The following is a 60,948-nucleotide window of genomic DNA, read 5'->3' on the forward strand; positions in this document are numbered from 1 at the left end:
TTGTCGAGAGTCGGTGAATAGGAACAGCAGTTCCGTCCGACGTTTCAAAGCTGACGAATAATCGCAAATAATTATGTCGTTTGTCCAGAGTCGTGGACGAAACCGCAGTTTAGATTCAGCGACCTTCGACAGACTTCCATTGCCAAGAGGGCGTTTAACAATAGATTCTCTACGTTTCAGAAAGCGTATGTGCAGTTGTTGCAAAAAATCCCTCTTGTCTGATTGTGTCTGTTCCCTGTATAGCATAATGCGAAATAGAAAAAGTACAATGACCAGATGCTGTAATTCATCATTAATTAGCAATAAGCTAATAGGCAGGGACGGAAACTTTAAGAGAACATTGAACATTTTAACCGATATATCATGCTTTATGAACTCCGGAATCCGAGTTTGTTCAAGGTAGGACTATCTTATTTCCTGCTATAAACGATCATGAATGAGTAAACGCTTTAAAAGTGATTAATTTCATATTTCAATAGGAAGTGCAATGATACACACGGAAATTAAGTACAATAATTTATAAATGATATCAATAATGAGTTTAGAAGTATATGCTAACATATCGAGTGACGTAGGCCAAATTCCTTTAGGGAATAATGCATGCACGTGATCAATATCGTTGTCTTATTATTTGGCCGCCTCCTCCGACGGTTTTTACCCCGTCATTATATTGATTTACTTCTCGCTGCTTTCGATTCATGATATCAAACGATTTCGCTTAATATGATGACTGACCCATGAATATAGGCCTATATAATGTAGATTGACTTTAATTCATTGCAAGTTAATTATACCTCCATACAGTCAAAATTTGCCTCGACACATTTCCTTATTAGCTTGAATTAACTTGCATGCAATTTTCAGTGATAATGGTTAAAACTTTCTTACAAAATCTGAATGTCAGTGCCTATCTTTATTCATAATTATGAAGGCCAAATTGTGAAGAAATTACATTACAAGTTTTTTATGTAAACAGTAGTGTCCTATTACGTGGTATCAGTTCAACAGATCCGGATGTTAGTACAGTCAATATTGTTATGATACAGGTCAACAGGTTTGTGATTTAGCTGGATGCGACAAGTTCCAATTTTTATCGATGTCATCATAATTAAGACAACACAACGACAAATAGGAACGGACTTTTTTCGCCCTCTTTTCTCTTTAAAAGTTCGCTGCTTTACAACGTTCGTTGTTTACGGTTTGTTTTATGCTACAGCAGATACACCCGTGTTTGTGGCAAGCACGGTGGTATAACGAAAATTGAGATTTTTTTAATTATGTAGTGTATAACGTGTTTTGAATTGGAAACATGCGTTAAATGTAAATATTCTTTTTTATAATGAATAAATGAATGGAGTAATTTGAATTTATTTGGTGTTATTGTGTTTATGTTAAACCACCATAATCTTAAAAGGCAATGATTATTTATAGCTTGTATGTTTATTTAGTTGTACATGTATATGAAATGTGTAAGGTTTGTATGTAGCTTTGGAAACCTACTTTAAGTAGATCAATTTAGTTGATTTAGGGGGCCTAATTTAAAAAAAATAACATGACCTATACCGTTGATATGGCGTGATAAAAAAGTGTTTTAGATCTACTAACACTATTGACGCCCACGTAGGGATAGTAACTTTTATTTTGCTTGTGATAGAAATTTGCACCAGACGGTCCTGTCCGTTTTCTTCGGGGAACTTTTAATTTAACAGTATTTTTTACCGATAGACCAGTTTCTTCATGATATAGGCTGGTTCACAAGCAAAGTGTAAGTTTGCAGGTTAACTTTCGGCTGGTTCATCGGTTTCTGTCCATGCAATGACCCGGCTAGCTGAAAGCAAACTGCATGCATTTTGCACAGTGTGCAAAGAACACTTCGAATCCAATACTTTGTGGGGAAAATGACGAAAAAAGCCCGTTATATTACTTGAATCTGTGAAATCATTAAGTCCAAAATGTTTTTTTTAATGCATGTTTTATTAATCTTATGTGATATGGTAATTACCATATCCATGGAAATCTTTTGACCCTGGCGGGCAAATAACGGCATTTTTTGGTAAATTACCCCCTTTACCAAAATGTGCAATTGACTAAAATGTGCCGTAACTATGTTACAGCACATTTTGGTAAAAGAAATTTACCAAATGTGCCGATGGTGCACCTATGCCTTACAAGATTTTTTGTTACCAAAATGTGCAGTTATAACGTGATGTGCCTGCACATTTTGGATAATATGCACATTTTGCTAACAACTTCAAAACCACATTTGACGATTATAATGGAGTAAATATTGATAATTATGGTATTGGGTTAGTAAGGGGTAGTATGTGTGTGTGTTTGGGTCCAATGCCATTTCGTCTAATGACCATGTCGTTTAATGCCGTTTGGTCCAATATCCTTTCGTTCAATAGTCATTTCGTCTGATAGCCAGTTAGTCTAAGAGCGATTTCGTCCAATAGCCACTTCGTCTTAGAGCCACTTCGTGCAAAGCCATTTCGTCTAAGATCAATTTCGCCCAATAGCCACTCCATTTGATTGACACCTTTTTTCCATTAGCCTCTTCTTTCAATAGCCAGTTCGTCTAACATTTTGGTCCAATATCCAATGGGTCAAATTGACAGTTCGTCCAATACCTACTTGGTCCAATACCCATTTGGTTCAATTCCCACTTGGTCTAATAACCGTTACTGGGAGCAGGCGCGGATCCAGGGGGGTGAATGTATCCCCCTGGTAAAAAAAAGGGTGGAAGAAACCAAGGAGCTTGTGTTGGAAGCTCCTTGAAGAAACTGAATGAAACACACCACAATATCAGTGGCGTAGCTAGGATTTTTTTTCCTGGGGCGAGGGCACGTGGGGGTCCTTGCTTTTTGATGGGGGGAGGCCAACAATTTTTTCTGTGTATGTATGTGTCACAGGGGCGGATCCAGCTTTAGCCAATAGGGGATGGGGCCCGAAATTATTTTCATCCATATTTTCCCCGTTTGGCCACTCAAATTTGAATTTTGTTTGTTTGAAGGGGTAGTCCTCACAGTCACTTCTTCGCTTTATTCTTATAAAAGAACAGATAAAAAGTGCCAGCGTAAATTTTATTCGCTCGTTTTCACTCGTCTTCCTCTTCTTATTTTCCCCTGGATCCGGCTATGTATACTGACATGACAAAAAAAAATCATTGTAAGGACTTATTTACGTTGGATCCAAGGAGAGGATACGTAACTCACTAATCAAATTTTGTAGCGCGAGCTGAGTTTTATATTCATCTCAGCACTTTAGGATTCCTAAAAAATTTGATATTTTTCAGACACATTTTAATCGTTTTGGGCAGGACATGTATCTCACTATAATATAACAAGGCAATTCGAGCATGTTGGCACCCCCGGTCAAACATGAATTTGGCGCCCCCGGTCGAATATAAAATTGGCGCCCAAAGATCGAACATTAATTCCGCGTCCCACTCCCCCCTAGGTCGAACATCAATTAGGCGCCCCCCAGGTTGAACATCAATTCGGCGCCCCCCTCTGTCGAACATCAATTCGGTGCCCCTGGGACGAACATCAATTTGGCGCCTCCATAGGTTGAACATGAATTCGGCGCTTCTACATGTTCTATGTCGAATATCAATGCGGCACCCCTAGGTAAATCATCAATTCTGCACCCCCTAGGTTGAACATCATTTTGGCGCCTGTATGTCGAACATCACTTCGGCGCCCCTATGGGTCGAACATCAATTCGGCGCCCCTAGGACGAACGTCGATTCGGCACCCCCCCCCTAGGTTAAACATCAATTTGGAGTTCTAATACCGAAAATTAATTAGACGCCCCTATAGGAAAAACATCAATTCGGCGCCCCCTATGTCGAACATCAATCCGTCGCCCCAATGTCGAACATCAATTCGCCCCCTTCCCTCTACTTTTTATCCGTCTCTATTTTTTTCTCTTCTTCTTTCCCTCCTTTTTCTCCCCGTTTCTTTTCCTCTCTTTCCTTCCTCTTTTTGGCGCCCCCTGTTCGCCTACCCGGGGGGCCCGGGCCTCGAGGGCCCCCTCAGAATACGGCGCAGGATGATTATTATCATGACGATGATGTCGATGCTGTCAATGATGATGGTCCTGTTGAGGGTCACGGTGGTAATGACGGCTATTGTGGTGGGGGCATTGGTCCGATGACGAAGACAATGTCGTCAAGGAAAGCGACAATATTTTGTTAATGACTGTTAGGTTGTTTAGGGTGATGATGACGATGGTGGTGATGACGATAACGTTGTTGTTAATTATGAAGAGGAGGAGGGGAATGACTGATGATTATGGTGACGATGATGATGTAGAAGAAGGAGAAGAAGAAGAAGAAAAATAAGAAGAAGAGGAAGAAGATGATGATGATAATGGTGATAATGATGATGGACATGATGATGATGATGTAGAAGAAGATGATGATGTAGGTAATGATGATCATAATAATGCTTATGATAATGGTGGTGGTGATGATAATAATGATGACGGTGATGGTGATTGATAATGATGCGGGTGATGATGACAATGGTGCTGATGACGATGGCAAAGTCTTTGATAATGATGATTATTATGATTGAGGGGGGCAACCATTCACATTTGAATATTGATATTGAAGGCGACGATGTCGATGTTGTTGATGATAATATGACATTGATATCATATACTATCGTTTATCATGGTGGTATCAGCAATACAGTGCGTCCCATAAAAAAGGAAACTGGGATTCCCATGTCTTTTTTCTTCAAAGGCAAATGAATTATGATATTTAATTCACATAATCATATTACTTAGTATTCAATTATTCCTCTTTATTTAATTTGATACCTAGTATGTGACGAACACTTCACGCATTAATGAGCAAAACGAATTTGAAATTTTAATGTCAAAACCATGTTGCTCAGAAAAATTGGACAAGATTGGGTCGTGATACGACGACTGTGCTTATTCGACGATTGGCTCATTAGCATTTCTTTTGTACTCTGTTACTCTGTACTCTGTTAAGATTCTCTCACTGATCCCTGAAATGAGAACGAATTCAGATTCACCCGTGAGAGATCTGCGCATATCGTTTCTGATTATGTCTCAGTATTCATAATTAGTAATCTGCCATGCGATTTGCTAAGCTGTTGGTTTCAAATTAGAGATGAGATTCCACTCTTGCCATGAGTATCAAATTTAAAGTAACAAGTAGAATGCCTCTGGCAGTCTCACCTGCATCACGCGATTCAATATAGCAGCAGTGCTGACTTTGAAAAACACCATTTAAATAATTATTCACAAAAAACACCATTCATATAATGATACAATACTACGTTCATTGACATTGGACCTTGACCATGTGACCTAAAACTTGTCAGTGATACTTGATTACCCCTATATCCACATTTTATACACTATATCTATAAACTTTGAAAGTTATGACAGCAATCTAATAATTACCTCTAAAATGGCCAAAGTCCAATGACCTTAAATGACCTTTGACTTTGGTTATGTGACCTGAAACTCGCATGAGATGTTCAGTGATACTTGATTACTCTTATGTCCAAGTTTTATGAACTAGACCAATATACTTACAGAGTTATGATGGTAATTCAACAAATACCCCTAACATGGCCAATATCCATTGACCTTTGACCTTGGTCATGTGACCTGAAACTCGCACAGGATGTTCAGTGATACTTGATTACTCTTATGTCCAAGTTTCATGAGTCAGATCCATAAACTTTCAAAGTTATGATGGTAATTCAACAAATACCCCCAATTTGGCCAAAGTTCATTGACCCTAAATGACCTTTGACCTTGGTCATGTGACGTGAAACTCATGCAGTATGTTCAGTAATACTTGATTAACCTTATGGCCAAGTTTCATGAACTAGGTCCATATATTTTTTAAGTTATGATGACATTTCAAAAACTTAACCTTAAGTAAAGATTTTGATTCCCCCAACATGATCTAAGTTCATTGACCCTTAATGACCTTTGACCTTGGTCATGTGACATGAAACTCAGGCAGGATGTTCAGTAATACTTGATTAACCTTATGGCCAAGTTTCATGAACTAGGTCCATATATTTTCTAAGTTATGCTGTCATTTCAAAAACTTAACCTTCGGTTAAGATTTGGTGTTGACGCCGCCACCGCCGCCGTCGGAAAAGCGGCGCCTATAGTCTCACTCTGCTATGCAGGTGAGACAAAAACGAAATCTATCTCTGAAAACGGGTATCCTCTTTTTGTGGGACGCACTGTATAGCGGATGTAAACGATCCACAATATCATTAAAGTCACACAGTAGTGTAACCCGCTTTTATAAGCCGATACGAGTAAGACAAAACGATCCTACCCGCATTTTATGGAGTATCATCGAGTTGCCTCATTTTAATTGATAGAAAGACATTTATAGAATATTTCCTTGAAAACAACATCAATTTTGATCTTTTTCGAATATAAGATCCCGGTATAAGATTTTAAACCCGATTTCGGGGCAACTCTCCCGAATATCGCACATTCCAGTGGAGCGCGTCTTAAGGCGACCGCACACCTTACGATTGGTCTCCGACCCGATTTCAGAATAAAATGTATAGAATTTGATGCTAATATTGAGACTTGGAATATCCTACTGTGTAATGTTCTAAATCATCGTACGAATACCTATGTTCAAATCTGTGACTATGCTTTCAAAATGGTTACATTAGTATTCTTTCAATTAATTTTAACCTCAAATAAAATGATATGTTCCATTCACATTTTTTTTTGCGATTTGTTCCAAAATCGGATCGCGAACAGTCGTAAGGTGTGCGGTGGCCTTTACTTGTCCTATGCTGGTCACAGGTCTCTCCTGAAAATTATCTACCCAAACGACAATCCCTTAGTTGTCCTCGGGGGGGGGGGGGGGGGGCGGGGGTGGGGTGGTCAATTTTTTTTTCTTTAGATCTATAACTAGTCCAAAGTTGAGATGAGGCACATCCCACTCATGTAATTCTACCGCTCAATCTGAAACTCGATTTATGTATAATAATTGCATTGTTTCAGCCTTGTTTCATCCCTCTATTTCTTCCGTTATCAGCTACCGTTCCTTACCCTTTCTGAAGAAAAAAAAAATCCATGTAATATTTACTTCGTTGTTTTTTGTTAGACAAAGCGAAGAATAGTTGTCCTCCATCTCTATTCCAGAAGTGCTCCTTCACATTCCCCCTCTCTCATGTACGCTTTAACATTTTATAAGTCCCATGTTTCGGATATACTCTCTCCCCCCATCTGTTTAGAAAATGTATAACATTGCCCAAACTAACTTCAAATTGAGAAAGAAACAAATGAATTTAAAAATCATATATCTTAACTTATATTTATCATTTATTGACAAGTGAAAAAAAAATTATTGGTTTGTAACAAAATACACACAACCGACATAAACAGGAATCTATCCCTGATCACCATAGTACATACATTACTTAAGTAGAACAAAATACAATTAACAAATTATTGAAATAAAGAAATTCACTACTGTAAATCTGCACTGAATAAATTCCACTTGATTTGATCAAAATAATCATTAAACAATTCTGAAAATGCTAGTTCAACCATTTCACAAGCTTGTAAACATCGCTCGAAGTGAGAAAAAAAACCGTACAAAACAGAACTCTCCCACACATGACCACGACTTGTTATGCACAAGTATATGAGGCGCCGAATGTACCATTATTATATAGAACAATTATTTGTTATATAATCATTATTTATTAAATAATAACTATTATTTATATATAATTTACATTTTATTTGTAAATAACTACTATTATATAAAATATCATTTCTAATTATTTATATATAATTCCAAGTAATACTTCATTATTTGTAAATAATAATAGTTCGACATTCCATTATTTATAAATAATGATTATTTGTTTTTCATTATTTATAAATAATGATTATTTGTTTTTCATTATTTATAAATAATGATTATTTGTTTTTCATTATTTATAAATAATGATTATTTGTTTTTCATTATTTATAAATAATGATTATTTGTTTTTCATTATTTACAAATAATGATTATTTGTTTTTCATTATTTATAAATAATGATTATTTGTTTTTCATTATTTATAAATAATTTGTTGAGTTTTCCATTATTTATAAATAATGATTATTTGTTAAATAATGAAAACGTCTACTTCATTATTTATAAATAATTTTTTTCGAGTGCACCATTATTCTCATTATTTATAAATAATCATTATTTAATGTTCGAGTTTTCCATTATTTATAAATAAAGATTATTTGTTAAATAATGAAATATCTACTTCATTATTTATAAATAATAATTTTGTTTCAATATCCCATTATTTATAAATAATCATTATTTATAAACAATTTTTACAGTTTGCCATTATATACAAATAATCATTATTTATATACAAATAACCATTATTTATTAAATAATGCCATTATTTATTAAATAATGCCATTATTTATTAAATAATGAAAAACTCGCTATAACATGCAAATGTGGGACCGCCCATGATATGAATATTCATGATGCGATTTCCTTTTTCGTGATTTTTCTTCACAAATTTTTGTCCATTTCCTCTTCATAATGACATTTCTTGAAGCAATTTTCTAGGGATATGGTCTGATTGTAATATTCTTCATTTTCTATATAACTTCGTCTTCGTAGAAATATCAAAAAGTGTAATTTTATACGATTTTTCCTACAGTTCACAATCCCCATAGGCGCGCGTGTACGGTAGGGACAACCGGTGAATCGACGGAGTGCTCTTCATCGAAATACTACGTTGGTTGGTCCCCGGAAGTGGCGGGCGGAATTTAGCCCGAATCCTCGATGGAAGTCGATCAAGTGCATATGAGCTGAGAGAGTGAAATATCAGTGTACTTGTACAGGCCCTTCTACTTTTTATAAATATTTCTTGTTGCTTTTTTTGTTAAGTTAATTTTTCCTGGTGTAGAGATAAGTTTCAGTTCTAATAATGCACTTCAAATACATTTTGGAGTGTCTGTTTGAGGCGTTTGGGGCGATTTCACCCTGGCCCCAAAATGCTCGCAACGACAATACGGGGGCATGATGACCCCTAAATTTTTAAAAACTTATTTTTCTATTGAAAATTATCACAAAATTCACCAAAAGTGTGCACGAAAGCCTTCGTATTTCACTTTTAAAACTCCGAAAAGTGCCCAAATGACAAGCTTGGTCGCTTCGCTGTGTCGCTTTCAACTTGAGAACGTTTACGCGTCTGCTCCCCCCCCCCCCTCCTCCGAAAGAAATTCTGTATACGGCCATGCTCTAAAGAGCCTGGCACATTGATTTATGTATACTTTCATTTTCATTATTTTTATCTCATTATCAACATGGCCTTACGCAGAATTTTTTTCCAGGGGGGCCGGGGCCGGAGCATGACGCGCGTAAACTTTCTCAAAAAAATCTTGAAAGCGAGACAGCCACGGGACCAAGCCCAAATGACAAGCTTTGTCGCTTCGCTGTCTCGCTTTCAACTTGAGAACGTTTACACGCGTCTGCCCCCACCCCCCGAAAGAAATTCTGTGAACAGCCATGCTCAAAAGAGCATATGGCACATTGATTTATATGTACTTTTCATTTTCATTATTTTTATCACATTATCATCATGGCCTTACACAGAATTTTTACCGGGGGGGGGGGGGGGGCAGCTAGGACGCGCGTAAAGTTTCTCAAAAAAATCTTGAAAGCGAGACAGCGACGCGACCAAGCTCAAATGACAAGCTTGGTCGCTTCGCTTTCTCAAGATTTTTATGAGAAAGTTTACGCGCGTCCTGCTCCCCCCACCCCCCCCCGGAAAAAATTCTGCGTAAGGCCATGATGATAATGAGATAAAAATAATGAAAATGAAGTATACATAAATCAATGTGCCAGGCTCTTTAGAGCATGGCCGTATACAGAATTTCTTTCGGAGGAGGGGGGGGGGGGGAAGCAGACGCGTAAACGTTCTCAAGTTGAAAGCGACACAGCGAAGCGACCAAGCTTGTCATTTGGGCACTTTTTGGAGTTTTAAAAGTGAAATACGAAGGCTTTCGTGCACACTTTTGGTGAATTTTGTGATAATTTTCAATAGAAAAATAAGTTTTTAAAAAATTAGGGGTCATCATGCCCCCGTATTGTCGTTGCGAGCATTTTGGGGCCAGGGTGAAATCGCCCCAAACGCCTCAAACAGACACTCCAAAATGTATTTGAAGTGCATTATTAGAACTGAAACTTATTTCTACACCAGGAAAAATTAACTTAACAAAAAAAGCAACAAGAAATATTTATAAAAAGTACAGGGCCTGTACAAGTACACTGATATTTCACTCTCTCAGCTCATATGCACTTGATCGACTTCCATCGAGGATTCGGGCTAAATTCCGCCCGCCACTTCCGGGGACCAACCAACGTAGTATTTCGATGAAGAGCACTCCGTCGATTCACCGGTTGTCCCTACCGTACACGCGCGCCTATGGGGATTGTGAACTGTAGGAAAAATCGTATAAAATTACACTTTTTGATATTTCTACGAAGACGAAGTTATATAGAAAATGAAGAATATTACAATCAGACCATATCCCTAGAAAATTGCTTCAAGAAATGTCATTATGAAGAGGAAATGGACAAAAATTTGTGAAGAAAAATCACGAAAAAGGAAATCGCATCATGAATATTCATATCATGGGCGGTCCCACATTTGCATGTTATAGCGAGTTTTTCATTATTTAATAAATAATGGCATTATTTAATAAATAATGGCATTATTTAATAAATAATGGTTATTTGTATATAAATAATGATTATTTGTATATAATGGCAAACTGTAAAAATTGTTTATAAATAATGATTATTTATAAATAATGGGATATTGAAACAAAATTATTATTTATAAATAATGAAGTAGATATTTCATTATTTAACAAATAATCTTTATTTATAAATAATGGAAAACTCGAACATTAAATAATGATTATTTATAAATAATGAGAATAATGGTGCACTCGAAAAAATTATTTATAAATAATGAAGTAGACGTTTTCATTATTTAACAAATAATCATTATTTATAAATAATGGAAAACTCAACAAATTATTTATAAATAATGAAAAACAAATAATCATTATTTATAAATAATGAAAAACAAATAATCATTATTTGTAAATAATGAAAAACAAATAATCATTATTTATAAATAATGAAAAACAAATAATCATTATTTATAAATAATGAAAAACAAATAATCATTATTTATAAATAATGAAAAACAAATAATCATTATTTATAAATAATGAAAAACAAATAATCATTATTTATAAATAATGAAAAACAAATAATCATTATTTATAAATAATGGAATGTCGAACTATTATTATTTACAAATAATGAAGTATTACTTGGAATTATATATAAATAATTAGAAATGATATTTTATATAATAGTAGTTATTTACAAATAAAATGTAAATTATATATAAATAATAGTTATTATTTAATAAATAATGATTATATAACAAATAATTGTTCTATATAATATTGGTACATTCGGCGCCTCATACAAGTACATATAAATTCAATAACATATTTTTACAACCTTTTGAGAATATTGCATAGAACGTTAGCTCCGAAAGAAATGAATTTTCAGCGAGCACGCCGCAAGAAGACGCATGTTTATTTTGCTTGCTAATATTTTTCCTCGAACACATAATACAAAAATATCAACTGCAGCATAAATGAACGTTAATCTTCCGTCCTCGTATCGATTTAAACCTTATATTTAGAAGGTAACACGACGCTTAATGATATAAATTAAAGCGAGTTATCAGACATGAGTTTACACAAAAAATGTCACGGCCAAGTCAAGTACTTTGGTAACCTACATTCTTTGAGAGATCGATAGATGACCATGTATTCAGGGACGCAATTTAACGTGACATTTTTTCGCAAGCCTTAACCTTGGTAGTAATTTAATCATATGGCTGATGTCTAGTATGATTCAGGCAAGACGCTATCTGTTGTTGTCATGACACACTTACCTCTCCAGTGAAGTAGATATTTGGGTGCATGAGCATACCTCCCCCTCCCCTCCCCCAGTCCTCCCAAAACGAATAGGGCATCATTGTCCGTGAAACTCGGATTCGTGCATTCGTGCACTTTATGCCACCACTTACCTACACATTTGTTAATATGGGCGGTTTCAATATAATTTGGGTGTGCGTGGGTGTGTGTGTGTGTGTGCGTGCGTTGGGGGTAAGATTTCTCTTTCAGATATCACATAAGTGTATTGTACAGTATGATGAAGACATTCCTCTTCCAAACCCTTTCTTTCTTCCTAGTTTCCTTGCTTTTTCTTATCCTGCCCCCTCCCATCACTTAAAAAGAAAAATCAGAAACGGTGATTGCCCCAAACCCCTTCCCTGAAGTGAATTTAATATTTTCATCTATAATTATCAACCCATGCATCAACCATCATAATAAAAAAAAAACCATAGGGGCTCTAGATGAAATAAACATTCAATCAATAAATATATAGATGGCCTTCATAAATGACCTTGGCGGCAAAGGAGAACAAATCTTACGCAGGTTTGACCACGGCTTAAACAGTATGGACGAAATGCACCAAATGCAATGATGAAAAAAAAACATGACAGATGAGTTGGAATTAATCAACAAAGAAAACAAAATAGCTCTGAAGTGTAAACAATCCCATTTACTTCATTAGTGACCGAACCCCCCAACCCTTCCCCATATTTGCATTTTACTCCAAACAAATTAATTCCAACGAATTTTAAGTGAATTAGATTACCATTTCTAAAAGAAGGAGCGTGCATGATTCGTCTGTGGTCAGTGTAACCTACATATACTATGAACTTGACCAAGATCTAGGTTACTATAACTAAGGAAGACGCTGCAGTAAAATAAATAAATGACCGACTGCATGAAAGACTAGGAAACTAGGCATTAAGAGCATGAAGTACTGTTTTACAAGAGAACTCCCAGGTTTTCCACGATAGGATAAAAATAAATCATTACAAACTCCAAAAACAGATTAATTATTCAATAAATTACAATTTGGAAGCATCGGTTAATTAAAAAAAAAGGTCAGCCCAACCATCCACAAAAAGAAAATATAATTTCAAAGTATTCATATTTAATGTATTACATTTCTACACACTACTGATTAGTACTGATATTTTTCATTGACAATGCATCACAGATATATCAAGAATATAATCAATCCAAGATCCCAGACAGTTGATAAAGAGTCTGTAGATTGAAATTGATGATAATTCTATACAAAACGGTAGGTTGCTTTTGAATTCTGTTATTTCTGTAATACTTCCCTACATTATGATAGCAATCAGTTTGAACTAGCGCAGTGCAATTGGTCTCTAAAGGCAATACAACGCAACTCTTATTCTAAACCTTCTTTAATCCATCGAAATGCAAAGGACGATGCTTTTGAGAATTTAAAATCTCTTATCATCGAATTAATCGACTAGATTTTACAAATACAGTGAAGCATGACCAGAAAGAGGATTGGATCTTTGATTTATCAGACTGATATTGATAAAGTGATACAGGAAATTCAAACATTGCTAGCTGCAATGCACGTAATCAGACAAATTTAGTAAAGAGGAATAGAACGGAAGTTCGTGTAAATGCCCTGGAATTGTAGGCTATAAAGAAAGTTGTCATTTTTTTTCTCATGCTTGGTAATCTTATTAAGCTTTATTCTTCTTATTCTTCATTGTCTTTCATAAAACAATCAAACTTGTGACCTTATCAATTTCAGGAAGAACACAACATGGCTCCTCAAATTCCACTTATTACATCCAACTATACATGTCTTTATTATCACAGTAAATGATATCAAAGCCTCAATCGAGATACACTTGAGCTTGGAAAAATTTGTTTGAACAAAAAAACCACAAGCTACGATGCTTCATAAAGAGATAAACTTCATGTTTACAATAACGTTCATGTTTCAGGCCACTATGAAGTCTTCACTGACCCATAAAGATATAAAAATGACAAGAACTGTAAACTTGTAAATGCTCTTAGTTATAGCAATTTAAAAATTCATCCAGATCAGTTATGCTATACTGACCAGTCAAACTCCGTATTTGACTCAAATTCTATTCACACTGAAATCCCACTTTACCCAGGAAGCAATTTTGGGACGGGTATACTGACATTACAACAGGAACTTAGAACTATAAGAAACACAAACATATAGTTACATTCTACTTCAGACAGAAACTAAATGGCATTTGGTAAAATATAACTAGCACAAAGAGTGTCTGTATTAACAAAAACATGTGAAATGCAAATGTTTATATGAGTAAATAAAGTGATACCAGCTTCCTTTTCTGTTATTGCAGGGAAAATGAGAATCTAAAGTTCTTAACCATATTTTCATTCATTCTCACATTTCAATGCTGTTATCTATTTATGAAAATTATCAAATTTTTGGCATGTGAAAGTGAAACGGTTTATGACAAACCTGTATAATGACTTAAATCACGCTGATGATTATGAATAAATCCAACCAAACAGAATGTAAACAAAACCAAAATACAGTGGGGGAAGGCGGAGTAAGTTGTGAGAATTGATATGATTAATAATCTTGTAGAAATAAGTACCTTGCCTTAAAATGTAATTCTTCTGAGATATTTTTCACCTACATGTATGTATAAATTTGTATTTTTCCCTCTAAAAAAAGTACTTTTTGTTTCAAATTTGAAAACAATGTGGTGGGGCAAGGGGTCATGCTACATTGGGTCATCAATACATATGACACCACCGCAATGTCTGACTCATTCATTATTGGCCTGGGGCTGGTGGCTCAACTTGCCCCTATGCTAAACTTACCCCGCCTTCCCCTACTTCTAAATGGATTATTATTATCATATAAACAGCACAGGTGCTGTAGCTCCAAGAATGCAAGCACAAATTTGAAAATAAATGTCACACAAAGTATGATTTGCAATAAAATTCTCTGTTCCTACGTTTCATGAGGAATATTATTCAAATTAAGATGGGATGGTGAGCACACAAACCATGCGGAAACATACCCAGGAGGTGGAGAATGTGTAAATATTGTATGCAGTCAAGCAAAAATCCATAGACCTGGGCCCTGTCTTACAAAGAATTGCGATTGTGATTGATCCGATCAATCACAACTATGGACGGCCAGCAATGTCAACATCTATTATGCATGTTTGTTCAAAATAGCTTCTAACATAAGATGATGTACATTCAAGCATTCACTGTTTCCTTGAATATTCACTGTGCTTCTCTTTGTTAACGAAGGACATAAAATAGTGCAAATTTCCTGTAGAAAAACTATGACACTGATGGATTTCCATAGAATTACGACTGATTGGATCAATCGTAATTCTTTGTAAGACGGGGCCCTGAAAACAATAACTATCCATTGCTAACATCGCCAATTTAACAAGTGATATACTTCACTAAATAAGAAATATTGTTATTATCAAGGTTTAAAACATATATCACCTAAAAACATACCCTGATGTTGTGTATAAATATGTTTACTCTATTGAGTGAGCACTGGAGCACATGAAACAAATGACAGAAGAATACATTGCATGTATAATAATATTTTCTAAAATATATAACATCAATCTATAAATTTAACTGCCTCTAATTCAGGGGGTCACCAAAAGGTGATGATACATGTAAGTGGAAGTTTAAGACATTTTCTTATTGACTGGAAAAAGTACTCAAATATTTAAATGTTCTTCAAAACCCTACTTTAATATTTTAAAGTCTATAAACATAATGCTATCAAGTGAATTGCACTCAATTCCATTATACAGTGTATTGATAATATCAATAAAATATGATAGGATAATAAATCTATTGATAAAATTTGATAGAATAATAATAGCGATTAGATCTTAATATTATTTGACTTAATTGATATATACATGTCATATTATTTTAAATCCACAAATTACCGATATCTTCCTAATTTCTATGAAAATATATGATTTTTCTAAAATAGACTAGTTGTTATTGAGAAGTACAACACACGCACAAAATCTGATTTCATTCAATTGAACAATAAGTACAGCATATTTTTTTTTCATAATCTGAACAATTATTGATTGTCTCCATTGTGATATAATCCCATTTTCTGTTTTACTCAGGTCAGTTTCTTTATTAGTAAGAGTGAGCTACTTCTGTAGTTATTGATTGATTTGAAAGAGACAGAATCGACTGTATTTCACATATATCATGCAAGCATATGAACTCCCAAACTGAGTTTGACATGGCTCTACAACAAAGCTCCTAAACATTCAAGTATGAATGATTGAGCATCAAATGAGCTGATAAATTGAACCTGTAGAGTTGGAGATTTGTTTCAATGATAAACCAGAACTTTAAACAAAAGTTTAAATTAACCCAAATAGGGTTGATTTTAGAGATACATGTATGACATAATTCTCTACATGAATGATAGACTATTTTCAGACAATAAGAGGTTGCCAAGTATTGCCATGTCTCTAAAATACAGCTCTTTCGCAGCTCATCTCAAAACTTATAAATTTTGAACCTTTTTTTTTAAACATATGTATCAATTCAAAAGTCCAAGTCACTGAACAGCCAGTAGCATACTCATGGAGCTAGGCCATACATGTATGTCAACCTCAATTTCAAAAAGGAGCAAAATACTATGATCTCTTATACTGTAGACTAGTACTTGTATATTCGGAGCATATCAACTCAAAAGCCAAAACTAGTATAGTCTTCAGCATGGATACTCAGAGCCCAACAATATGACAACTGCCATTTCAAACAGGAGCTAAATACAAAAACAGGCATTAAATGCAGAAGTTGATTTCAGGCAATGCATTGAATTCCATTAATTGCATTTCTCTGAAATTGTTTTGTATAAAAAAAGACATAAACTCAGCTTATTTCTTTTTTTTAATACTTAACATCTATCCTAATCAGAAGGCCCTATTAGAAATGGGGCTCTTCACAACATTTCATCTTCATTAGTGCTATTTGAGGCAGTAATAAATTCAGCAAGTGGAAAATACGCAACTCATTTGACTATCAAATTCATTCCAATATATCTTTTCTTCATAGGGCCTAAATTCATTTTTGATATCTTTAAACACTATTTAATATTATTGCATATAAGAAACTATCCTGTAATTTTACATGGATTTCACAGAACAAACATGCACTTCATGCTGTGGATAAATTATGTGATTGTAAGATATTACAGTTTGTGATGATTGCATATAAAAATACAAGCTTGCTCACAGCCCCTTCCAACTCATCTGGATAAAATATACAAGGCAATAGTCATAGATTGAGCGTAATAATGTAATATTTGTGTTTATGACAGAGTATAATGCTGGAAAAAATAGCACAAAAACTTTACACTTTTCTGACAATTATATATCAGATTGTAATGTCTGTAACTCTGTACAAAATACTATGTTACAGTACCAGAATGTTTTACAACGATGTTCAAAATATTCTGTTAGAGTCTTGAAGCATTTTTCAGTAGAATATAGATGTTTTCAAATATTGCATACACGATTGGGTAAATATTAAGAACAAAATTAACTAGAATTGAAATAATGAAAAGCCTGGAGCAGTGTGATATGCCATCTGCACACCTTATTTGAGCCAAACAGAAATGACCTCAATTCATGTTATCTGGCTAGTAAAATTACCATAAAAGGAAATATAAGCTTCAAAAGGTACCTTTTTTCTCAGACTTTTTGAAAGTCATATGAATGTACACCAATGCATTAAATGCAGCATAATAATTATTCTCCAGGCGACATGGTAGTATCATTTATGACTATGATAAGAAATAAACCAAATTAAACGGCCCAAAATCAAAATTCCCAAATACACAGAAAATAATTACGAGACTTCGACCTCATGAAATGGAAAAAGAACAGACAAATATATGTTATTAATTATTTAATAAAACTCTATAAAATATAAAAGGAATCTATATGAATTATAATATATTCTACCTACAATCAGATTGCATTCCTCATTTTATAACAACCTGTTTGAAGGCACTATTTTGTCAATCTTCTATTCCCATCACTTAACTTGTAAACATTCAATTCTAATCCTTTTCAAGGAATTTAAATATTTCTCATGCACAATAGTAGAGATATGTTAAGCACACCAAAATCATATAATATATATTTTTTTAACATTAGGTATTATGAGATCTTCAGTATCCCTCTTTTTTACAAATGGCTGCTTACACAGACAAACATAAGAGATTTCTTCACAAAAACTAAGTATCTATTAATTATATTTTGATTCTTTTTTTGTAAGCCCTACTTTTGTATATTAGTACTGGGAAAAGGGAGGGGGCAAAACCCTCTATGCCAACCGCTAGTCTCTAAAATTTGCTAGATCACAGTTAATGGCCTTATTTGTCATTATTCCTAATTGTTTATGATGTAATCCTATTGTATTTTTGTTTGCATTTCCACATTTCATATTGTTTTTATGAAGCGATGTAAAGATGAATGAACTAAATATGAAGAATATCTGAAGTACAGAAAAAATACATGTTCCTTCATGATGATAACTCTCTCTATCGTCATGACAATGGAATGCTAAACAATTACCCTGGAAACAATGAATAGTTCAATGGATCAGCCTACAAAGCAAGAAAAAAAGCACCCCATTGTTGCATTCTGCATGATGACTAAGACGTAGCCTTGAAACTTCAACCTAGTACCCTGGAAACTTCAACCAAGCACCCATGGAAAGTTCAGCGCACTTAAATCTCTGTGGTCCGAATTCACATAGTTCGTTATTAATCCACGATCTAAACCATGCTTTTGCAGATTGATTATGCCTATTAATAGCTACACTCAATTAGTCATAGCAATGAAGGGTGTCATTGGAATGTATTTAAAATCAAGGTCAAATATCACCATATTATCATAGATCTGGATCAAGTTCTTGTACGAAAGTCTATGTCAGTTCTAGCATGAAATGCATGCTGAAAAGTGAGCACACTAAAGATCGCCAACAAAGAAATGCACACTTTCTGGGCTATTTCAGACCAGGATATACGGGGGAGGGAGGTCAATTTGACCCCCCCCCAAATCTTGGCTGCTAATTGCCATGAAAATTTGCACACACGTAGAGCCAGATGTAAACTGTAAGACTATAGTAAAATTTTCAAAATATTAGTTGCTTATATTTTCGTATTAATTAATTATGCAAATAAGCATATGAAATTTGCCCTAAATTTTTTTTTTGTGCATGTTTTGCCTATAACATTTTTAACAAATATTGTGGGTCGCAAATTTGGTCTCAAAAGATGCGCAAGACTTGAAAGTAAAAAGTCAGCGAGCAGTGCGGTCAAAAAAATTCGCGTGACGGCGTAGTGACAAAATTTGTCGAAGGGGGGGTCAAATTAATCCCCCAGTTAGATAAGGGTTAAACCACGGTTTCAAAACATAGACTCAACATCATTGTGTGACTTCCAGCCTTAACATTCAAGCGAGATCTTATTACAATAATAACTATTGCCATTTTTAGCCACATTTGTTTTAAAAAATGATCATACAGAACTAAAAAAAGAGTTATAAATATACCACACAATAGCTATTTACTGTGTAAGCCATTATTATGGCATACACTTATGGACACTTTCAGCCATACTCGTCATTGCCTTATTCACATTTTTTCGGGTATGTTTTCAAGTGCAGCAATATGGCCATATACAAAAAAAAAAAAGGGGGCCATTTTGAATTATGAAATTAAAAAAAAAAATAATAATAATGTGAAAATTTCAGCTCATGATTCGGTAAAGGATTGTAATACCTAGGTAGTTTAAATAAGAGTTGTGATTGTTTCATTAAGTATTGATACAATTCTAATACATACAGCAAATATAACTAGCAAACTAATTAAGGATGATGTAAGAAGGCCGTAAGTACCTGACTTCAAAAGCAGATTGAGGATTCTTGATGGAAAAGGCAAACATCTTGACTATTCCTTCTTGACTCTGTCAAGGCAAGCTGCCACGACGGCTGTCCAGCCAGTTTGATGGCTGTAATGTAAAGAGATTGAACAGAGAGATGAATATTATGGCTACAATAACAAAATATTGAGGATCTGATTTTCATCAAACTGTTTGGACTGAAGTTAGTTGGTGTTTATTGTAAAACATATAGATATCAATGCACATGCAATTTCTGACCAAAAACATGAATATTTTGGCATAAATTCTCATATTTTTCCAAAAATATTAACCGGGTTGTCTAGAAAATGATTGCAATCAATTTGTACTATGTAAGTCAAAGTGAAAAGCGTATTCATTTAAGATTTTCCCATTGTCTGTGCAAATAAATGATTTTCATTATAAAAAATCCATGATGGCCACCAAAATTGCCAAGTTTGAACCCCATGGGACACGATTTGGCAAAGGGAATATCAACATTCCTTAACTAGACACTTCAGGCATGTCAAAAAAAAAAACATCCCGATGGTGCACGGGAAACCCCATTTCCGACTTGACTATATTCTGCATAAAATATTTTTGAAAAGAAATGATTTATGCAGAAATCTTCAAAAATTTGAAATGAAGCCTTTGAAATTTAAATGATATGAATCCTCTTTCACATAGAAATAGTATCCAACAGAAGTGAGTACGCTCCTCATTGAAAGGTTGATCAATACGCATCAATTTGTATGAAATATATGCTTCATGGTCATAATAAATGGCGCATCTTGTCTGACTTGTCTTCTCTGATCTTTCATTATTGTGAAATCTCCTGGCAAAGAGCTGCAAAAAAGTGGGGGTATTTCTGAGGAGTGTACTCACTTCTGTTGGATACTGTACATAACATGCACATCAGTCAATTTTGGTCAAAAAATAAATTTTGAGATTTTTTCATAAAATGAAAGTATAAGTCCTACTCTATTCATAACTAAATTTCTAGGCAGCAATTTATTTTATTTTCTGAGATATAAGAGGATTTTCACGGCAATGCCATACAAATTTTTTATAAAATGTGCAAATCCCATTGGAAACGTGTACTGTAACAGAGCGATACAACGTTTTGACTGACCACGATTACAACACGCGCAGTCAGCCAAACCGTCGTATCAGCACTGGAACTGCATTGACTTTGCACGTGAAAAGCGATACGTTTTGACTGACCGCGCGCATTGAAATCGCGGTCAGAGTTGTTGTATTTCTTATGGTGTTTTAGTACAGGGAAAACCAAATCGCTCAAACAAATATTACAAGCATGTAGCTCTTTTGTGATATTTTCTCAGATTCTTAGTTTTGTGTAAAAATAAAGATACCAATGTCAAGCAATTGTCTTGGTCTTTCCAACCATGTATTTTCTAGCAAGTAATATGTTGTAAGGCTAGGGAACTAAGTGTGAAAATCATAGTATACTTCGAAGTTGATTTTCTCTGAAATGGGTTTGCACCGTCGTATGTGTGATACGACGGTTCGGATGACCGCCGACGACATATACCAATGCTCAATGTCAAAATGACCTACCTTGCACCAACTCCACGTCCCGTATCGCCATGGAAGTACTCGTAGAACAGGACCAGATCCTTCCAGTTAGGGTCATCCCTATAGAGGGCGTTGTCCCCATGGCACGGCCTCCTACCGCTCTCATCCGGTAAGAAGAGATTGACGATGCGGGATGAGATGTCCTTGGCAACCTCCTTGAGACGAACCATGTTCCCTGATCCGGTGGGACACTCCACCTTGAAAGATTCCCCGTAGAAGAAGTCGTAGCGCTCCAAGGCTTCGATGATCAGGTAGTTCACTGGAAAAAAATTACGGGAGAGATGTGGAGACATGGTTAATTTATGAAGTCATTGTGTCATGCCTCACACTGTCTGTTCAATATTGAGCTTTAATCAAATAGGATCATGTGACAACTGCTTGAAATTTCAAAATTTTTCCTGCAACGGCCTCATCGACATATTAGCACAAAAGTTGGCTTAGTTGAACATTGCAACATCAGTTTTCACTGTAAATTCATTGATTCATATAAAGTCTTCATCATAATACTTGAAATATATATTTTTTAGAAGCATATGATGATGATTTTATAAAAAAATATGCACATTTGTTGAAACTGTGGTAGTAAATGTAATGTTGTTGCCATTTTGTTTGGCTATGATCACTCACATAAGAAATGATTATCAGGGGGGGGGGTTTCACAAATCACAAAGAGTTAAGTGTGACGTAGAGTTACGTGCAGTAGAAAACGCATCACCGCATTGGTCACATCATGCTAAGATGATGCGCACCACTGTGTATTAATCAATAAGATTGCTCATTAGATATTATGTGTGCACTCCCATTTAAAGATAAATGCAAGTTGTACAGAATCCAATATAATGACCAAAGTGTCTGTGTGTATGAATAAAAAGTATGTGCCAAAGGATTCTGGAAGAAATTGTGTGATTGCTGAGAAATAAGCAAAATAAGCGCGGATTCGGGCACTTCCGTCGGATTTTATTCCAGCAATAATAATATACACTGTCCCACGTGTGCCAATCTGTGTTGGCGATCTTCAGTGTGATCGTTTTTCAGCTAAGATTTTATGATTTCACAAAGTTCAGTTTATGTAACTGTACCAGATCTAGATCCACGATGATATAGTAATACTTGACCTTTGTTTTACAGACTTTCTCACGAAATAAGTGTTTTACTGCAACTACTTTCATTTAGCTTTAAGCATGACTCTTAAGTCACACTGAACTCTTTGTCAAACCTCCCTGTTCTGAACGTTTGAATATCACAATAATTTTCATCATTACCACAGAGCCAGATGGGACCCCTCCAGTTGCTATTCCCACCAAACAGATAGGTATTGGACTCTCCTGGGACGTAGTCTACTCGATACTCCTCCCCACCGACGTGAAACTGGAATGGTTGGCTGGCGTGGATCTTGGACAATGACCGGATGCCAAAGGGGGACAGGAACTCGTTTTCGTCCAGCATGTATTTGAGCACTCTCTTCAGGTTCTTGCGTGAGGGAATGCCTAGAAGGTGACGCCCTTTGCCAGAGCCTTCTCTGGTCCGGAAGGCAAGCTTTACAAAAACAGAAATAACAGTGGGAGAGAAAATGAATACACAATCATGTCAATGTTTACAGGCCAACCCAACAAAAGAGAACAAATGTACAAACGTAACAATGACAGTTTTTATCAAAAACAGATTGACAGAGAAAAAAATGTTATTGAATGTACTATCTCATCACCTGACTTCACAATTTAATATCTAAAATATGGCAGAACATGAACACTTAAAATATGCTCATTTTCCGGTGGGGTTCTCTAACTTTTGAGCACCACTGTACTTACATGGGAAGAGAGGTCAGGTCTGTTCTTAATGAACCAATCCAATCGTTTATGGAATCCTGGTAATTTCGCGATCACTTCCTCATCCAACGTAAGTGAGGCGTAGAGAGGGATCAACCCTACCATAGAGCGGATCCTCAGTGGTACGGTACAGGTGGGAGTCTTCAGTACATCGTAATAGAATCCATCCTTCTCATCCCATAGTCCTTCAAAGAAAACACAACATTGAAAGCTGTGTCAAAAGATCTTTAATGATAGAATTACAATGTTTACAACACTTTTCTTGGTATTTATGGCAGATAACCTCAAACATGCCTTCATTAGGTGATTTGAAAAGCCTTTTTGAATCACATATGCAGTATTTGTGCAATCTAAAAAGCATGAGACAGAAACCATATTTTTGTAAGAGAGTTTAACACAAAGGTAATTTCAATTGCATTTGTATCAACGCCAATCATACAGTCACAAGTAAAAAAAAAAAAAAAAAAACATGTGCCTTACATGACCCTTGCTCCTTGGGTCAAACAGCACATCGAGATGAAATGATTAACACTGCCCTTTTCATCGAACATGCTGTAAAGGACTTTAGAAACATGTTTTGAAACACATTTCTAATTGGGGAAAATTTGATTGGCACAGCCATAAAGTCAAGTAAAATGTTCGCTATGCACTAAGCGGATGGAATTTGATTACAATATCCAAATATTAAGCATCAGTGATTTGTACCAGAGAAATCCCATTTCCAACCTAGCATAGCATCAATGCTTACCTAAATTGGAGAGGGTGTGGGAGCCCATGTTATTTTCCGCTCCTAGCAGAGCATAAACTATTCCTCAAGGATTAGAGGATTCAGGAAATCATCTATCAATCCTACCTTCTTACATAGCACCAATGATCCATACAATGTTAAAGGACATGGGAAGCCAACTCACACTCCTTCCTTCTGACATAGCACCAATGATCCATACAATCTTAAAGGACATGGGAAGCCAACTCACACTCCTACCTTCTGACATAGCACCAATGATCCTTACAATATTTGAAGATATGGGAATTCAACTCATACACCTACCTTCTGACATAGCACCAATAATCCATACAATGTTAGAGGACATGGGAAGCCAACTCACAATCCTACCTTCTGACATAGCACCAATGATCCTTACAATATTCGAAGATATGGGAATTCAACTCATACACCTACCTTCTGACATAGCACCAATGATCCTTACAATGTTAGAGGATATGGGAACTCAACTCACCTTCCTACCTTCTGACATAGCACCAATGACCCTTACAATGTTAGAGGATATGGGAACTCAACTCACCCTCCTACCTTCTGACATAGCACCAATGATCCTTACAATGTAAGAGGATATAGGGACTCAACTCACATTCCTACCTTCTGACATAGCATCAATGATCCTTACAATGTTAGAGGATATGGGAACTCAACTCACAATATTACCTTCTGACATAGCACCAATGATCCTTACAATGTTAGAGGATTTGGGAACTCAATTCGTACTCCCACCTCCCGACATAGCATCTATTATTCTACAACTGTGAACCTATATCATACATCATGACACAGCATCAATGATTCCTACAATATGACATATAATCATACTTTCACCTCCTGACATAGCACCAATGATCCATACAATGTTAGAGGACATGGGAAGCCAACTCACAATCCTACCTTCTGACATAGCACCAATGATCCTTACAATATTAGAAGATATGGGAACTCATCTCACACTCCTACCTTCTGACATAGCACCAATGATCCTTACAATGTTAGAGGATATGGGAACTCAACTCACCTTCCTACCTTCTGACATAGCACAAATGATCCTTACAATGTTAGAGGATATGGGAACTCATCTCACACTCCTACCTTCTGACATAGCACCAATGATCCTTACAATGTTAGAGGATATGAGAACTCAACTCACACTCCTACCTTCTGACAAAGCATCAATGATCCTTACAATGTTAGAGGATATGAGAACTCAACTCACAATCCTACCTTCTGACATAGCATCAATGATCCTTAAAATGTTAGAGGATATGGGAACTCAACTCACACTCCTACCTTCTGACATAGCACCAATGATCCTTACAATGTTAGAGGATATGGAAAATCAACACACACTCCTACCTTCTGACATAGCACCAATGATCCTGAAAATGTTAGAGGATATGGGAACTCAACTCACACTCCTACCTTCTGACATAGCACCAATGATCCTTACAATGTTAGAGGATATGGGAATCTAACTCACAATCTTACCTCTGACATAGTATCAATGAATAAATGATTTCCATAAAAGAAGATTTAGGAACCTATTTCATACAGCATCAATGAATCATACAATACATAATCCAATCATATTTTTCTCTCCTGACATAGCATCTATTATTCTACAACTGTCAAAGGATATGGGAACCCATTCCTACTATGTAAAAAATGAAATATCACATTATACCTTCACCATCACCCATTTTGTTCATGGCATCAATGATCCCTACAAAGTGCTCAAAGAACTTGCTGGCCATGTCTTCATAAGCTGGATCAGTTCTGGCTAGTTCCAATGCGATGTCTAGCATGACCACACAGAAGAATGCCATCCATGCTGTTCCATCAGCCTGAAAAGAAAAATATCCATGAAAAAATATCCCTCCCTGCCAACACAAGTCATGCATCTAATTTTGTCTGAAGGCAGCAATAGACGTTCTACTTTGATCGATGAACAGGCTTTGTCCTACAACATAGTTGGAGTAAACTAAACTAAACTTACTAAACTATGATATCTACCACAGATACTACAAGGGGAAGACTTGACACTTCAGCGCCCACTAGCATTGAGCATTAGAGTAAACTTTTGCATACCGGTGCACGCTTGTGTATAAAGCATATGGGGGAAATTATGGAGGGTGTGATGAAGAGGGCAGAGGGACAGTGCTTGGGAATAATTCTACCTACCCTTTCACAGAAGTCTCTGAAATATATTCACTTCAAATTTTTCTGATATTTTATGGAAAAAAAAATCTTATATTGTCAAAATCGCCTCTTCACCCCTCTACCATTTCCTCAATATGTTTTATACACAACCCAAAATGACGATACACGAATGTGTAACTACCCAATGCTGTCGGGAGCCCTTCTCAAGTGTTTCATTACACGCTCTATTGACTGTCCAGATTTCCCCTTGTAGCGTCTCTGTACCTTATCAGCAAAATCCAAAACCAAAATGCACAATATTTTGCAATTTCCAATCAGAATTTCAATTTGTTCCTTATTTCCCACAATACATATCTCACACTACATATCAAATCAGCTCCACAATCTATGGTTAAGCTGTATAGTATGGGGCCCTACAACACAAAGGTTAGCGATCAATCGTACACTTAATTTTCATAATTGATCGTATATTGCAGTCAATGGAATCAATCGTAGAAAAACGTTCTACGATCATTGCTAAGCTTCGTGTTACAGGCCCCTGGTATTGCTTCTATACTTTGATTTTCTAGGACCCACCTGTTCAAGATGACCTCCCGTTGGTAAAGGTCGTGACCTGTCGAAGACTCCAATGTTATCAAGACCAAGGAATCCTCCAGAGAATATATTCTTGCCATCAGGATCCTTGCGATTCACCCACCTATGTATTAAAAGTATAGTGAATATCCAGATCAGAGATATATTCTTCCAGAATCATATAACATGATTACTTACAATACTGGCCAACTTTGGCAAAAAGAAGCAAGTGACACATTCAAATTTGAGTTATTGTTGTTTCTGAAACACCCTTTGTATGTTGCACGTTCAGGCAAAATTTGGGGAAGAAATTATCGTTCTATGGAAAGATATTGAAGAAAATATGCTGTTAAATTGCATTGTCGCCTATGTAAATAACAAACACACATTGCTCATTTACAACAAGTTATACTTTTGTAACTTGCTTCCTTTTGCCAAAGTATGGCAGAGTAGCACTCATACTTTTATTAATTCCCTCTTTTTTTTCTTTTTTTTGCCAAAGTACGACAGAATACCCTTCCAGCACAGTCATGAAATAAAAATATTCTGGGTATGAGGAAGAAGACTTTTAGGCAATGTCATATTTTCTTAATATTTTTTTCCTGTTGCATACATATTGTCTGAATAGTGTCTAATTGCACAAGGGCTAATTTAAAAGAAAAATATGTGGTTTTGGAAGCATGCTTTGGTGTGAAATTCAATCATTTTGCTATGCTTTGAATCAACTTTTTATCAAAATTTTTATCAACATTGGACCCATTTATTCAAAACTGAAGTTTTATTTGAATAAGCAGTGGACTCAAGACACAGAAAAATAGCCTGAATTTAGACTCCCATAAAAAAAAATCAGGTTTTAAATTATTGAATCTTTCTCAGTGTATAAGTACTCTAAATAAACCTGTTGGATGCAGAATTCTCAAATTCCCATACATTTTGTACAGGGACCACTCGATTCCTGGAGGCAATGGGTTAAAAGTAATTTCTACTGGTACTTGAAATTTGAAAACCATGGTTTTAAACCGCAGTTTGAAGGACATATTTGATATTATGCCTCGATCTCTAGGTACCTTGTCAAAAGTCTGTTCCCTTTAAAAGGCATGATAGAGGCACGATGCATTTTTCAAAATTGAATTGAATTTATTTTCATACTTCACAAGGTAACAAAATAATAACATAATACAAGAAATACATTTGATTCCATACAAAGTACAAAAGATAATGGCAGTAAATAAAAGTGAAATATGAAAGAACCTGCATAAAAAGCAGAGCTTGTGATGCGCTCAGGTTCCTTACAGTAATTATGAAATTAGTTATCAAGGAGATCGGACACTAACAAAAAACTCAGACTTCAAAGGATAAGCCAAAGATTAGCATATAATCGCAGGGTAAAGAATGAGAGGGAAAGGGGACAAATATGAAATAGACGGGGGGTGAGCAAAGAATGAAAAAATTCAAAACTATACCGCAGTATACCTTTAAAAAGGTACAAGGCAAATACATTATATTTGTTCAGCCAGTGCGTCTTATAGCAGCTTACCTGCATTCCCTATTATTTTGTCTGTGACGAAGTGTGGGAATTGGTAATAAAAGGCTGCGGAATTCACGCTTGAACAACGCAGCTCCGAATTTTCTTCTGATGAGCCAAATTAGATTATTAAAGGTATCTTAACTTTGAAGCATAAAAGAAGTTGAATTTCACTCACCATGTGAAATTGATGAGGAGTTTCTGGAAACACCTGGCTAGGAAGAGCCTATCTCTTTGACCTCTGACCCCTGTCATTTTGAAGACCCTGAACACTGCCCAAGCATGCACCGGTGGGTTCACATCATCAAACTGAAATTCATATGCTGGTATCTGGGCAATAGTAAGCAAATAATAAATCAACAAGTCAATAGAAAAACAAATATATATTTAAAAAAAAAAGATAATAATGAATAGATGAATGAATACAAAATAAATACAAAATATTTTTTCTAATGAAGTGCAAATTCTTGAGATAAATAAGCATTTGATTGTGTTCGAATTCTGTAATCTAATTTGCCACTTGAAAACACCTTATGAATGATGAAACCTGGCTAAAATTTATTTCTTGTTTGCAAAGTGCTTAAGAGTTGCTGTATTAAATCCATCATGGTAATTATGCTGCATAACTGTAGAGTGCTTAGAGACTTCTTTTAAAGTACAGAAAGTGCCATCTAAGCAAGTGTAAAACTAACTGAATCCAATTCGGCTCATTAGAAGAAACTTATTTATCTGATTATCAATTAAATGAAATTATGAACTAATCTTAATCACTCAAATGTAATAAAGTCATAATAAACTGAACGTTACCTGAATTGATTTTAATTTAATTTGAATCATACAAAAATTACAGTCCATCTTAATCATGAATGAAATTAATCTGAACTATGTTCTGAATTTCAACTGAATCATTTAACATCAACTATGAATTACATTATCAGCATCAAATTGTAACATCCCACTTCATAATCATCAACGCTTGTACATTTCTGTACCTATTTTCTATTTCACATTTGTAATTTAAATCTAACAGAAACCTTATTCCACCGTGGACAAAAAACAAAGAATATAATTTGAATTGATTGAATATGATTATTATTATTTGATTTCTTACCTGACCATTTGGAGCCATATACCATTCTCTGAGGAAGAGGAGAAGCTGTTCCTTGGCAAAGAATGGATCCACCTTGGCAAACGGGATCATATGAAATGCAAGATCCCACGATGCATACTGGAGAAAATAAAAACAATAATAAGTATATTTTATCAAAATTGATGCATACGTACTTCTTGACAAGTACATGCAATACGCTTTAAATGCCACCAAGCTAAATAAGTAGGCATTAATCAGAAATCAATATTAAACTCATTTCTTGTATAAAGCAGTTTTACGCAATAACATTTCTACGATGAACTACGAGTATTGACATTAATTGGCGACTATCATGAATAGGTACAGTATTTGTGCAGATAATTCAATATTCATATTCATATAATATTCGCATAAGAAATCCAACTAGAAAGTGCGGCATTAAAATCAATTCCATTTGCTCTTTTGTGAAAAGTGAAATTGAATAGTCATTAAAAACATTTGTTTTTAATAATTAATTTACTTGTCATTTATGTATGTAGTTTTCTTCCATAATTTTCTTTTTGCTATTTTGTGATGGTGTCATTGTAAAGAGACCGCTATATAAATACCAATATAGTATTGTATTGTATAGGAGTGGCTAATTGCAAGCATGCATACTTGAACAGGAAGGCAGTCAGTATTCTGACATTTAATGCATCAAATTTGGTGACAATTTCATATCATTAGGAATGCATAAAAGTAATTGGAATAAATTGAACATGTAAAAAACCAGTGAAGCTATGTCTAGAGCTAGGAGTATAACTAATTTTGCCTTCTCTAATAATTATTACCAACACCCACCACTAAATGAACAAAAATGAATAAATTAACAAAAAAACAAACAAACAAATAAATAAATAAATAAATAAATAAATAAATAAATAAATAAATAAATAAATAAATAAATAAATAAATAAATAAATAAATAAATGAATGAATGAATGAAACTAACTAACTAAATAAATACATACATACATAAATAAATAAATAAATAAATAAATAAGATTGAATTAACCAGTTTAAACGTAAAGACCAGGCTTGTAAGATAAAAGTGTAGCACTTGATTACATTGGTCATTATGCATGATCAATCATACAAATCAAAGTGTACAATTAATTGCTAAGCTCATGATACAGGCCCCACTGGAGCCTGTTTCTTAGAGATATCACAATCAAAAATATCTTTGCCATTATGGTAACCTCCATGGACAGTCTACAGGGCTCTGCAACAATCACAATCAATGTTTTCATAGTAGTTACTACAGTGCGTATAAAAAAAATGGGACAGATTTAAAAAGTCTATAAAATTTTTGTTTCAAAGTATGATGTCTATATTTTGGTGTTAATAGGTGCTCTAAGGTCTTATTTTTGAACACCAAAATATAGACATCATAATTTGAAACAAAAATTTTATAGACTTTTCAAATCTGTCCCGTTTTTTTTTATACGCACTGTAGAATGAAAAAATAAGTCTTAACAAAATAGGGCTCTCTTTCTATATACATACCCATGGACATTCCCACCAAGCAGTCAATAAAAATCAAGGGTTCCATGGTAATCACCAGGGCCCCGTCTTACAAAGAGTTACGATTGATCCAATCAATTGTAACTCTATGGAAATCCAACAGTGCCATAATTTTTTTCTACAGGAAATTTGCAAAATGTTCTTTGTAAACAAAGGAGAACACACCAAATTGTCAAGAAATCAATGAAATTCATGAATATACATACATTCATATATAGAAAATCTTTTGAACAAACATGCATTTTATATGTTGACTTTGCTGGCTTTCCATAGTTGGGATTGATCGGATCAATCGCAACTCTTTGCAAGACGGGCCCCAGAATGCCAAAGTTACATTGATCATAAGTCTTTCAAAATGGGGCTCTCTTTCTACCATTACAATGGACAGTCCCACCAAGCAGCCAATCAAAATCACAGTTGCCATGGTATTCACCAGAATGCCAAAGTTACATTGATCTCAAGTCTTCATGAAACGGGACTTTACCTACCCATGGATATTCCCATTTGTCTGGCATGGAGATGATATCTCTGTTGAATAGATGTTTCCAGTCTTTGTTTCTACCCTGCAGTCGACTCTCTGGTGGTGTAGGCATGTTTTTATCCCCTCCTAACCATCCCTCTACGATGTAATGGTAGAACTGCTTGCTCCACAGCAGACCTGCATAGCACTGACGAGCCATACCCTGCTCCTCTCGACTGCAGTTGGATGGAATGACCTACAGGGATGGGAAATGGGGAGGGGGTAATTAAATGTGGCAAAAATTGAATTTAAGAGTTGGCACACAAGTTTTTGCTCAAACAGGGATCATAAACTTCTACCGTCTTCACAATGGTTTTCAAATTTATCCTGGTCCTGTCGCGGGGCGGCGACACCGCTATAAACCCACTATAAATGCATTCACAGTAGAAAAGTTATCCCGACACAGTCCCGGGATAAATTTCATGTATCCATTCACACTGCAGCAGGTTATTTTTATGACCTCCATAACAAAACACGTGTAGCCTTGTGACCCCTTGAGTGACCAGACTCTGATACACTGGAAATACCTGAGGGCGGGGAATCGAACAAACGTCCTTCAAATTGAAGGACAAGAGTCATAACAACTAGACCACGACACCCCCACATTATAGTAAACATTATCACAGATGGTTTACCCCGGTGTTGTACCGGGGGCCTTCACACTGAATGTTTTCACTACCCTGACTAAGTGACTATGCAACTTATCAGTCACAGATTTAGCCAAAAATATACCATCAAAACAATCCTCTCCACAGTAAATGCCAGGGTTCTTAATCTCTGCACAGAACCTTCAACAACTAATTGTAGCTTTCCCTCCCGTAGTTATGTTTAGTACATAATCATTATTGAACCTATTCAACCTCTTTAATACTATGATAGCCAAATATAGATATATATCTTTAAAAAAGAGTTTAAGCGACAAAAAGGCAAACAAGCTTTTTTCTTTACACCTTAAAACAGCTACTATCCAAGAGCACAAACAATCATCTCCTACCTGACTATAAAACTCATCCGTCTCCTTGATTCTAGCGTCAAAGACGGCATCAAAGGCTTCCGCACCGAAGTAAGTCCCTGGATCCTCACTCTCTGCAAAGAACCTACACCTGACCTCTGCCTTCCCTCCAGCTGCTACTTCTACTACATAGTGAGGAGCACACTTGGTGCCTCGACAACGGACATCTACTGCTTCTTTTTCACCTGAAAATACAAGTATGATTTAAAAGTACAACAGTACAAATCCTGGGGCCTGTCTTACAAAGAGTTGTGATTGATCCGATCAATCGTAACTATGGACGGCCAGCAACGTCAACATATAAAATGCATGTTTATTTTAAAAAAAATTCTAGATATGAATGTATATTCATAAATTCATTGATTTCTTGACAAATTGGTGTGTTCTCCTTTGTTTACAAGGGACATTTTACAAATTTCCTGTAGAAGAAATTATGACACTGATGGATTTCCATAGAGTTACGATTGATTGGATCGATCGTAACTCTTTGTAAGACGGGGCCCTGGAATCCAAGAAAGTGGGACAAATGGGATGACAGACTAAAAATGAAGTCACTATCGAGTTTCTTATGTAGTAGTATAAATATGGTTGAAACTGCTCTCTAAATTGGGACTGTCTATATTAAATGGGGATAGTTGATAGGTATGCATTCTACAGTGCCCGCTTTACAGCTGGAATAATTTTTTTCTAAAATGTTAATGCTTTTGGCACTGATTTATTACTAATAAACCACAGGGTCAATCAAAAAAATATTTCAAACATTGCGTGCCACAGTGGAATTTACAGTATATTCTTGACTTGATGGCACAGGTAGTTACACTCCAACTTCAATCTCAATCATTCAGACACACGTTCTATTACTTTTATTATACCTTTCTATACATGAATAAATTAAGCTTTAATGAAAAGCGTTGCCTGTAGTCTTGTTCTGCTATGCAAGCGAGACAAAAAAATGTCAAGAAGCCAAATACATTAATCATGTAAACGTACTGAATTGAAATTGATGTATAAACAGACAAGAGAAAATACATTTAAGTAAGCATAAGTCCACCTTCTGTAAGATTGATAATCACATTTAAAAAAAATTTTCAAACCAGACTCTGGAAAGCATGATTTACTTGCATCTTGTCACTTCAATTTTGGCTAATACAGAAAAAAATTTCTGTGGTCTTAAGAGATTTGGCTTAAAAATACTGATTTTCCTGAATAAATTCATGTTTTTATGGCTATCTCACCATTTATGACATATGAGTTGAAGCCGTCTTTGGCAAAGCTTGTGTAATGATCAACGTTGTAGAGTTTCTTCATGTTGGTTTCATTCTCTGTGAAGAGTATCTCTGGTTTCTCACCGTCCGGTCCCACATCATACACAAATGCAAACTTGCCTAGACAATGAATACGAATAATCAAGAAAGGGGATAACACAAATTGATAAGCAAACTTCTAAACAAATCAACAACAAAAGGCAAGTTGCTACCCTTCTCAAATTATGCAATATTTGAGAGATGATGAATGGTAAATGATAGAGAGAGAGATAGGGAAAGGCATGATTTCATGAACAACTTTCTATAAAATATATGTCAAAAGCAAACTACAACTTGCTACCCTGCCCACATTTAACACAATGGCCCGTATTCTAAACTCTGGTTTGAATTAGACCCTAGTTTAAAGTTGTTTAACTATGGAGAGCCGATTGGAGCACAAATCCCTTACAGTACACATTCAATTTATTTACTCACATGACACCCAAATTGTTCATAATTCTCTGGGAATGATAACTGAAGTATCTTTCTTCATTATGAAAGCAAAAGGAAACAAAATAGTAAACATAAGAAATATACAATATAAACATAATTTTTGAATTTTTGACTCCCTATAATTTTAGCACAGAGTTAGATCATAGACTAAGTTAAACCTGACTTCAGAATACGGGCCAATATCTACAAATTGACGAATAGTATACTAATCCAGTGTTTTCACTACAGTAGGCAGCACAGGTCAGAACCACCCATCACTGAAAGTGTCCACCAAAGAGAGTTCTTGGTAACAACTCTGTGCCGATTATTGTTATTTGTTGTACATATCTTGCTATTGCCATTGTAGCATTTGGTCATTGTACCACAAGACTTGTGACGAGGTATTTTCAGTCTTATCTTGCCATTGATTTGGACCATTCTATGGATGACCAGTCATGCCACAATTATCATCGAGAAAAGCAACTTATTTTCCACAATTGGGATCACCAATAACATTTGTACCTGATGAATACCAGTGTCATCTAAGTTTTTGTATTTATTGACTAAAAAGTATCTGAAATATGATACACTTCGTGGAAAAAACAGGAACTTTGAGCTCACATTTTGGCACTTCATGATTTATTTATTCACAAAATTCATGCATAACTTCATTAAGCACCCCTCTCTTGTTTGTAAGTTATTACCTAATGTTTCGTGGGAGCACATGGTCTTGCCATTCTTCATTAGCGTCATTTTAGGTTTCATGGTACAGCCCTCGTGTGAGCAGCCCCATATCCATGTATTACGATACCACAACGTGGGCAGAACGTGAATGGTGGCTGCCTCGGGACCGCGGTTGTATACCGTGATACGACTCAGTATGTCGTTTGGTGAATTCTTCGCGTACTCTGCAACAACATCCCAGTACTTGCTTTCGTTGAATGTACCTGGATGAAACAAATGAAGATATAATGTATTTGTGACCAACAAGAGGCTCACCGCAGGAAGAGTTGCATTTAAATGTAATAATGATGATATGGACCATTTATATAGCACAGCTACTATATTAATATAATCTACTGCGCTTTACATTTGGTATCATAATATTATCACCTGGCTGTAACCGAGCCGCCATAGAGGCGCTCAAGCATTCGAGAATTTTCTTCCTACTGGGTACCCATTCACCTCACCTGGGTTGAGTGCGGCACAATGTGGGTAAATTTCTTGCTGAAGGAAAATATGCCATGGGTTGGGAATCGAACCCACGTCCCTCAGATTGAAAGACGAGTTGTAACCTCTAGACCACAACGCCCCCCATGTAACTAAAAAATCAAGCGCAAGACTTGATACATTTGATATTTGGAGTTGGGTTTGATTGCAACTCTTTCTCTAAAGGCCACCGCACACCTTACGACCTGACTGGTCGGCGACTGGCTTGCGACTGGGTGAGGGGAAATGAATCGCAAGGTAGTCATAAGCCTCGACACCGCACACCTTGCGATCCGATCTGCGACTCACGCATGCGCTTTTTGCTTTTTGGCATAGCAACTGAGAAAGTGCGCTTACTACTGCGTATGCGCATTGTTTATCATATACGCGTCGTGCAACTCTACTGTCTGATTGGCTGGAAGTTGGATTGAGCTTGCGATCCAGTCATAAGGATTCGACATGTCAAATCCTTCCGATTTTCCTTGCGACTTGTCTCTGACCTGTCTGCGACGCACAAGCTGACAAGAGTCGTGACGTCACATCTTCCCTCACTCAGTCGCAAGCCAGTCGCCGACCAGTCGGGTCGTAAGGTGTGCGGTGGCCTTAACAAACCCCTGGCCAAAAAACTAAAAATATTGCAATAGTGGCTTTTTAATTATTTTAATTCTACAATTTAGAAAAGTAGATCCTAAGCTTTTTTAATGTTATATAACTTGTCAAATGTGAGTATATACAGTGCTAAAAAGTTACTGAACTCCACAAGAAAATGAACATATAAAAAGTGTTCAAGTTCTGCCATCTTTTGGATATTTCATTGTGAAGTCAGGTGATAAAATATTACATTCAATACTGGGTTTGGCGGAAATTGTAGTGTTGTTGTCTACATTCAACACTCGGCATGAAGGAGTGAATTTTCTGGTGGGGTTCAATAACTTTTTAGCACCACTGTAAAAACTCAAATTACTGCTTGATTCAAAGTAGAATTAAAGCGAGGGATTTTCATACTATTGAAGATCTGTTGAAACTGTATGAGCAGTTGAAATGGTTTTAGAGAAATTTTGATTAAAATTGTACAACCTTGTGAAATTGGAAGCAGGGTCTAAAGAAACCAAGTTCAGTCTTACCGGTATCTTCAAGTTCATATTCTAGATCATGGACATTCCTCTTCTTGTTCTCTCCTGCAAGCTCAGCATACGGGTATTCCCCTTGAGGATATTTATAGAGTCCCTTCATATAGCTGTGAGTAGGGGAGGAGTCAAGGTAGTAGTAACATTCCTTGCAGTCTTCGCCATGGTTACCTTCCGGACCTGGAGGGGTATGAATTTGAAGGGAGAGTCACAAGGGTATGGTGAGAGTCAAGCAGCCATGCAATGTCAAAAGAGCAAAAAGATTGTGCCATTAACATTGACATAATGCACTACCAAGAAGTCTTGCCTATTAAATGTACATGTATATGAAAACTTGGTCTATAATCACTTGGAAATATTGACACATAGGATATCTTCATTTGGACTTTGCAATTTTGAATGACATTAAAGATTGTCTGACTGGCACTTGGTGTGATTGCCAGGTCTTTTAGCCACATATTCAGCTTTGCACTAGCCCAAGTATGTTTGACTGAATGAGGCATGCCGAACTGTACATTGGTCGAACTGGTTCTAAGGCCAAGTAGAAAGTAAACAAAAAATGATAAACACTGATATTGTGGATAAAATGAAGCCATACTTGTGGGCACTGGATTAAAGCTATAATTTGTTGGTGGTCTGTCAGTGGGAGAAAGACTATAGCAGAACCACCATTCTCTATAAATGATACCAACCCAACTCTCTAGTGAGACCATAGAGTCTTTCCTCCAAGACAGAGGATCTTCACCATTCCACAGAGATGGATCAAAGCAGAGCCTACCATTCTCTACCAATGCTTCTGATATAACTCACCTGTGAGACCGTAAAGTCTTTCCTTCAAGATGGGATCTTTACCATTCCACAGAGATGGATCAAAGCAGAGCCTACCATTCTCTACCAATGCTTCTGATATAACTCACCTGTGAGACCGTAAAGTCTTTCCTTCAAGATGGGATCTTCACCATTCCACAGAGATGGATCAAAGCAGAGCCTACCATTCTCTACCAGTGCTTCTGATATTACTCACCTGTGAGACCGTTAAGTCTTTCCTTCAAGATGGGATCTTCACCATTCCACAGAGATGGATCAAAGCAGAGCCTACCATTCTCTACCAATGCTTCTGATATTACTCACCTGTGAGACTGTAAAGTCTTTCCTTCAAGATGGGATCTTTACCATTCCACAGAGATGGATCAAAGCAGAGCCTACCATTCTCTACCAATGCTTCTGATATAACTCACCTGTGAGACCGTAAAGTCTTTCCTTCAAGATGGGATCTTTACCATTCCACAGAGATGGATCAAAGCAGAGCCTACCATTCTCTACCAATGCTTCTGATATAACTCACCTGTGAGACTGTAAAGTCTTTCCTTCAAGATGGGATCTTCACCATTCCACAGAGATGGATCAAAGCAGAGCCTACCATTCTCTACCAATGCTTCTGATATAACTCACCTGTGAGACCGTAAAGTCTTTCCTTCAAGATGGGATCTTTACCATTCCACAGAGATGGATCAAAGCAGAGCCTACCATTCTCTACCAATGCTTCTGATATAACTCACCTGTGAGACCGTAAAGTCTTTCCTTCAAGATGGGATCTTTACCATTCCACAGAGATGGATCAAAGCAGAGCCTACCATTCTCTACCAATGCTTCTGATATAACTCACCTGTGAGACTGTAAAGTCTTTCCTTCAAGATGGGATCTTTACCATTCCACAGAGATGGATCAAAGCAGAGCCTACCATTCTCTACCAATGCTTCTGATATAACTCACCTGTGAGACCGTAAAGTCTTGCCTTCAAGATGGGATCTTTACCATTCCACAGAGATGGATCAAAGCAGAGCCTACCATTCTCTACCAATGCTTCTGATATAACTCACCTGTGAGACGGTAATGTCTTTCCTTCAAGATGGGATCTTTACCATTCCACAGAGATGGATCAAAGCAGAGCCTACCATTCTCTACCAATGCTTCTGATATAACTCACCTGTGAGACCGTAAAGTCTTTCCTTCAAGATGGGATCTTTACCATTCCACAGAGAAGGATCAAAGCAGAGCCTACCATTCTCTACCAATGCTTCTGATATAACTCACCTGTGAGACCGTAAAGCCTTTCCTTCAAGATGGGATCTTTACCATTCCAGAGAGACAGACCGAAGCAGAGCCGACATTCCCTATCTGTAATACCAAGCAATCCATCTTCACCCCACCGGAAGGCACGGGATCGAGCGTGTTCATGCGGAAAATACTCCCAGCTGCAAAGAAAATAAATAAATAAATAAACAAGTTATCATTTATCCATAATAAGTGAAAAATACACACTGCATTGTTTCATCTAAATGCATCTAGCCAATTAGACAAATTAGTTTTGAGAGGCCGACTATTGTACAAAAATAATATGGCCCCTAAAAATGGTATTGTTTCTAATCCGGCTGGGCGTGTGGCTGGTATAAGGAGTATTCAATATTCAAAGTCTATTCAATATCCAAGGGCCAATATTAAGCCCTTGGGGTACATGTACATCATGCTCTATCAAACTATCATTTTAAGAACTTGCAAAAAAATGTATGTAATCTGCAGTAGGAATAGAAGTTTCTATTTGTTAAGAATGAAGCATGTACAGTTGTACATAAGAATGAAGCATACCCTCCGTGTTATAACCGACATTCAGCCATTGCAAAACAAGACTAAAAATATGATTCATAAATGAAACTAGTACTATTACAATAGCCACTAAGTTATTGGAAATGATAAGGGTTGACAATACTGTGTAAGTCTTTTATTTTGGCATAATGCAGAGCCATTGAAACCTTTACAGTCAGTTTTCCTCCTTTAGAGTCCGATTTAACAGGAAATAGTAGCTCAGTTGTGATTTTTATGATCTATGAGCGGGGATTCTCTCAACCTCTGACAATACTGCTCATTGAACCTGAGGACCAGACAATAGTCATCAACTATTGTAAATACACGACAAGGTCATATCAACAGAGCCATTTGTTATAGAAAATCAGGGAATAATTTTCCTGGTATCGCATGGCAATTTGCTCCACATTTTTGAAAGACTGCTATGCATAAAGTCTTTTGTACAGTATGTATAGCATATTTTTACATAGGACTGTACATATTACTTAGTTGAGAACATTTCTCTTATGACCAAAAATGCAAAAATGCTATTCAAATTTGTAAAGCAAAATTATTCCCTGAAAATATCTTACAATTCCTTTTTAAAAAGTCACAAACCAGAAATATCAAATGACTGTTAACTTGAATTCCTTTTGAAATACATTTTACCATGTAAGTCGCAACCCCTCTCCCAAAAAATTATAATCTGGATTTCTCTGCTATTTTCTATACTACAAAAACTGATTCATGATATATCATGTTTGAATTATTATAGAATTCTGTTCGTCTTCTTTATTTTGACCTGTTGATCATGAAATGTCATAATTTAAGCAAAACAGTTTGAAGGTTCAATATAAAAATAAAAGTGCACATAATAATTGGTCAAGGTTGGTCATTGGTTAGCATCATTAAAGTAAAATAATTTAGCTGATATATCTGTCACAATATATTTCCTCATTTTCCTGCATGCTTGTTTGTCTTAGATTCACATTGGGTGTGTTCACATAATATAAAAACCTGTAGATTTAACTAATACAAGACATATATTGACCTCAAAATACTTTTACATTGAAACCTACCTACCTAGTACCTGAACAGAGGTTGTGATTATGAGTTTGCATGCAACACACTGGAAATATCTGTGATTTTGAAGGAACTGAATTCCTGTGATTTTTTCAAATGAAAAGTATGTCTATTTACACATTTAGGGGTATTATTTTTTTATTATTTTTTATCAATTCATTCATTTGTTTATTTCATTTTATTTTTATTCAATTTATTTATTTAGAATTTCCAATTAAAAAAAAAACAGATACATAATCATTGAAAGCAGGAGGGAGGCAGTAACAAGAGCAGTCAATGGTGCAGACTTAGTTTTACATGTAGGCCTACTATCCTGTCTGGTAATAGGAATGGGGTCTTTATGAACAATATACAGTCTACAGAGATACAATGGGGCCCCTAAGCATATGATCCACATAATACACCATGATTAATGGATTCAATATATGTGAGACACACAGTACTGGCTACATAACGGCAAGTCACACTGATAGTAGCGCATTTACATGTATGTGCGCATGCATTTATTATCTTTTCTTGTTTCAAGCAAAATTGAAGTTTATATACTTCACTTCAAAATGCTAATTTGGACATATCTTGCTTCTAGTAGAATTAACTGAATAAGTTCAGAATAAGGGCAATCAAACTAGAGCTAAGTATTTTATGGAAGTGAAATCAATACGTTTACATATAGGGCAATGAGAATTTGACCAAGTATCTAAAATCTGCTATTTTACTTTGATAGATTTGTTGTGTTCACTGACAAGGAAATTTGTTTTTTTTAAGAATATTTCATATACCAAAAACAAGCATTGAATATTTCATTGAAATCTGTCAGTCTGGTACATTCGCTGAAACTCAGGCAGGATGTTCAGTAACTCTATTACCCTTACAGTATGTCCAAGTTTCATCAACTAGGTCCATACACATTCTAAGTGATGATGTCATTTTAAAAACTTAACCTTAGGTTAAGGTTAAGATTTCAATGTTGACGCCACCGCAGACGCCGTTGGAAAAGTGGCGCCCAGTCTCACTCTGCTATGCAGACGAGACAAAAATCATTGATTTCCCAAATGTACAATGTATCCACTTCTAAAACTCTGCAGTCCCCTTTAGAATCTGTGCTTCATCCTAGTTCCATGGGTTACGGTTTAAAAAAAAAAAATTTCATTCCAATTTGTATGCTGTATCTGTTTGATACAGAATGAAAATGTTCAGTCAAGAAAATAGATTATGGCAACACTGGGGAAACCCCCAATTCTGTTTTTTTGTTGTTGTAAGGTTACAATCATCAGTTATCACAAAACATTGACATTTCATTTTAATATGAGAGGACTCCAAGATTTTAGAGAGCTATAAAAGTAACTTATTCATTTTTATCAACTTTAACTTCCTTGTTCATAAAGAATGAAATAATTTTGGGCTTTTTTTTTGCATAGCAGCTTCCTCTTTTATTGAAATGGTGCTATTAATGATTAAAGCATGACCACATTCAAACAATGAAAATGTAACAAAGACCCCCAATATATGTTTATGAACGATATCACTGCACCTGTCTCGAGAGTTAGGGCAATGGTGACATTAGGGTCATTCCATGGGGTTGGGGCAAAAATTGTGACATCAGGGTCAAAAAATAGAAATGTAATAAATGAAAAGTTTTTTTTCTTATATGTTTCATGGGACAATTCTTCAACTAAATCCACTTACAGGCATTTCATACCACCCTGCATATTTGAGTAAATTGCGAAACAAGATTTGACAAAATACCACCGTTACACGGACATCATTTATCATCCTTACTTAGACTATACTCTCCCACTGTCAAAATAAAAGGGTTGATCTCAATTCCTCTTAATTAATATTTTGCTAACAACATTTTTAGTCACTTTATTCCATATTTTCCAACATGGCATATATATTTTGAAAGATTTAGCATCAATAAATGGAACTTGATGCTCTGTGTATATACCAGTGCCATGTTCTGTGTCGCTCTTTTTTCTCACCAGTCAAGAAAATTCAATTTATGATGGCATGTAGAACTAAATAGTTGACAGAAGTCATGCCTCAACAGAATGGAATATTCTTTTTGGAAAAACTCAACTACTCTTTCTGGCCTAACCTTCTATTTTTGGTGTTACCACCGTTACATGGACATCATGTCTCTGTAACAGAGGTATAATTTGAAGCATTGTAAGTTAAGATCCATTAATGGTCATTACATACCAAATTACCCTCTCTGCCTTAGAATATTTGCACAAGTTCAATTGATTATACTAGAAGAAAAACATTTTGCATGTCAAATTCTTTGCAAATAAAAGAAATTTAAATTAGAGTTTAAACAAAGAAAAATGTACAAAATTATTGACAAATTATGTGTCGTTTTTTTTTCTCACCAGTCAAGAAAATTCAATTTATGATGGCATGTAGAACTAAATAGTTGACAGAAGTCATGCCTCAACAGAATGGAATATTCTCTTTGGAAAAACTCAACTACTCTCTCTGGCCTAACCTTCTATTTTTGTTTGGTGTTACCACCGTTACATGGACATCATGTCTCTGTAACAGAGGTATAATTTGAAGCATTGTAAGTTAAGATCCATTAATGGTCATTACATACCAAATTACCCTCTCTGCCTTAGAATATTTGCACAAGTTCAATTGATTATACTAGAAGAAAAACATTTTGCATGTCAAATTCTTTGCAAGTAAAAGCACTTTAAATTAGAGTTTAAACAAGGAAAAATGTACAAAATTATTGACATTATATTTAAAATTATACTAATCCTCAAGGTTTCACTTCCGTCTGTCTCTGGAAACATTTATGTTTCTGTCTAAAGGGGAAAAAACGAAACAGTGCTATCTTACGATCTCCAAATCTTTTATTACTTTGAAATATCTCCTTCAAGATATTACTTTCAAATGTAGATACCTCTGTTACACGGACATCATGTCCTTGTAATGGTCATATTGAATAGCATTATGTGAATATTTGACATATTTTTCTAGTATCAACACACTTAATGCAAGTTAACTCATCTTACTCAAGTGTAGAAATACAACATCTACAAGCAAGCTTCTGTAATTCATATCAATGAACAGGTAAAATGTTTTTTTTATTCATACAAAATTATAAAATTTTTTGATACCTTTGATACAATATTCAGGTGAAAAATATGTAGGGAAAAGGTTATAGTTTAGTTCTTCTAAGCTATGGTTTTTCAAGACAAAGTTGGCATAGACATGGACAATGCATTTATACCTTACACATATAAACTTGTTCAATTTGTTAACTCTAATTTGTTTTACCTCAGTTACATGGACATCATGTCCTCAAAATGGTAGAGTAGAAGTGACATTAATTAAAATACAATCATGTCATCACTGGAACTTACATACATTAGATAAAACATTAAGTTCCAACATGCGAAAAGGACAATTGTAAAGTACTTAGTGGACAAATTTAATTAAAAAAACTCACCACCTTTATATCTTCTGTTTTTTTAACAGAGTTGTAAGCGAGAAAGTAAAATGTACTAAGCTATTCTAATGTTCAAAAATAAAACTGCAAGAACTCTTTGGTAAACTTCTTACTGGCAAATGCAAAAAATGTTTTACACTGTACACTAAACCTGACTATTGAAATTAACATGCAATATTTCTCTCTGCATTCAGGTTACAAGTTTATGAACTTCAAGAAGACTGGTGACCCAATAAGAAAGTTTGGAAGAGGATTCTGTCAATGTCACAAAGTGGATGGAGGTAGAATTGTGCCTCGCCATCAGGCCAGGAGTACAGGTCACCAGATTGACACTTCATGTACTGAAGATATACATTTTCACCTTGAACAGAGGCTACCTGTAGTTGAGAAAAATAGTATTTGGAAGTTTGACTACATTTTTAAAGCAATAAGCAAATATTTTTTATATTATATCAAATCATTTACTTATTTATGTCTTGACATTTTCTCATTAAAGGGGATGGATTACTAGGGACAATGAATCTGATCTGTTCTTGCAAAATACACAGGAACCTTCACTTTGTATTTTTTCATAGCAAATAGAATTCATCATTTCATAGTTCATAAATTAAATATAAAGTTACATTTTATAGAAGGTTTTTGTATTTGTGTTGTTGTGTTCTACTTTGTTTTCACAATACAATTACTTGCCCATTACCTTTTCATAAATTATCTGTACTTCAATTTCATTTCTCAATGGATTTATTTCATCTAATTTTATTCTGCATTCTAATCAAGGGTGGTTATCTAGACAATTCCATTTAGTTTTTTATGACCATCCTATTTAATTTTCATCGCTGAAGTTTAATTGTTCAAGCAATTACATAATATATGTATGTTTTATTGGAATTAAATGAATTAATGGAATTCAAATCTGCAATTTACCTTCTGATACAGCAAATAAACTCTTGTGAAACAAACTTGATTGTGTGACATTTTCTTTTTTTCACTTGTACATGTTTTAAAAATCTCATTATATTGCAATAAAAAAAATCACATTGAAAACAATCACACAGGCTTTTGCTTTCTGATAAAACGAACCCCCCCCCCTCTCCTTACAATTGAATATATAGAAATCAAAATACTAAATATTGAAAAAATATTGAGAAAAAAAGAATGTGCTGAAAAGTATAACATTCAACAAGATGAAAAGTTTTGGGAAGGTTAGGCCTAGAGCCAAGAATTACTAGTAATTGGATTATGGCCATGCTTCATCATACACAAAGCACATGTACTATGTGTAACAGAAAAATTATTTAGCCCCCCCACCCCCCTTCTTTCGGATTGGGATCAGCTGACAAGCAAAAAAAAAAAAAAAAAAAAAAAAAAAAAAAAAAAAAAAAAAAAAAAAAAAAATGGGGGGGGGGGGGGGCCTGCCTCCCCCGTGGCGCTGCCACTGGTTCTAAACTCTCATTTTTTGGGGGAAATTCAAATTTGATCATCAGGTCTTTGATACCCATATTACGTAGAATCAGTAGGAGCCAATTTAAACAAGGCGAGAAAGCCACGAGATTTTGTACCAAATCTGAGATGTCAGCATGATCATCGGTGATAGAGCAGTTTTGAGTATCCATTGGCCTATTTAAATAACATATTTCGGTGTTTAAAAAAATCAACTAAATTGCGATTGAATCATGTCAGCTAACATTCAAAACATGTTTGCACGGAATCACAGTAATAAAAACATTATTTCTTTGGGGCCGTTTAGCAAATCTGGAACAAACACGGCGATGTCTCAATCACATATTTCACTTACACGAAAAGATACATGTGGGACTGTAATAAAAGATTATGGAAAATTAGCGAGATTTTTCAAACTTAAAAACACTTTCTGCATGATAATATAGTTTCACATTTTTAAGATAAGGTTTAACTGATTTAAAAATACGAGTATCGGGATAAATCTCCGTACTTACGTCGCTTTGAAAGGGAAAACATCGTGGAGATCCAATCCACCGTTACACGGACATTGCAGGAAGATTCCCAATTGCAATGCTGCAAAACACCCGATATCATAGCCGTTCATGTGCGCGTGGATTTCGGCTAACATCCCGTCCGTCTGATACAACGACGGTCTCTTCTCCGGTCTCTCCTTTTTACATACGCGATGAAATGTGATCCACCGTTACAAATTTGGCCCGGACATCGCCCAAAACATCGGCGACCCTCGATTAATTTACATGACATTAACATTGGTTTTCAAAGCTAATCTTTTAATGAAAAGTTGCTTACTGCCTGCCCTTTATTTCTGACACATAACTTTGGAAAGAATGATTTCTGAATTTTAGTTATTTACCACTTTACCGCCGTTACAGAAAAAAATAAACGCGGACATCGCATGTAACGGTGGTATGCGATGTTGTAGGAATGATTTATGATATGAAGCCTCTTTTCATTTGCTATCCCATTACTGTTTTGTTATTAAACAAATGTTGCTTTATCAATCATGGCCATTTGAATTTGACTAAGTTTATCTTTTAATTAGATATCTTCAACTGAAAATGACCATTTTGGATGTCACACTTGGTACCCCAAAAAAGAGTCTGGACATCATCATATAAAGTCTCACCATCAAAAATACTTGAGGTTCAACATTTTTATTTCTGCATCAAGTAATTGCTTACATAACTGCCTTCCAACAAAACCACATTGCAACATCCAAACGCCAAACACATTTTCAGGATAAAGCCAACAATTCATAGGGAACACAAAAAAGTGCTGTTGCCCCAACCCCGTGGAATGACCCATATGTGACCTTTCACCCCATGATTAGAAACCTTCATGAGATCATTGCCACTCCAATATGAGCCAGCAATTAAGTTGACCCTGCAATAGCTCTTTAAATTTTTTGTGAGAACAATATATTTCATAACATATAATGACCTCTATGACCTTCAATCTTGAACCCAAACCACTTCTCATATCAAAAGGGCTGTCTGCACCAGCCCGAGTTTTCAAGTTAGCACGCTATTTCTGATCCGGCAAATTATTTCGATCTGAACAATCTAGAGATTATTTGTAATGGAGACGCAATTATCGCTCTAGTTCGCAGGATTAATCTCGAGATTGACTCGAGATAAAATATTTTATTTTATCCGAGATAAAATGGATCTCAGCTCAGAATACCATCTCGGGTTACTAATGAAAAATAAATTGCAACTGTATGGCAATGAGTATATATATTTTGTTACAAAGTCAGACAAAATTTGGTATTTCAATGAATTTTTCTTATGTGTGTTTTACACTGCATAGATCTAGATCAACATGCATGTAGATTCCCCACAGGCAGTGAACAAGTGGGTGGGTCCTTCCTTTAAAACTTTATTTTATGGAGCGCGATCGCGAGCGTGCATGCTGTGACTTCGTGAGGGCATCACCAGAATAATAGAGGAGAGTGCATGATTTCCATTTTTACAAATAATTTAGGGGGTGTTTTGAATTTTGAGGTACATTTGTGGTACATCTGGGCGCCGTACATCTGCGTCAAGAAAAATCCATTATTTAGTATGCAGTAAGTAACTCTGGGTTAGGTATGCAGGGGTGTGGTGGCCTGGTGGGCATGGTGGGGGCGCGGTCGTTGCATTGATCGCGGTTGGTTGGAGGAGCAGCGGGCAGCTTGTCAGTCGGAAGATCGAACATGTCGAAGAGTCACCGGCCGCGGCTGTGCAAACTCACCATGATCCATCTGGAGAATAGTCCTCACGAACAGTTCCCCATTGACGTTCTGAGAGGTAGGGTCCCCATCTCTTCCAATTTCCATTCTTCACTCTCTCATCTGCTTCTTTAAGACGTACACATTCCGCCATCTCTCCAAATAAAACCAAAGGGGGGAACCAAACACGGAACTAGATCTCGAGCTCCGCCACCTGAATTTCTAGAACATCCGCATCTCAGCGCAGGTTATATATGAGCGCATGCGCATGAGAGATCTAGATTGCGTAGATAGTGGGTGGAGCCACTAGAAATTCATTTGTCGTAAATTTTGATTGGCTATAAATTTATAATCTCGTATTTAAGAACACAAATCATTGGTTCGTTGATGAGGGGCTTTAAATTTTAGGGAAATTCCCGGAAGTGTACCGCGCTGATTTGGAAGTTCAAAATTTTATCATCGGGATAGCGCCATCATCTCTAAAATAAACCAACCAACCAAGCAGCGTGTGGTGTACGTGTAAATCTACAATTGCCAACCAGCTCGCCAGGCCAGGGACGCTCCGTTACTAGCCCGTGCCGGGCTGGCTCCGTAGCACAGCTCAGTCTCTGACCTGTCAGACAGTTAGTAGACATTGTCTGTAGGCTAACTTGTTGTACCTTTTTTAGTTTCAAGGCTTCAGGCTCAGCTCAATCTTATTTAAGTGTGTCAAAGATCAGAGAGAGAACAATGGACAATCAAGCAATGAAGAATCTTGGCTTTAAAATAGGAGTATCATCTGCAAAAATCTTGAGGTGAGACCAATAAAAATAGGCCTATATGGCAGTGTATCCTATTGCCGGACACCTTTATTTCAGTGCTTTAAAAATGACAACTAGAGGAAATACAATCACGAAAAATTCACACTTGCTATTCCAAATATTATGAAAATTATGAATGTGATAAAATTATTTTATATTTACCAATCATTTTCTTTGCATCGCACTTGCCGCATACCCCTCCACGAAAAACAATTATTTTCGTGCGCGATAAATTACATCATGATTCCGGACGCGCGCAGGACGGGTAAAGATATCCTTGATTATAATGATGTAAGAACAATTTTTTTTGATTTTTTTCTTCTTATATCATATCATGAGTAAATTCTAAGTATTATTTGCTTTTTTTTATATCGAATCTGAGCAGATTTTGGTAATAAATTCGTGTTTGATAACTTATTTTATTTTGTCTTGTTAGCTGCATGTTCAATAATAATATGCTCGCGTTCGTATGGTGACGCTCATGAAGTTCTATCGATGCACTGCCGATCGACGGCTCTACTCACGGTAAACCTCGCGCACGGGTACCTTGAGAACTAGCCGTCGACGATCACCCACAATACACCACACCTCATCATTCGATTGAAGGAGTGGACGAGATTGAAATTCGGCAAATCAGGCCCATATTTCCGTTAGAAAATATAGATCAATTGTTAATACAAAACTATGTTATATGATATTTTAAGCATTTTCTGTCATTTTTAGAGATAATTAGGTAAAAGTTGGATTTTTCGCCTTGTTTTTGCAATTTTGTTCTATGTATTGCTCTGTGAAATTGAATTGCAGAAGTCTTACGGTACGAATTTGTTTTAGAACGCAGTAATATGCGCGTCCGGAATCATAATAGTGTCCGGTAATACAATACGTGACTATATAACATAATCGATCGTAATGCAAATCTCTTCTTGAATTGCTTGCAATTGTTGCATTTCTTTTCTTGACTTTTGTTTGCATATCTGCACGCTGTAAAAAACATGCTGCCGGATGAGAAACTAAAAAGGCAGGGATAAATATGATAATGTTACAAGCACATTGGGATGTCATATCAAAAGTGTTATTATTATTTTAATGTTTTTCTTTTCAATTAGGAATTGGAAATATAGTAGTCTAGTCTAGACCCTGAAATTGAATGGAAATTGAAATTGATCCCTCTTAATTTATTGTTGTTAACAATAGGCCTATGCTTTGCCTGTTTTCTTTTACATTTCTGTCGACCCCTTTAACCTTTTTTTTGTTTCTTACCCCTTTGAACATAACATGGATTCAAAAGGAGAGCCCAGGAATTGAACAGACTAATCCAGTTACGCTGCAGTTCCTTGGCATTGAATGACTCTTGCCGTGCAGTAATGTGTTTTGAATTGGCGGCTACAGAACACAAACATCCCATTAACAAGGTAATGTTTCTTTCATGTAGAGGGGGATTCATTTTTGTCTCACCTGCATAGCAGAGTGAGACTATAGGCGCCGCTTTTCCGACGGCGACGGCGGCGGCGGCGGCGTCAACACCAAATCTTAACCTGAGGTTAAGTTTTTGAAATGACAGCATAACTTAGAAAGTATATGGACCTAGTTCATGAAACTTGGCCATAAGGTTAATCAAGTATTACTGAACATCCTACCTGAGTTTCATGTCACATGACCAAGGTCAAAGGTCATTTAGGGTCAATGAACTTAGACCATGTTGGGGGAATCAACATCAAAATCTTAACCTAAGGTTAAGTTTTTGAAATGTCATCATAACTTAGAAAATATATGGACCTAGTTCATGAAACTTATACATAAGGTTAATCAAGTATCACTGAACATCCTGCATGAGTTTCACATCACATGACCAAGGTCAAAGGTCATTTAGGGTCAATGAACTTTGGCCGAATTGGGGGTATCTGTTGAATTACCATCATAACTTTGAAAGTTTATGGATCTGATTCATGAAACTTGGACATAATAGTAATCAAGTATTACTGAACATCCTGTGCAAGTTTCAGGTCACATGATCAAGGTCAAAGGTCATTTAGGGTCAATGAACTTTGGCCAAATTGGGGTATTTGTTGAATTACAGCCATAAATTTGAAAGTGTGTTGGTCTAGTTCATAAAACTTGGACATAATAGTAATCAAGTATCACTGAACATCCTGTGCGAGTTTCAGGTCACATGATCAAGGTCAAAGGTCATGTAAGGTCAAAGAACTTTGGCCACGTTGGGGGTATTTGTTGAATTGCCATCATATCTCTATAAGTGTATTGGTCTAGTTCATAAAACGTGGAAATAAGAGTAACCAAGTATCACTGAACATCTTGTGCGAGTTATAGTAGTTTTCAAAATCAGCACTGCTGCTATATTGAATCGCGTGATGCAGGTGAGACGGCCAGAGGCATTCCACTTGTTATAATAAACTGCAAATATTCCAGGGATCAATATATTGCTATCAATGCTATGTACACTTTTGCTAGAACTAAAACTTAGAAGCAAGTTAATAGCAGTTAATAGACAGTAACTATTATTTTTAACCATTTGTTCATGGGAATTACCCTGTCTACTTACAATGTTACATATTTAATAATAATGGTGAATATTGAAAAGTTTCAGTATTGTTGAAACAATTCCCAGGCCCAGAACCGTTCTTAAAGGAAAATGAAACACTTTGAACAAGTGGGCTTGTATGGAAAGAGAAAAATCAGGGAATAAATACAAAGAAAGTTTTAGCAAAATCGGACAAATGATGAAAAAGTTATGAGCATTTGAATATTGCGATCACTAATGCGATGGAGATCCTCCCATTGGCAATGCGACAAATATGTGTGATGTCACATGTGAACAACTTTCCCTTTGATGGACTATAAAATACCCCCAAAATGTATCTTTTTGCTCTTTCTTATGGTGATACAAACTCTTTATCCATAATATATTCTTTGAAAATCTGTATTACAAACCCTCCTTTAAAAAGAATTCATGATCTTCTGATAGATGTGATAAAAAGAGGCATTTTAAGTGAAATATACACAAAAGCAATGGGAAAGTTGTTCACATGTGACATCACACATCTTTGTCGCATTGCCAATGGGAGGATCTATATTACAATAATGATCTAAACTTCAAATGCTCATATAACTTTCTTATTATTCATTCAATTTTCTCAAACTATCGTTGATCTGTTTCTATGATTTTTCTGTTTTCACACAAGCCATCTTGTTCCAAAGGTTTCATTTTCCTTAAATGTCTAAACCAGAAGTTAGTTGCATATTGCACAATTACATTGTCTTGCAAGTTGCAATATTCATGTATTAGAGATGTCATCATAAGGGGGGGGGGGTCGAAATTTCAGTGAACTGTTCAACTGATTTTTCTCTCCATTTGTTTTTCAGATCAACTTGCTTTTGTGATTAGCATGTAACTTGATCTTGTAAATGGTTAAAGTACAAGTCCACCTTAACAAAAAGTTGATTTGAATAAAAAGAGAAAAATCCAACAAGCATAACACTGAAAATGTCATCAATATTGGATGTAAAATAAGAAAAGTTATGATATTCTAAAGTTTTGCTTAATTTCACAAAAAATTTATATGCACATCCTGGTTGGTATGCAAATGAGGAGACTGATGACATCATCCACTCACTATTTATTTTGTATTTTATTATATGAAATATGAAATATGATTTTCTCCTCATTAAGTGAAATAACGATTAATTTTCCTGAAGGTGTGGAAGCATGGTTCAGTCAAGTTGGTCCTTATTGTGAAATCTATAAAAAATGAAATATTGTATAATTCAAACAATAAAAACAAAAGAAAAGTGAGTGAGGGACATCATCGACTGTCTCATTTGCATGTTACTGAGTTGTGCATACAGTACGGGAAAAAAGAAAGTATACACGGGGTGTTAGACAAAATGTTATAATCAAATGCCTCCGTTGTTCTCAAATGGCCCAAAAGTTACGTATGATACTATTTTGTGAAAAATAAGCGAAACTTTAAAATGTCATAACTTTCTTATTCTGCATACGATTTTGATGAAATTTTCAGTGTTATGCTAGATTGATATTTCTCTCCGTGTAATTTTTCAAATCAACATTTTTATTGAGTGGACTTTACCTTTGAAAACTCTTGAACATATTTAGTTGGCATGTCTGCACAATGATAACCTTTATGTCGTGTGTGTGTTTTAAAAATAAACTCAAGAATTGACTTATTAGAGATGGGTCAAAATTTTGCTCTTTCAGCTTTCATGAGGGACAGTCAGGCACCTTATCAAGAATCAGACTGAATCGTGCCTTTATTGGTGTACATGTATCTGCATTGTGTACTACTAGTATTCTTATTTATCCAGCAACAATTGATAAAACAAAGTACCGGTACTGATTTAGCCTATCGTCAAGTCCCCTTGAGTATGAGATGGATATGTACATGTAATTTCACATCCTTGTTGAAATATTGTTGTCTGGTTGATGATTTGTTTTTTTATTATCAATAAAAAGACAGATGGACCAAAATCCAGCAACAATGTCTATTTTCTGCCTCGATGCAGTAATTGACTTTTCTTGTAATGCACACTGTCTTCTTTTTAATTCCAGGATTTGGCTGTGCAACTCTCGGGTGTGAATAAGAAAGTGTATGCAAATTCCTTCAAGACATTACAGACGTTACTGGGCCTGAACCCAACTGTGACTATCAGAGACCTTGCTGTCCAGTTTGGATGTGTAGGAGTGATTGAACACGCAAACCAAGTCCTCCAGAGGTAGGCTATAAGTATAAGTGGAAACGATTCTGTTACTCTTTGATAGAGTTTTCAAATTGCGTCATTATTTTGTATATTTTTTAGCTTTATTGAAAACCAATTTGAAGTTAGGGTGGATTTTTTCATTGATTGATATTATTGATGACAATGATGACGATTATGGTGATGATGGTGATAATGATGATGATGGTGATGATGATGATTGAAGATGCTGAAAGATAGTGGTGATGGAAATGGTGGTGTTGGTGGTGGCACTGATGATGTGATGATGATGGATGTGATGGTAACATCACTGTTTTTGTGGTGATGCCATGGTGTCAGTTATTATTTTGATTGTGTTAAAAATGATGATGATGATGATGATGATTATGATCATGATGATTATGATCATGATGATGATGGTCATTATGATAATGGTGATGATGATAATGATGATGATAAATATGATAATGATGATGGTTTGATGGAAATGGTGGTACCATTTGTGGTGATGACAATTGTGATAGATAATATACCTGTGAATAAGATGATAAAATGACGATGGTACGTGAAACCAGTTAAGAACATTGAGCTGCTCACGAATAGCTCTATGACTAGATGAAAATTAGTAAGATCTGAATATAGTATGAATAACTTGATATCAGTGCAAAAAATTACCAATTATTCATGAAAAAAATGGTTGTATCATATGTCACAGTTAGGATCAAATGCATGTTTGTGTGTTTTTGATTCTCCAAGGAAAGTACCAGTGATTACATACAGAGTTATTACCATGCAAACCAATTGAACCAAATGTCACTCCGGTTCTTGTAAAGATTCACATACAGGGTGTTATTTTGTATGACATTGAGAGTGACAAGAGATAATAATCAGAAAATAAGACCAGGGTCCCGTTAACACAAAGGTTAGCGATTGATCATACACTTTATTTTCACGACTGATTGTACATTGTAGTCAATGGAATCAATCATCATCATCATCTGTACGGGAGGGTAGGTAGTCCTGTAGATCTCCCGGGCGTGGATGTCAGACAATTTCAAAATGTTTGCTTGACCAAAAAGAATCTAATCCGTGTTTAAATGAGTTGATGCTGGAGGACATAACTAGTGTTGCAGGCAAACTATTCCAAGATTGGATCACTCTTTTATTGAACTCGCGTTTACAAGGAAATGTTAACGGACGGACACCGATACCATAATATGTCCCGTCTAGGACAGGTGTATAAAAAAAACTTACTTGCATATGGTGTATATATAGTGCAGTTTGTGTGTTTTTGATTCTCCAAGGAAAGTACCAGTGATTACATACAGAGTTAGTACCATGCAAACCAATTGAACCAAATGTCACTCCGGTTCTTGCAGAAAAATGTTCTATGATCATTGCTAAATTTTGTGTTACGGGCCCCAGAAATGATTTCAGATTAATACATTTAGTTGTTTATTTGCATTTTATTTCTTCAATTATTTTCTTTTCAGCTATCACAAAGAGTTTGAGGACAAGGTTTCTGAAGCTGCTAGAGATGATGTTGATTTCAGCAAACCTCTCTTTACTGGTGCTGCACTATACACCATATGCAAGTAAGTTTATTTTATACACCTGTCCTAGACGGGACATATTATGGTATCGGTGTCCGTCCGTTAACATTTCTTTGTAAACGCGATAACTTCAGTTCAACTTAACCTAGGCTCATATAATTTGGTGTGTATGATAGCATGGATCCCAGAAGGCCTATTGATTTTGAGGTCAAAAGGTCAAGATCAGAGTGACCTGTTTTCACTATGCCCTTCTGCAGTCCTTGTAAACGTGATAACTTCAGTTTAACTTAACCTACATGTAGGCTCATATAATTTGGTGTGTATGATACTAGCATGGATCCCAGGAAGCCTATTGATTTTGAGGTCAAAAGGTCAAGATCAGAGTGACCTGTTTTCACTATGCCCTTCTGCAGTCCTTGTAAACGTGATAACTTCAGTTTAACTTAACCTACATGTAGGCTCATATAATTTGGTGTGTATGATACTAGCATGGATCCCAGGAAGCCTATTGATTTTGAGGTCAAAAGGTCAAAGGTGAAGGTCACACTGACATGTTTTCATCTTACCCTTCTGCAGTCCTTGTAAACATGATAACTTTAGTTTAACTTAACCAAGGCTCATATAATTTGGTGTGTTTGATACTAGCATGGATCCCAGGAAGCATATTGAGTTTGAGGTCAAAAGGTCAAAGGTCAAGATCACAGTGACATGTTTCACTTTACAAAGGTGAAGTTGCCACCTTCCACTTTTCTTGCTTGAAAAATAACTAAATTTTCCGCGTTACAGGCGGGTGTATTATGTGCTCGCCTTAGCGACACTCTTGTCTAGTTTCTAGTTATTTTAAAAAATAAATTGCCATGTTCGTCTGAAAGGACATGACCAATGCAAGTCTCTGTCTTTGTAAGTTTACATAATATTGATCGTGTTTTAGTTTTGGCTTTGGAATCTGGCCTTGGCCTGGAAGGGCTGAAGTCCAATGTGCTGTCCTTGGCCTTATGCAGTCAAACCTTCGTCTAAGACATTCAGGCCTTGGCCTTGGCTGTCTCAGCCTTTTTGGTCTCGCAAAACATTGATGAGATGGGACTTGACAGAGTGGAGGATTTCTGCAGGATGATGCTAGGACAAAGGTGGCTTGGACTTGTACTTCCCCAAAAGATCGATGTTATTTAAATTCTGATCTCTCACCCTTTTAATTTTACCTTCTTTCTTGATTTTTATTTGATATTAACCTCTTTTATTTTGTTTGATACTTCTTTTTGCCTTACAGACGTCAAAAGATTAAAGTGGACAAGACAAAGCTTGTAGAGATGACTGGTGCAAGAAGAGGCACATTTGACAAGCTGTGTGCTGAGATGGAGAAACATGCCACCCAGATATTTGGTAAATTTTGCCTTCAGTTGATTTTTAACATGATTTGAATTCTTGAAAACTTAGATTTGAACTTAGATTTCTGGGACCTGTACTCAATACTAAGAAGGATTTTTTGGCATTTATAATCCATCTTCATTGGCCAATAGTTCTTTTAGTATCAAGATAGCACATGCCACAATTAGAAATTAAAAAAATCAAAGAAATATTTAACTGAAGTATTGATCAGTAGAATAACCAGAGTGATTGCAGGAAATTTGTAGTGTAATCATGTTGAAAGAGAAACACGGGTCATTTATGAATGGAGTTGAGTACACTGTTGATGGTCAATCTCAGGGTCAACATGGAGGAGTGACATCAAAATAAGGGATCAGTTCATTGCACAAATAGTTGATGACTAAATTACTGCCTATGGAAATGTAATTGGTATTATAATTGGTGTTACAAAGTAAAATATGAATGGGGGATACATCTGACATTTCTGGTTAGTCAATGTTTTTAAAATTTGTGTTATCTTCTTTTCTTCACTTATTAGTCTAGCAATTAACCTTGATATGCTTGTTAATTTCAAAACCTTTTTACATGTAGGTGAAAAGAAGTCTAAACAATCTAAAAGACATCATTCATGGATGGATGACTTAGAGAAATCTTTTGAAGGTAAGAATGTCTTCTGTCACACTTTTCTCTATCCTAGTTATTTTTTTTTTTGTTTACGTGTATCTCTGATTGACAAAGGAAACAATTATAGAGCATTGTTATTGTGTATGTACTTTTGTATAATTGATAAAATGGTGAAACAAGTGATGGTACAGTACTTGTTTGTTTTTGGGTTGTGATTGCTTTCAAACACAAGGATCTTTTTAGTATATTTTAAAATGGCACTGTACATACTCCACACCAGACCTGCCAAATATAGTACGACAATACACCAGTCGGTGGACTGTACTTTCTCAGAAGAAAAAGAAGGATCAGTACTTGAAGATTTTGTGCAATATGAATTTTAGACCACAGTCTGAATGCAATGACTACATACATGCATTATGTTAAATTGTAAATAGCAAATACATTGATATTATTGAGCGAAATTTGTTTAAAAATGGCTTAAATGAGAACTGTGTACAGGTGCCATTCAAGACAACCAATATAAATTTCTGTTCATGCTATTGTGTCCAAAGCATAATGCACCTCTTTGCAGACTGCTGCATACATGAATGTATTGAGTAGAAGTATGTGATCTTTTGTTTGTTTATTATTTAAAAAAAAAAGAGTCTAAACTTAAGACCATTTGTTCAAAAGCAATAACAATTTTGCGTTGAAATTTTCATGGAAGACGGAAGATAGAAGACTCTGCATACGTTGATCTTCCGCAAGTAAACTAATAGCCAAACACAAAGAATTTTCTCAATGATCTTTGGCGTGTTCGGGGTATTGTTGAATTTCTATTAGTTTGAAAGTTTATGGATCTTGTTCATGAAACAAGGACGAAAGGGTAATCAAGTATCATGAGTCTTGGGTCACATGATCAAGGTCTAAGGTCATGTAGGATAAATGAAAATTATTATTATCATATGATTTTTTATGAATAATTATTCAATAGTCGTTTTCAAAGTCAGCTCCCCTGCTATATTGAATCGCGTAATGCAGGTGAGACTGCCAGAGGAGTTCCACTTGTTGAATATTTTGTTTTCTTTTATACACAGATGGTGCGAGTCTACCGAAGCAGTCTAAGAGCGATCAGGATAGCGGCAGTTCAAAGCAGGACGATTATGAGGAATGGAAGAGGAGAATTCTTGAGGGCGTACCTGACACCAACAAGTGAAATGCTTCTTACCGTAAAAAAACTGATTCAAGGGTCTCTGGCATATTGCTCAAGAGACCATGGCTGTCGTATGCTAGGAACGAACGATATTCTTGGGACTCATGCTGCCACACCCCGATTATCATCCTAACGTTACCTTACATGTAATCTCCATCTGCAATACAAACCCACTTTAGATTGGCAGATTCGTGATAAATAACATGTGTGACTAGTTGAGTTTCAGCGTTGACGTCTTCAACAAGTACAGCACAGCAAAACACTAGCCGCCAATAAAAATGATGAAGAAATATCATGAGTTGTGTCGTAACAAATTCCATCTGTGATTTAACAACTCTTGCAACATTTTTCATGCCTCCACCCACTGTTGTTGGTTGTAGTAGGTAGACTAGGTGTTCTGATTGGGGGTTTTCTGTCCACCTTCCCATTGTCATTCTTGCAACAACTAAGAAAACCGTTCAATAGATCATGTGGATCATATTCTTGCAATAACTGAAGAACAGCTCTATGGATCATGACTGCTCATATGAGTCATGTTTGTTTATGGTAGCAATGATGGTCTGATAAGATTTTGGATTCATGAGGTCAAAAGTTGTAGAGGTCATTATACCTGTTCTCACGATAATTGGAGAGTTATTTGAGGGATCGTCAATCTTGGTCCATGTGTATGCATATTCTAGGGACAATGATCTGAGTACATTTGGGGTCATGAGGTCAAAGGTCACAATGGGTGTCTGTACCTGAAATTATCACTGTCTTGTGATAATTTGAAGAATCATTTGAGTGATCGATTTCAAACTTGGCTGAGATATGTGCGACTATGATCTGAGTATAGTTGGGGTCAATGGTCACAAGGGGTCATTATTTGAAAATTTCAGAAGTTAGGTGTGAAAAATATTCTTGTTTCGGCTATGGAGGAGGCATAAACATTGACAGTGTGTAGTCGGAAAACATCTGGTTTTAGTCATATTGTCTATCTTTAGTGGAACAATAAGCTTAATAAGTACAAACACAGGTGTCATAACATTTCATTTAGCTACAGTGATAGTCAATGAGGTAGAACCAAGTTATTTTTACAGAAAATTATGTTTCAAAGAAATGAAAATTTTGTGGGTTCCTTGTTCTAGTTTAATGATGAAATGATAGAGCTCATTGTGGTTATTCAAGAATTGAAAAAATTATATAAAGAACTGATATCCAAAATAATTTTTAAACAATTGTTTATTCATAGTAAAGACTGAGGCCTGTCAGGAACAATTTTCACAAAAAATCTGTACTCAAAGTAACCATGGTTACTTTTAGTTAACCTTTGGCTAACTCAGAACACACTTTTATGGAGTATTTTTAAATTGTCAACTTAATTCACTGGGTAAATATTATTCTAATCCTGTGGTTGTCAAAAACTTGTAAAGAATTAGTTGTGTCATGAAATGAGAATAGGAAAATACAAAAATACAATGAATTTGAATTAATTGGTTTAATATGTTTGCCATGAAGAAGCATGATGAAACCCAGCAATAGCATCCATAGAAGTGTGGTTCAATATTCTAGTCCAGACTAGGGTTAAAGCTAGGTTTGAAAATTAGAATACCACCCAGTCTTTAAATAGTCAGTTGTTAGAATAAAACAAACATACCAAAGAACACAAAGGAAATGTTATTGAGCCATCCTTTATTAAAATTGTCCATTGTACCTTAATTAAATTATATGCAATTTGATTTTGGTATTGCAATTTTAAACTCTTCTGGCTTATGTAGACATGGTACTTTAATATATGTATCATGTTTGGTATCAAAATAAAGAATAAAAGCTATACTATTATGTTATGCTGAAAGTAAGATATTAGAAATCATTTGTCTGGGCTGGGAAAAATGGCTTGGAATCCTGATTTTTGTCATGCCTGCAACAAACTGTGGCCATGTTGGGGGTATTTGTGGAATTGTCATCATAACTTTAAAAATGTATGGATATAGGTCATAAAACTTGGACATATAAGCAATAAAGTATCCCTGAATATCCTGTACGAATTTCAGGTTATATGACCATGGTTGAAGTTCATATAGGGCCAACAAACTTTAGCCATGTTGGGAGTATTTTTTTAAATTACTATCATAACCTTGAGAGTTTGTGGATCTATTTCATGAAACTTAGACATGAGAGTAATCAAGTATCATTGAACATCCTTTGTGAGTTTCAGGTCACATGACCAATGCCAAAGATTTAAAGGTCAATGAACTTTGGCCATATCTTTGGTTATTGTTGAATTGCCATCATAACTTTGAAAGTTTATGGATCTAATTTATGAAACTTGGACATAAGAGCAATCAAGTAATATTGTTTTGCACGAGTCTTAGGTCACATGATCAAGGTCAAAAGTTACTTAGGGTGAACAAGTATAGTCCTTTGTTGTCATATGAATGGTGTTTTTGTGAATAACTATTCAATAGTCAATTCAATAGTTTTCTAAGTTATCACTGCTGCTATATTGAATCGCACAATGCAGGCGAGACTGCCAGAGGCGTTCCACATGTTTCAAAAGCCATCGCTCAATATATTCAAGAGAAGAAAACTACTTCTATATAAAAAAGATTAAAGATACTTTCAATGTGTTACATTTTTGTGATGTTTAAATTGTTTATATTACTTGAACTACAAGTTGGTCTACTACTCGGTCTTACAATGGGCTAAACCCATAGGCCCATGTTCTGAAGTCTGGTCTAACTTAGACCTTGGTCTAACTCTGTGCTAAAATTATTGGAAGCCAAACATGTCAAAATTTTGTTGACATTGTATTCTTCTCAGTTTACCGTGCTTTTTCTCAATTCTTTAATGGCAAAGACTGCTTTCTTATTTATCCTTCTCAGGCAGTTAGGAATGATTTGAGAGTCAAATTGAGCTGATACATTCAATCTCTACTGTTAAAGATTGTCACAAGTGGCTTCCCATACTTTAAACCTCAATTTTAGACTAGAGTTTAAATTAAACCCGACTTCTGAATACGGGCTAATAATTAGTCTAAATGCCGTTTGGTCTTCACTACACTTGGTCTAATACTCTTATTATTGCCAAAATGGTCTAATTTCCAGTTCTTCTGCAAATTATTTTTGCACTTTGT

The 60,948-nt window shown here is 35.7% G+C and overlaps 2 protein-coding genes across 2 annotated transcripts; one reads left to right on the top strand and one right to left on the bottom strand.

Annotated features, from left to right (window-relative positions):
• Nucleotides 1–16,975: 16,975 nt before the first annotated feature.
• On the bottom strand, nt 16,976–47,829 carry LOC129280387 (uncharacterized). The gene is made up of 15 exons (XM_064115657.1): nt 47,589–47,829; nt 38,807–38,967; nt 36,710–36,892; nt 35,081–35,323; nt 33,876–34,025; nt 32,623–32,825; nt 31,597–31,824; nt 29,567–29,683; nt 28,634–28,785; nt 26,934–27,054; nt 25,882–26,041; nt 23,393–23,595; nt 22,847–23,120; nt 21,567–21,843; nt 16,976–20,099 (listed from the first exon to the last, which is right to left on the bottom strand). The coding sequence occupies exons 1-15, from the start codon at nt 47,717–47,719 to the stop codon at nt 20,039–20,041; spliced, it is 2,664 nt and encodes an 887-aa protein (XP_063971727.1). The 5' UTR covers nt 47,720–47,829; the 3' UTR covers nt 16,976–20,038.
• On the top strand, nt 47,532–60,445 carry LOC129254312 (origin recognition complex subunit 6-like). The gene is made up of 7 exons (XM_054892764.2): nt 47,532–48,359; nt 49,654–49,777; nt 52,951–53,114; nt 54,590–54,691; nt 55,917–56,029; nt 56,606–56,674; nt 57,718–60,445. The coding sequence occupies exons 1-7, from the start codon at nt 48,295–48,297 to the stop codon at nt 57,834–57,836; spliced, it is 756 nt and encodes a 251-aa protein (XP_054748739.2). The 5' UTR covers nt 47,532–48,294; the 3' UTR covers nt 57,837–60,445.
• Nucleotides 60,446–60,948: the final 503 nt, after the last annotated feature.

The sequence above is a fragment of the Lytechinus pictus genome, chromosome 2 (genome assembly GCF_037042905.1).
Source record: "Lytechinus pictus isolate F3 Inbred chromosome 2, Lp3.0, whole genome shotgun sequence".
Classification (NCBI taxonomy): Eukaryota; Metazoa; Echinodermata; class Echinoidea; order Temnopleuroida; family Toxopneustidae; genus Lytechinus; species Lytechinus pictus.

What these genes read in the sequence shown, in the direction of transcription:
- LOC129254312 (XM_054892764.2), top strand. Translation starts at nt 48,295, where the DNA reads ATGGACAATCAAGCAATGAAGAATCTTGGCTTTAAAATAGGAGTATCA. An exon ending in GCAAACCAAGTCCTCCAGAG is followed by an intron (nt 53,115 to 54,589) that starts GTAGGCTATAAG and finishes TTTTCTTTTCAG; the next exon opens with CTATCACAAAGAGTTTGAGG. An exon ending in CTTAGAGAAATCTTTTGAAG is followed by an intron (nt 56,675 to 57,717) that starts GTAAGAATGTCT and finishes TTTTATACACAG; the next exon opens with ATGGTGCGAGTCTACCGAAG.
- LOC129280387 (XM_064115657.1), bottom strand. Translation starts at nt 47,719, where the DNA reads ATGGCGGAATGTGTACGTCTTAAAGAAGCAGATGAGAGAGTGAAGAAT. An exon ending in GTGCTCCCACGAAACATTAG is followed by an intron (nt 34,026 to 35,080) that starts GTAATAACTTAC and finishes TTCATTGTCTAG; the next exon opens with GCAAGTTTGCATTTGTGTAT. An exon ending in GGGTCCCATCTGGCTCTGTG is followed by an intron (nt 21,844 to 22,846) that starts GTAATGATGAAA and finishes ATTTTTTTCCAG; the next exon opens with TGAACTACCTGATCATCGAA.